At 39.2% G+C, this 65,576-nt stretch overlaps 5 protein-coding genes across 5 annotated transcripts; 3 read left to right on the top strand and 2 right to left on the bottom strand.

Moving 5' to 3' along the window:
- Positions 1-28,977: 28,977 nt before the first annotated feature.
- LOC105198160 lies at positions 28,978-32,938 on the top strand. The gene is made up of 2 exons (XM_039458317.1): positions 28,978-29,104; positions 30,402-32,938. The coding sequence occupies exons 1-2, from the start codon at positions 28,978-28,980 to the stop codon at positions 32,936-32,938; spliced, it is 2,664 nt and encodes an 887-aa protein (XP_039314251.1).
- Positions 32,939-32,944: 6 nt separating this feature from the next.
- LOC105198158 lies at positions 32,945-34,087 on the top strand. The gene has a single exon (XM_011164809.1). It carries the CDS (start codon positions 32,945-32,947, stop codon positions 34,085-34,087), a length of 1,143 nt encoding a protein of 380 aa, XP_011163111.1.
- Positions 34,088-47,848: 13,761 nt separating this feature from the next.
- LOC105206320 lies at positions 47,849-50,126 on the bottom strand. Its single transcript, XM_039458315.1, has 2 exons — positions 48,379-50,126; positions 47,849-48,025 (listed from the first exon to the last, which is right to left on the bottom strand). Exon 1 carries the CDS (start codon positions 50,124-50,126, stop codon positions 48,381-48,383), a length of 1,746 nt encoding a protein of 581 aa, XP_039314249.1. The 3' UTR covers positions 47,849-48,025; positions 48,379-48,380.
- Positions 50,127-60,921: 10,795 nt separating this feature from the next.
- On the top strand, positions 60,922-63,030 carry LOC120359699. The gene is made up of 6 exons (XM_039458314.1): positions 60,922-60,933; positions 61,468-61,593; positions 62,017-62,278; positions 62,360-62,546; positions 62,649-62,853; positions 62,917-63,030. The coding sequence occupies exons 1-6, from the start codon at positions 60,922-60,924 to the stop codon at positions 62,953-62,955; spliced, it is 831 nt and encodes a 276-aa protein (XP_039314248.1). The 3' UTR covers positions 62,956-63,030.
- On the bottom strand, positions 62,927-63,393 carry LOC113005615 (the record flags this gene model as incomplete). The annotated part of the gene is made up of 1 exon (XM_026141389.2): positions 62,927-63,393. A coding segment is annotated over one exon (435 nt), but the record flags the coding sequence as incomplete, so codon positions are not given.
- Between the last annotated feature and the right edge of the window lie 2,183 nt (positions 63,394-65,576).

Here is a 65,576-nt window from a genome sequence, read left to right as displayed (position 1 = left end):
CTGGAGTTTAATAATATTGTTTCGCAAATGTAAGTTTACATCATAGTTATATAAAAGAATCATGTCAAAGAAATGTTTAATATAATTTTTCCAGATTCTGAAACCGAAGACATCGAGAGGTTGAATCATTCCGGTCGTCCCAGCAGGAATTGTTAAAATTTTTATATTTTTGGATAATGTGTCCATTGTTTCTAATTGTTTCGAATTTTGGCCACTCCATGAATCTAAAAGCAAAACACTATTATTTTTACAGTTTGGAAGATAAACATTTGTGAACCATGTTTTTACAAGGTTTGTTGTCATTTTACCAGAGTTTGAAGGTAATGCGACAACATTATCAGCTCTAAAAAGATTTTGTTCTACTTGAGGTCCAAATTTTCCATCTTTTTCCTGTAAAATAATTAATAGCGGTAAATAATTAAAAGAGAACCACTTGCTGATATGATTGGCTGAATTGTATAACTATGAGTCATAGAACTTATCGATTGTGTTAATGTTTCAATTTTTTGTTTTCCTCGAAAAGATAAAGTACGTCCTGTGTGCATTTCTAAATTAAAACCTGATTGATCAGAATTAAAAACATTTTCTGCTCCAATTAGTAAAAGTTCTGTTTTTACTTTTTCTACAAAATTGTTAGCCTCTGTTTTTAATTTATTAACATTTGTTAAACTTTTCTGCGTTATAAATTTATTAATTTTTCTAGAAACAATATGATGCTTCTGTTTAAAATTATGAATCTATTTATCAGATGCTTTAAAAAAATCTTCCGATAATTGCAATTGATTTCTAGCATTCAAAGCCCATTTGCGAATATCTAAATCATGAATTGGTAAACATTTTTGTAAAGCATCTTCAAATTGAGATAATACATATTCTGATAGTTTTTTAATTTTTCTTTAGTATTTCCACCTTCTGAAATTTCTTTTTCCCATGTATACAATTGTTGCTTTGATGAAACACGTTTAAATCTTGCTTGAACTGTTGCAAATTTTAATTTATGTTTTTTTCCTGATTTCCAAAATTTTATAACTTTTTGTTTATATTCTTCATCCAAACTTTCTATTAATTCAATAGATGCACTTAAATTGGAAGTCACAGTATCTTGAATATAATTATCATTATTATTTTCCTCGATTGAAACTGCATCCTGAATAATATCTTCTTCATCAAAATTGAGAGTAGTATACGTTTCAATATACAGGGATTCTTGAATAGCATCTTTTATCAGACTCTCTATATGAAAACTTAAATTTCTTTCAGCTTCGCTAATGACAGATTCAAAGTCATAATGCGGATCATCGAAAGCGATCGCTAACAATTTTAAAACATTCTTTGGATTTATCGTCATTTTGCAAAAACAGAATTTTAACGAAATAGCAAATCCGTTTTCTATGAACTATTACGGGTCTATATTTATTGATATATGCGATGACTTCGCTCACGTCATTCCAAAAACTGTAAATTATGTAGCATGTGTAAAAAAAATGGATTATGACACCGTAAGTGTTATATCTTTTATACAAGTACATCAATTTTATACCTTTTTTAAAATATAATTAATTACTTGATGTAATATAATAGCATTTTTTTAATGATTATATCCCACATAGCACGTAATATTTCTGTGATATCACAGAATCATTGCAATATCACAGAAATATTACATATTACTGTGAAATATCACAGAAATATTACTGTGATATTACACAGTGATAATGACATTGAAATATTCCACTGATATCACAGAAATATCACAGAAATATTACTGTGATATTACACAGTGATAATAACATTAATATATTCCAATGATATCATTGCAATATATTGTTGCAATATTTAATTCCAAAGAACAAGGTAATGTCAAATGAAGTTTTTATTATGTCTTATTAATGCAACGTCACTATCTCTTTGATTAATTTCGATATTTTTAGTATCCTTAATATTCTTGGTAATTTCGGTATCCTATAGAAGAAATCAACTTACAAATAAAATAATTATGTCTTTGCCCTTTCGTGGAATAAAAGTAAAAGTTAAGAAAAAAAGTTAATTAACTTTATTATTAGTTTAGATATTTACTTAGTTTATCCCTTAAACTGTATATATGTATAAACTATAATGTACGCTCTTCTATGTAATCTATCAATTTAATTATTGCTTTACAACTCGATCAATAAAGATTTTATTAAAAAATTACAGAAAAACCTTTGTATTTGTCTTATTATCATTTATAATTTTTACAGGAGCACAAAAATCCATTTTAATTTTAAAAAATTTTTATCATAAGGTATTTAAAAAAAAAATGTTTACAAAAAGTTTTGTTAATACACATTTAATATTCACTTGGCAATAAATATTTTAAAGTATATTTAGAAGTTTTTGAAAAAAATATACATTTTTACGTCGTTTAATATTTACTGCTCGGTACATTATTTTGTGAAATAGTTTATTCATTAATATTGATTAGACTATTAAACACCACAGTAAAAGGTTTTTCAAGTTTTTTAAAATATTAAATTTCCAACAAATTTTTCTTTAGATTTCATTTTTTTTTCAACTCTATTAAAAAATATGATTATATATATTCTATCATTAATTAGATATTTTATAATGTTCATTAATTATATGTATGTATATAATGTTGCGGCTCGGTCACCGACCGTCACAACATACGACGAAACAAGTGAGCGCGTGCACAGCCGCTATGCGGTCCCGCCGTGTGTATAAGACTCCACGCAAACAAGTGAGTGCTGGCACCACCGCTAGGTGGCCGCGCCGCTGGAGACCTATGGCGGCTCCATTGGCAAGAGCCAATCAGATTACTAGTTTGAGTACCAGCCTTATGCTGGATTAAGAGAGTGGTTTTAGGAACGAGCGAGAGGTTTCAGGAAGGATATCGATATGTACATCAAAAGAAATAAATAAAGAGTTTTGACACGTGTCCCAAGCATTCTGAACATATAGCTCTGAATCCCTTCCGATCGTTCACTGAGTCAAGTCATAAGTAGCAACAATCGTTCCGCAGTACGCTACAATTGGTGACCCCGCCCAAAAACACAGCATTTTGTGTAATTCTATACACTTCGAGTAACCTAACCGAGATGCCTACCGATAACGAGGGAGAGACCCAAGACAATGCTGGAGGAAATAGCGCGCACATTTTCTCCGGGCGCATCGCAAAATTGCCCCCGTTTTGGAAGGAGGAACCCGACCTTTGGTTCCTGCAGGTCGAGGCGGCGTTCGGAATTGCCGGAATAGTACGGGATGAAACCAAATATCAATACATCATCGCCCACGCCGACCCATTGTTCCTACCGCATATAACGAGCCTTCTTCGTCAACCTCCTGCAGAAAATAAATATGAGACTCTCAAACAGCGTGTCCTCGGAGCTTTTACTGAGTCAGAGGAAGTTAAGCTTTGCAAGGTATTACAGGGTCAACAACTCGGTGAGTCAAAGCCAACGCATTTTCTACAAAAAATCAGAAACTTGGCGCCTGTACACGTTAGTGACTCAATCATTAAATCTATGTTCCTCGAGCAAATGCCGCATCAGCTACGACAAATCCTAGTAGCAAATACAGATCAGGACCTGGACGCCTTAGCCGCTCTAGCTGATAAGCTCATGGAATTCTCAAATCCGGCACGCCTCGTCGTGCAGCAAATTAATCAGGCAGACCCTGACTCGTCCACGGATAGCAGCCTTGCTGCAATCTTAAGGCGCCTAGACAAAATTGAAGCCCGCTTCACCAAAGCCAAGCGAAACAATAGAAGCCGCAGTGCATCACGTCCACGAACAAGCTCTGAAAGTAAGCAAAAGTCTGACAAATACTGTTTTTATCATCACAGATTCGGCGAAAACGCGCAGAAGTGTTCTCCGCCATGCTCTTGGAAACAACCAACGCCCAAAGCATTGGAAAACTAGTATCCTCGCCCCGAATCGAGACGGCCGAAGGCGAGAACTCACAAAAACGTCTCGTCATCACTGACAGAAGCAGCGGACTACGCCTTCTCATTGATTCTGGCGCCGACATATCTGTTCTGCCAAAATCCTTCGCCGGAAAAACAATTTCGCCAGCAAAATTTAAGCTTTTCGCAGCAAATGGATCCACCAGCGAAACCTTCGGAGAAAAACTCGTCACACTCGATTTAGGAATACGCAGGCCAATCAAATGGATGTTCACCATCGCAAACGTGCCGCAACCTATTATTGGAGCGGATCTGATCTCACAACACGGCTTGCTCATCGATCTTAAAGGCAAGAAGATTATTGATAGTCACACTAATCTCTCTTCACCTGCAATCTTCTCGCAATCTCGTGTACCAAGTGTCTCAACGATTAACAATCAACATTGTTATCGAGACATTTTGAAGGAATTCAACGACATCACAGTGCCTCGCCAATTCAACAAAGGAGCAGTCCACGGTGTTTACCATCACATTCTTACCACTGGTCCTCTCGTCGCTCAGCGAGCACGTCGGCTATCGCCTGAGAAACTACGCCAGGTAAAAGCGGAATTCATGATGGCTCAAGGAATCTGTCAACCGTCAACAAGCCAATGGGCAAGTCCACTCCATATGGTTCCGAAAAAGGACGGACATTGGAGACCATGCGGCGATTACCGCCGTTTGAACGCCATCACCATTCCGGACAGATACCCGATCGCCCATATTCACGACTTCTCTTATCGACTCCACGGGTGCAGCATCTTCACAACGTTAGACCTCACGCGAGCGTACTACCAGATCCCGGTGGCCCCGGAGGACGTTTCTAAGACAGCCGTGATCACGCCGTTCGGCCTATTTGAATTCAAGGTGATGACATTCGGACTGTGCAACGCAGCTCAATCTTTTCAACGGTTTATAGACACAGCGCTAAGAGGATTAGGTTTTTTATACGTCTATATTGACGATATTATAATAGCTTCTCGAGACGCCGAAGAACACTTAAGACATTTAAGATTGGTGTTTGAAAGACTTCGCAAATTCGGCATCACAATCAATCTAAGCAAATGCGTCTTCGGAGCATCAGAAGTTCATTACCTGGGCCATCGCATTTCAAAAGACGGTACTCAGCCTTTACCCGACCGCATTACTGCGGTTCCACAATTTCCAAAACCAAAAACGTTTAAAGATCTCCGTAAATTCTTGGGTATTATTAACTTTTATCGACGTTTCCTGAAAAATGCCGCATCAGTTCAAACATATCTACACGCTCTGCTCGCTGGAACAAAGAAAAACAGCAACTCTAACATCAACTGGACTCAAGAAGCTACAAAAGCTTTTCACGATTGTAAGACAAATTTAGCGAATGCTACCTTACTCCATCATCCAAAGGAAGGTGCCACACTCGCGCTTTCTTGTGACGCTTCTAACAGTGCTATGGGAGCTACATTGGAGCAGTATAACAATCAACAATGGGAGCCCTTGGGATTCTATTCAAAAAGATTCTCCAAGGCTCAGCAAAACTACAGCACTTACGATCGAGAGCTTCAAGCAATCTTTAGTGGCCTGAAATTCTTTCAGCATCTTGTCGAGGGTAGGGAGTTGGTGATTAAAACTGATCACAAGCCTATTACTTACGCTTTTAAACAAAAGTCAGAAAAAGCGTCACCTCGACAACTTCGACAACTCGATTTTATCAGTCAATTCACCACGCATATAGTCCATGTTTCAGGAGCTGATAATATTGTTGCTGACGCCTTCTCCCGCATCGACACTATTGCCATGCCAGTCACTGTCTCCACACAGGAGCTGGCAACTGCGCAGCAAAAAGACCAAGAACTTCCAGACCTTCTCCGTTCTCCAAGAGCGCTCGACTTACGCCGAATCAGGATCGACAATACCGATTCAGCGTTGTATTGCGACGTGTCTACACAGGAAATACGTCCTTACGTGCCGCAAGTTTACGAAAGCGCATATTCGACATGGCACACGGACTCTCGCATCCTAGCGGCCGAGCCACGAGGAAGATCATCCAAAAGAAATTCGTTTGGCCGGCTATGGCTAAGGACATCGCAGATTTGGCCCGCACCTGCTTACCCTGCCAGAAAAGCAAAATAAGTAGGCACACCAAATTACCCCCCCGAGCATATCGAAATGCCCAACGATCGTTTCGCCCACGTGCATTTGGATATCGTCGGTCCCTTGCAACCATCACGAGGGTATCGATACTGTCTAACGATGATAGATCGTTTCACTCGGTGGCCGGAGGCGATCCCAATTAAAGATATTACCGCTGATGCTGTCGCAGAAGTGTTTTATTCACAATGGATTTCCCGCTTTGGGGTTCCCGCGACAATCACCTCGGATCAGGGATCCCAATTTGAGGCTTTACTGTTCCGAGCGCTTACACATCTGGTCGGTTGCAAGAAGACGAGAACTACGGCTTATCACCCATCTGCAAATGGGTTGATTGAACGCTGGCATAGATCCCTCAAAGCGTCAATCATGTGCCACAATTCCACGCAATGGGTTGACGTTCTCCCCACGGTCCTTCTGGGATTACGCTCAAGTTTGAAAGAGGATATCAACGCTACGACCGCTGAACTGGTTTACGGTACAACACTTCGCCTACCAGGAGAATTTTTTATTAACGAAGAGATGCCTGCAGACCCAGAGATTTTCGTCGAGAAATTCCGCAAACACATGCAACAGGTACGACCCTCGCCAACTGCATTCCATGACCAAAGAAAGGCATTCAGTCACAAAACTCTGTACACTTGTACACACGCCTTCCTAAGAGTCGACGCCGTCAAAAAGCCGTTGCAGCACCCCTACGATGATCCCTACAAGATTATAGAACGACTATCGGATCGAGACTTCGCATTGCTTATCAACAACGAGAGAGTCGTAGTAAACGTTGAACGTCTAAAACCAGCTTTCATCGAAACCACAGTCGAGGACGAGCCCATTCCGAGCTCACAACACCCGACGGAAGAGCAACCCTCAACCTCAACAACCATCCCAGGAAAACGCCCACCTTCAGCACCGAAAACTTACTCAGGACCTAGACTTAAGGGTAAAAAGAAAACTGTATCTTTCATATTTTAATATTTCCACTTTTTCACATTTCTATTTTTATTGTAACGCTCGTTCATTAGTTAGTTTTTTTTTTTTTTAATAACACATAATTCTTTACAGATAAAATGTAATATTTATTTCATTTCATGTCAAATTGTCACTTACATTATATCTTATTAGACAAAGTTATTTCGTAACTGTAACCCAGTTACTCGGAGGGGAGTCCTATGGCGGCTCCATTGGCAAGAGCCAATCAGATTACTAGTTTGAGTACCAGCCTTATGCTGGATTAAGAGAGTGATTTTAGGAACGAGCGAGAGGTTTCAGGAAGGATATCGATATGTACATCAAAAGAAATAAATAAAGAGTTTTGACACGTGTCCCAAGCATTCTGAACATATAGCTCTGAATCCCTTCCGATCGTTCACTGAGTCAAGTCATAAGTAGCAACAATCGTTCCGCAGTACGCTACAGACCTTCTCGTGAGTCAAGTGCAGCCACAGGTGTTATATCTAGACGCCACTGCGGCCGACCGAGCCGACTCACCACGACTCACTAGCTCACACTTCAGTGAGATTTGAAAGAAAATCGTTGCTTGTTGTAATTTGGAAACGAATACTCGTTCTAATTTTTTTCCCAATGTGACGTCCCTTGAAAAAAAAGTTGATAAACTTGTTTTAATGAACTGATTTCTGATCAGTAACGGATTATATTTTGATCGGATTATGTCTTATCAGTTAACTGATAAAACATCAGTTACTGATCAGTAATCAGTTTATTGAAACAAGTTTATCAACTTTTTTTTCAAGGGGTACGTGTGGAACGCTGTTCCACATAAAATTTTATATTTTTACATGTAAATAATATTTTGTATTGTTATTTAATCTTGAACATAAATTAAAATTACAATTCAAATTGAATCTTTTTTAACAAAAATGAAAAAGGATACAAGAGATTTTTTTTGTAAGTTAAACATTTATTACGTTTACATTATTGTATTGTTTTAATAAATATAATTATTTTTTTCTATGTCTAATATATATTACATATAACAATATGAAAATAACATTAAGAATAACAATAAAAATAAAATAAAGTAAAATAATTTATTTATTTAATTTTTTGCAATATTATTTAAATATCACATAAACATCACAGAAATATTTTGAAATATGACAGTAATATTACTATGAAATACCACAGTAATATTACAGTGATGCGTTTTCGCGGACATTTTGATATTACTGTGATATCACAGTAATATTTCGTGATATTTCTGCAATATTTCATTTGTAATATTGCAATGTAAAAGTGATATTGCTGTGATATCACTGCAATATTACGTGCTATGTGGGATACTATTTAATTACATATAGTAAAAATCATTACTTACTGAGCACGAGATTACTTTTTCGAGGTTACTTTTTTTCTTTTTCGCGTGATCTATTATAATTAACTCAAGTGACACTTGCACTGAAAATTTGGGCGTGTTCTTTTTCATTTGCACTATTCAGTGCAACTCATGGAACTTGTCCAGTGTTGGCGTGAACTGAGTGCGCACTAGTGCGCACTAACTTTTTCCCAATCGAAAACGCTATAAGCCTTCAATTGAGCTTTGTAAGTATTGAGTTGTATTGAGTTCAGAACGCGTAATCAAAAAACCCCTTTGGAAGAATTGAACACTATTCTACGAAGTTGTGACAATAATGTATTGCTACATTTGCAAGGAACGAGATCAGGCGTCTACATATCACATGTAAGTTTAATTATTTACAAGATCTGTTTTTTAATCACAGAACAGAAATGATTAGATTAATTATTAAACAATATTTAAAGATTTGAATCCATCATACAAATAAGCAACTTTGCGAAAAAGATAATTATATCAGGCACAAATATACGAAACTTGTACTGTTCGATAACCAATGAATAAATATACAAATTATTATTTACATTTGAATGCGTTTTTATTCAGTTAATATAAATTATAATTTGTCACTTGTCACTTCAATATTTTTTTTATCATAAATTAGTTTTTTATTGACCTTTATACATATACCGTTTTGTGCTATAATTCATTTGCCCGCGCTTCTCTGATCATGCGCATTACAAACTAGTATCATCATCTATCTATCTCTGTCAATCTATTCGACGACACTTTCAAGAGACTATGCTTCTTCCAGTATTATATGTTCTAAGGTTGCGTCTTACAGTTGAGTGAACGCTCACTGTTATTGGTGTATTCTTCAAGAGCTAAAGGTCTGTTTGAATATTTTATTATGTTGATTTGATTTTATGTTTTAATTGTGAAATAGTTTGTTCTAGTTAAATAATGTTTTTTTTTATTTACATTATTATATTAGGTATATTATTTTTCACAAATGAAAGTAAAAACCAAAGAAGTGAATGATAGTGAAGTATTGTATTCAGTTATGGCTGCAGCTATTAGTAATTCTCTTGCATGTAAATACAATTTTCGAAGCGATGGCAATCAAAAGAGACCTTTTTGCAAATTACTGTTGTGGGAAGTGATTATAGGTGAATACATACTACTTTATAAATTTTATTTGTATTTTTTATAATAGTAGGAAAATACTTTGCCTTCAAATATTTCTTATTTGTGTCTAGTAATTTTACATAAAACATTTTCCCAGATAGCACACAATATATATGATAAATATTAATAAACATTTATCATAAATATTTTTTATAAATATTATAGAAATATTTTATAAATATTTTATATATATGACGGAAAAGATTATAAAAATCTTTATCTAAAATATTGTTAAAATATTTATTAAATATTTTCCAAAATATTTATGATAAATAAAGAATAAATATTTACAAAAATATTTATGTAAATATTTATGATAAATACAAATAAAATAATTAGTGGTATTGTTGCGTAGCTTTTCTTATTCTTTTTTATACTGTTTCGATGTATGTATGCACTATCGGTTCCTCTTTACTGTCCTAGTTTACATCAAGCACTTGATACGCGTACTATTATAGTAATTTTCTATTAAATTATCTTAATTTTAGCAATAAATTTAAAAAATAGTATACTAAACTGGTACAATATGAATCGAGATTATTAAATATATGTATCATGTATACACGCATCGTCGAAAGTAAGATTTAATAGAAAGAATTTAATAGAAAGTTACGAGTTATAGTACGCGTATCAAGTGCTCGATGTAAGCTAGGCCACTATCGAAGTTCCTGGTCTGTTCTTTTCAACTGCATTTGAAGTAAAACTGAAAAAAACATACCAACAGCGTCACGTGAACGATCTGTGGCCGACCGGCGACTGAGCAGTTACTTCCTGTTCCTGTTGAGCCACGTTGAGCGAGTCATGCTGAGGTGTGTCTATGTCTATAGAATAAATCTGAAAGCCCTTGAGACCTTTAAGTAAATTGAGTATAATCCATTAGTAATCCTTGAGGAGGTTTAGTACATTAAATAGGCGGTGTATGCCGGGTATATATATTCCTCAAAAAAATAAATTTAAGAGAGTTGTGGCGCCTGAACTTTGTCTGCCGGCGGCGTTTTTATTGATATCTACGCACGAATTAAGTCCCAGAACATGTGGAAGGAACCTTTGAATACCTTTCTTCGCTAACGTCTAACCGAGAATGATAAGAATTGCCTATGTATATTAATATTGTAATTATTAAACAATAAATAAAATTAAAATTAATTCATAATTTTTAGTTGGATTCTACTATTCCCAATCAGCAGACAATGTTTTTTTTAAATATTTAAAATACACAACAATAAATATTTAAAAAATATTGTTTGCTGATGCGATTTTTAATACTAAAAAATTTTATATAAATTTAATAAAAAAAAGTAAAATTTTACAAATCTTTATCATAATAATTAATAAACATTTTCAAAATATTTACCATAATATTTATCATAATAATTAATAAACATTTTTAAAATATTTAGCATAATATTTATCATAATAATTAATAAACGTGTCCAAAACATTTACCATAATATTTATCATAAATATTTTTGAAACGTTTATGATAAATATATATGATCAGTCTAATCTACGGCCATAAAAACATTTATTAAATGTTTATGATAAATGTTTATAAAATATTAAAATAAATATTATAAATATTTAGTAAATGTTTTATAAATATTTTGTGCTATTTGCGTTATTTCTAGGCGCAATTCATAACAAGAGACCTAATGTATTTGTTACGGATTTATCATTATGCATAGGACAATGGTTACAGAATGCTCTATATCAAAAACAAGATGATGAAAGTTTTGGAAAACGTGATAAAAAGTTCAAAGAAACAGATGAGCATTTCTAATTATATTTTGTTTGGCAAATACACATATGCATTTATATTTTCACTCAACATTTTATTCACATATTAAAGTAATATATTACAGTAATAAATAGCATTTTGATATTACTCAAGTTCACGTTAATATTACCTGTTATAATCTCATCTCTAGATATTCCCAGTGAGAAATGATGACAAAATCGACGTCAATTCGACATCGATTCGACATCAAAATCATCAAAATGATATTATTTCGATGTCGATTTGATAGGTCATTTCTCGCTGGAAATTAGTATTAATTCAACATCAAATCGATATCAAATCGACTTGTCGATGACTGGTCGAAATTTAAGCCCATTTTTAAGTCGAATCGACTACACATTTCGACCGTCGATCGACCAGTGTTATCGATGTCGAATCGACGTCGATTCGACTAATCATTTCTGGCTGGGGAGCAGTGTTTACCGAGGAGACAATAATTCTAAAGGGAAAATTCTCTTTATGTACCTTAGGAAGGCCATAAGCTTTTGGAATTGTAGAGTCACTTGAATGGAGAGAGAAGTAGGATTGTTTTGAAATAAAATCATTATCATACCACCTTTTTATTGTAGTGTTTAGATCTTTTTCTACTTTTTTTATGGGATTATTTTTGATTATCAAATATGTTTCTTTGTCATGGAGGAGTTGTTCCATATTTTTGATGTAATCTGATCTGTCCATTGCTACAGTGATATTCCCTTTGTCGGCGCGTGTAAATATAACGTTCGGATTTGATTTGCAAAATTCTGAAGTGGCTCTCTTCATGTATAACAGTTCCTTTTCTACCTTATCTAAACTAGAGTTGTTATGTAAAAAATTATGTAGCAACGGGATAACTGAGTTGCGGATTTCTCCTCTTTCTTTCTGAATGTATCTATTGCTCTCGATATCTTTTATGAACTCAATTATACTTGTTTTTTTGTTGGGAGGAAGGCAAAAATTGCCGCCAAGTTGTAGCAGATTTGAAACACTCGGGGGAATTTCTGTCTTCGAAATATTGACGAACCATTTATTATTGGGTTAGTTGGGTTAGTTTCCAAATCGACAAACTTGGAAGGTTCCAATGTGATCTTCGTTGTATTGTCAACAATCGAATTGAGTTCATTGTGAGCATATCTAAATGTTTCAAATTTGTTATTATTTTGAAATCCAATATAATAAGATATTGGTTTGATTTTGTTAATTCTTTTCGAGTGATGCAAACCTAACAACCAATTGAATTTGTTTTTGTGCTCTGTGTATTGTTTTTTATAGAATTTGAAAAATGATGTTGAGTGGTGTTCAATTATGTCTTTCAGGATGTATTCAGGAAGAGAGTTAAATAAGAAGAGTGGGTAAACAATTCTTTTTTTATATTATCGGTGTGTCTATATAGATAAAAAATCTCGATTTTTAGAAGTCTCCATCGAAAATTCCTACTTAAATTCTCAAATTTTTTATTCGATTTGTAATGTTTAAATTGAAATGACTCGCAAATATTTTTTAAATGAGATGGAAACAATCCATTTATAATTACAGTCGATCCATCGTTTTAAAGTATTAGAACAATCTTCTCCAAACATATAATAAATAAATTTGAGATTGAATCTATGACACCTGAATGGTAAATTTCGTGAACGCATTTTTTGACATGCGTTAACATTATACTTGTGTTTATTCACATTACGAGCGTTGCCTTATGCTTTTTATTATTTACTCATAAATAAACTTCGCTAATTCCCATACAGCACAGAAAATTGCAGCAACATTGCAGATTGCAATGCAATATTATGGAGACATTGCAGAAACATAAATTAACAATATAGTCACATCTCATGGCATGTGCCATATTTCGGAAACATTGCAATATCATAATTTTTTAATAAAGTAATGGCAATAAAGAGCCAAAGTAAAATATTCACGTATAATAATATATTAATTTAACTCATCCATAATTATTCATCCGCATTTATCAAACTAAGGTCGGGCGATGTTACTAAATTTTCCACTGAATCTCTATATTCCCTAACAACACAACCGTTCTTATGTCGTCTGTAAGTCGACTCATTCAAGTTAGGCTTTCAGAGTTGACTGCAAATCGACTTTGCATAGACGTCTGCAGACATCCTTCAAATGTTGATTCTAAAACGTTTAGAAAACGTCATGTGGTCCTGTGGTGCTGTGCATCATAGTATTGTTGAAAAACATGAATATTCATATCAATAGACGAAATAGGTCCATATATGAAGAAACCTCGATCTACATCTCAATGAACAAATAATATTTTTTAATTGTTTTTATAATAAAAACTTTTTCATATTTAATTATTGTATTATATTGATATATATTTTCTAATTGCATTCTTATTTAAACAAATAACAGAAAAATTATTCCAGATGCTATTCTGCATTTGTGAAATTAGTAAAAAAAATTATAATTTTATATTTGTTAATATAAATACTGTGCTTTAATTATAAATATTTCATTTTTTCGATAACGTATATTGACCTGATCTACCAGTTATATACACATATCAGCATAAAGTGTTCACAGATCATCATGAGGAATCATTTTGCAGCAATCACGGAGGTCAAGCAACGTTTACCGGAGTCGCGACTTGGATGAGTGACCGCTTGGAATTTCCGAAAAAAATTTTCCGAGGTTTTTTTTTGCGAAAAATGTTTTTTAAAATGTTATAAAAATATTGTTTTGTTCATTGGAACTATGTGGTGTAATAATATAGATGTAAATATTTTGGAAAAATTCATAACATTGCAATGTTGCTGGAATGTTTCAATACAATATTTCAAAAAGCGGACATCTTAATGTTGCTGTAATCTTCCAGCATTGTTGCAGCAATGTTTCGCAATCAATATGCAATATTACAATGTTTCAATGAAATCATTCTGCAATGTTGCTGCAATCTCTCTGTGCTGTATGGGTTATACCATCGACATACAGAATGGACTGCTGATGACCGTGGTGTTTTTCTACACCAGAAAGATGACAGATAGAGTGAGAGGCAAACAAGAAGAACGTTCGTTCTCTACTAACAAGGAAAGGTTTTGAGGTATCCCCCTCCGATTTTGACGAGCCTTTAAGGCGATGCTGGACAACATATATATATACAGGGTGCGAGAAAAGTTCCGGGACGGCGAAATATCTCGAAAACTAAGCATTTTAGGAAAAAGTGTTTCAGACAAAAGTTGTAGGGTTTCAAAAGATCTATTTACTGATCTTATCAGTTTGACCTTGGATGGCGTTGCCAAGGTCAGATCGAAATCACATCAACTTTTTTAAATAGAACTGTCTACTTTTTATTGCATATTCTTGTAGCTTATCTCGAGACCTTTCCAAAACACTACAGGAAAGTTTATTTTCGTTGAGTACTTTCCGAGTTAGAAGGCTTGAATGCTAGAGTATCTTCGACATTAGCATTATCCAATGTGTACCACATGGAGGTTGCCAGAACAGATTTACTCTTTGTGTAGAGGTCATTTCAAGGTCAACTTGAAAATCTTAAATGGAAACCCCCATTTTTTTATCTCGGAAATGGAAAGAACGGGAAATTTTATATCAGGATATGTATTTAGTCATTGGATTAAAGTGGCCCATGAGGCTCATTTGAAAGTCAAACCTTTAACGGTTAGATAACTCTTCAGAAAAGCGTTTTCAGAAAAAATGTTTCAGTGATTAAAGCGAGATACATGATGTTGATCTTGACCAAAGGTCAAGTTTAGAGGTTATTCAAGACAAGTACATTGTCCAGTCAGTTACGACAAGGCTGTAATGACTGTCCAGCCAATTAAGACGAGTAGACTCTTATACCTGCTGAGTACTTCGAAAATGCAATCGCAACCTTTTATCATCGATTAGCTTACTGCCATTACATTTAAATAATATTTTATTATTACATAATTAAATAATTATTATTATACTATTGTTACATATATTACAACGTATGTGTACTGTAAAATTAAAAATTTGTGCAATTTATTTATTATTTAAAATTCAAAGTTTTTAAAGTACCTTTTCAATTATATTGGTTTATTTAAAATCATTATATGTATATAAAACTAATTATAATATCTAATTATACCAAAGTAAATAATACGTGTCCGTATCACTTTGTTATTGAAGCATTTTTTGTAAAGTGGTTTCTCTAGTAAAGCTTATTTCATTAACAAAGAATAAGAAAATAATTTGCGTAGAACAAGTGTAAATATTTACAGATATTAAAGCAAAAAAAAAGAAAAGAAAGAATATTTGCAGAAATAAAAATTAATTAATTCTATTTTCTAAACTGTTCATATGAATTTATGAAAGATAAAATATTTGATATTAAAAAAGAAGACGTTTGCATCAGTGAAGATAATGAAATATTATTTAAGCAAGAACGCTTGTCTATTTTTGTATATATAAATTTTGAAAAGGGATTCGAAATATGTGGATATAAACATTGAAAAGTTTAAAGACGGAAATTAACCCATTTTTATTAATTTTATGTATCTTAAATCTTTAAAAGATCTTAATCTTTAAAAAATCTTAAATCTTTTAAAAAGATTTTTCTTTTGGTTACGCTTTAAGAAACAAATCATTTTGCAAATCGCATAGTATTTTCTAAAATTATAAATTTTTTTATAAATTGTTTCTCAATCGTCTTTAATCATTAGCGTCTTTTAATCATTAGCGGATTTTCAAAACAAGTTAAATTTCTTCTTAGTTAAAAATTACTAAAACGCGTATTAAATTGAATTATTAAAGATTTAATCAAATGGAAATATTGAACTATTTTTTCACATAACGCTTCTTGGTGAATGATACAGTTCATAACTTTAAATCTTGGATCTGTGAATCTCGCGCGCTTTAACGTTTGTTGCGCGATGTTTGTTTTGATGCTATTTTGTTTCTGTCAGTCGATTGTTAAGAAAAACTGCCGCTGCCGTTAGTTTCTTGTGAGACATGGGTATCAAAATGCGTGTTTCCTATGTGTGTATCTCATTAACTTCTTTTTAATTTTATTAAATATTAAACGTGAAGGATGGCTGATGAACAAAGGTATGAACAACAATTTGATAAAAGATGGGAAAGTAGCTTCTTTGCATGTATTTATAATATAACGGTTTGTCTATTGTGCAGTTATCAACCTTCTGTTGTAAAAAAATTTGTTATTGATAAACATTATAAAAGTCTACATTTTAAGGACTATGCAGAATATGTGGATCCAGATAAGAATAATGTAATAGAAGCGTTAAAATTAGTATATACAGAAAGATTAGCATATAATGAAAATTTTAATTCAAATAATGATATTTTGTCGTCTAAAAAAGCAAGTATTGCATCATATGCCATTTCACATCTTATTGCTAAACATTCTAAGCCATTTACTGAAGGTGAATTTGTAAAAGAATGTCTTATTGAAGCGGTTAAGGGCGTTTATGATAACTAATCGGATCTCGGATTGGATTGAACAATGGTACTCAACGTAGGTATAGAAAATTTCCCTAGGCTAATCGGATTGACGATTGCTGTCTCAAATGTAATCCGATTGATGACGAAAGCGTGGAGACCGAGAAGCATACTTGAAAAGTAAAGCCTGCCGCAGACGATACGTTTTTTCTTACGAGATTGCTTACGTGCTCCTATACTGGCAGTCTTACGTGCTCCCGTACTGGAAATGGGTAGCTTACGGGCTACGCTACTGGCTCGCGTACTGGATTTTCGTAATAGATCATGTCCTATTTTTCTTACGTGATTCTGTACTGGTTTATTGTGAAAGCCAATTAGGACGCAGTCTTATAGATTATACTGGGTTATACCAGGTTATACTGTCAAAGTGTTGTCAAAGTTCAAACGTGAATTCACTTCGCAAACATAACATCGTGCAGAAATGAAAAGACTTCAAAATAGTCCAAAGAAAGTATTTTATGTTTAATAGAGGCCTACTAATAAGAACCATGTTTATATGCGATAAACACACCAAATTACCATAATAAACACAGTAAAAGTGAGGCATTAAAGAATGTATTGACTGTCAACTCCATAAACGTCGGCGATATTTATGGAGCAAGTTACGCCCCATGTGACGGCACCCTGATAGCCATGCATGTTTTGCAAAATCAGGCAACTTAATGCTGAACATGAATTTTCCACTAGTTGCTGTGTATTTGCTGAAAACTTAACGCAAAGTCCTACATATTCAACAACATGAAAGCAGATTTGAGACATTTTATGTCAGCAGATTCAAAGCAAACGGAAAGCAACTGTTGCTTATTCTGTTGCCAACAAAATGACTTCTATTCGTGGAAAACATTTTGTTTTATCAATCATTTTCAACAACATAAGAGCAACGTGACAATAATAAAAAAAGATAATGATGCTGTGCTTTTGTCGTGTATTTGTTATAAACATTAAATATATTAATTATTGTCTTGTAGTCAAATAAAATGTCGAAAATGATTTGTGTGTGTATGCGCGCGTGTGCGTATGTGATTGTGTGTTTGCGCGAGCGTGTGTAATGTAATAAATAAACAGGAGTAAATTAATTATTTACTTGGCTATCAGATCGGATTGAAATGAATTTAACAAATAAGTGCTGGCGTCACCGCTAGGCGGCCACGCCGCGGGAGATTTTCTCGTGAGTCAAGTGCGGCCACAGGCGTTATATCTAGGTGCCACCGCGGCGGACACCTCAGCTTATACTTCCGTAAGCTTTTAGGACTTGCTTGTTGTAAGCTCGAGACAAATACTCGCTCTCATTCTTTTCAAACATGGCTTGTGTGTGAAACGCTGTTCCACATAAAATTTTACATTTTTACATGAATAACATTTTGTATTGTTATTTAATCTTGTACATAAATTAAATATTTAATTTAAATTTAATTCGTTTTAACGAAAATGATATAAAAAATACTTTTTTGTAAACTAAACATTTATTACGTTTACATTAATGTATTCTGTTTTAATAAATCTATCTGAATTCCGATCTTATTTTCAATTGGTCTTAATACCATATTTTTGGTGTAGAAATCTCGATTGATTCGGATTACTTTTTTTAAATCGATTTTATTGCACATTTTTGGCAGGGTGGTGACAATTCAGCAGAAAAAAGAATTTATTTATTTATTTTTTATATATTTGAAAAAAAATACAAAACATATATTTAACCGTTTTCGACATGTTGAATTTTTGCTGAAATTTATGACTCAACACATGTTGTTGGCAACTTGCTCTCATGTTACTCTATGTGCAGCGATAAACCGTTGACAGCAAATACGCAGCATATTGGCAGCAAAACGTGTTGAATTCATATGATGTCAAACCAAAGACAAATGAGACACACACCTTGTTCTAAATTTACTGAAAACTAATGCCCTTTGTTTTCAACAACATTACAGCAACAACACAGACAAGTGGCTATCAGGGAATGTATTGACTGTCGACTCCATAAACGTCGGCGATATTTATTTCGTTGTCGCAATTTTTCAATAATTAAAAATAATGCAATTTTACGACAATGTATAACTGTTGCAATAATTTCATCCATCTCAACTATCTCATCCATATTTAAGCGTGCCGCTTCTATGAAACAAATTTCAGTTGCTTAGCCCGTACGAAAACTCGCACCGTGTGAAGCCACGGCCAGTAGCACTGCCAGTACCATTGCCTGTACGGTAGCAAGTAAGAAAATCCAATTAGAAATCCAGTAAGAAAAAACGTATCGTCTGCGGCAGGCTTAAGTCTCTTTATTTTTTTTAATAATAACACAAAAAATCAAAGTTTAAAAAGGATGATTTGAATTTAGATTTATCGTAATTTTTTTTGTCTAAACACTGGATTTCGTTTAAATTTCTGTTTGTAAAAATTAATTAATCTATTCTAAAGTTTGTGGTTATATCGAAACAAATCAAAATTAATAAAACAATTATTAATTATTAGATACATATTAAAGCATATAATATTTCAAGCATATCATATAGAATTCCTGTTTATTATAAACTTAGTAAAAATAACTTTGAAATTATTTAACTACATTATACATTAATCAATATTAATTTATATGTTAAAAATCAATAATGTCTCTGAAAATGTTTTTTTTATTCTTTTCCAGATCGTAAATAAACTTCAACTCCAAGAATAAATAAAAATTACTGGAAAATGGACATGAAAAGGGCATTATTGAACAATATCAATTTATGCTAACTTAAAATTTGTAAAATCTGCTATTCTTTGTTAGTTGTTCATTAGAGAGTAATAATATAAGAACGGAATATACATAAATAAAATTAAAATAATTGTATGCATATATGATGCGTATATTTCATTTTTATATTATTACTCTCTAATAAACAACAATAAAGAAAAGCAGATTTTACAAATTTTAAGTTAGCACAAATTGATATTGTTCAATAATGCCCTTTTCATATAAATCCATTTTCCAGTAATTTTTATTTATTCATGGAATTGAAGTTTATTTACAATCTGGAAAAGAATAAAAAGAACATTTTTAGAAACATTATTGATTTTTAACATATAAATTAATATTGATTAATGTGTAATGTAGTTGAATGATTTCAAAGTTATTTTTACTAAGTTTATAATAAACAGGAATTTTATATGATATGCTTAAAATATTAATTATATGCTTTAATTTGTACCTAACAATTAATAATTGTTTTATTAATTTTGATTTGTTTCCGATATAACCACAAACTTTAGAATAGATTAATTAATTTTTACAAATAGAAATTTAAACGAAATTTAGTGTTTAGACAAAAAATATTACAATAAATCTAAATTCAAATCATTCTTTTTAACTTTATCTTTGATTTTTTGTATGATTATTTAAAAAAATAAAGAGACTTACTTTTCAAGCATGTTTCTGCGTCTCAACGCTTTCGTCATCAATCGGATCACATTTGAGACAGAGATCGTCAATTCGATTAGCCTAGGGAAATTTTCTATACTTACGTACCATTGTTTAATCCAATCCGAGATCCGATTAGTTATCGTAAACACCCTAAGTCTTTCGGGAATTCATTAACTCTTTCAGAAGCTAAGAATATTCCATTGAGTAGAAATACGGTAGTATCAAGAATTAATCATATCGCGTTTTCTATACAAGAAAAATTAAAATATTTGTTGAAAACATGCTCATATTTTTCTTTATGTCTTGATGAGAGCACCGATAATCGACACGTGAGTCAATTGAGCATTTTTGCTCGAATCGTACAAAACGATTTTTTATGTGTCGAGGAGTTGTTAGATTTTGTGTCCTTACATGATACGACAACCGGTTTAGATATTTTTAATGCCGTTGAACAAGTTCTTGAAAAATTAAACATCGATTTTGGCAAATGTTCGGCTATCGTTACCGATGGCGCAAGAGCAATGACAGGTTCAAAAATAGGCTTCTTTGGCCAAATAAAACAACGAAATTTAAATTTCCCTCTTATCCATTGCATTATTCACCAAGAAGCATTATGTGGAAAAGCAATTAAACTGTGCTCCACAATGCAAATTGTTACAAAAATTATAAATATAATTAAAGGCGGTAACAAAACTTTAAATCACAGGAAAATTTCAATCTTTTCTTGAAGAACACAATGCAATTTATAAGGATATACCTTTATATTGCGAAGTTCGATGGCTAAGTGCCGGTCAATGTTTACAAAAATTTTTTATGGTACGAAAAGAAATTTATCTTTTTTTGCAAAAAATGTCCGCAGCAAACGATTTTAAATCTTTTTTTGAAGATATAAATTTTCTTACTGAACTTGCTTTTATTACCGATTTAACTTCTCATTTAAATATTTTAAATTTGAACCTGCAAAAAGCCAATCAAACAATTTGTCAATTAATTAGTCATATTGATTCCTTTCGTAGAAAATTAATATTATTGAAAAATCATTTAGAAAACGGTATTCTAGAGTTTTATCCATCATGCAAAATTCTCCTAACAGAACATGGCAACGAATGTGATTTTAAAAAACATCTTTATTTAATAGAATCTTTAATAACTCAGTTTGATACGCGTTTTAGTGATTTTGAATCACTCAGAAAAGATATAATTCTGTTTGAAAATCCTTTGACAGTTCAGATTGAGGAGCAAAATTTAGAATTTCAAGAAGAGCTATGTAATTTGCAAACTGATTTGTCTCTTAAAGCGCGACCAGAAAAAGGAATAGAATTTTTTAAGATTTTAAATAGATCAAATTATCCTAAACTTGTAAATTTTAGTCTTCGAATTTTTTCAATGTTTGGATCCACATATTTATGCGAGTCCTCTTTTTCAAAATTAAAATATACAAAAACGGACAAGCGTTCTTGCTTAAACGACGTTTCATTACCTTCGCTGATGCGAACCGCGACTTCTAATATTTCCGTTGATGTTTCATCTGTCGTAAATTCATGTAAACGATTTAGAAAATCGAATTAATTAATTCTTTATTTTTGCAAATATTCTTTGTTTAATCAATATTAGAATTTTTATTTTCTCTACGCGAATTATTTTTCTATTTCTTATTAGTGGAATAGGCCTACTGGAGAAACCACTTAAAAAAAAACGCATCTTTAATAGTACCGCATGGGTGATGCGGAAACCTATTATTTTTTAATATAATTATATAATTATAATTCTAGATACATATAATGGTTTTAAATAAACCAACATAATTGAAAAGGTATTTTAAAAACTTTGAATTTTAAATAATAAATAAATTGCACAAATTTTTAATTTTACAGTACACATACGTTATAATATACGTAATAATAGTATAATAATAATTATTTAATTATGTAATAATAAAATATTACTTAAATGTAATTATTAAAATATCAAAAAAAAATTTCAATAATTTTTGTAGAATTATAAGACATTAAATAATTAGACTGCTTTATGACTCATGATCTTATAACTTTTGTATTACGCACGGCCCTGAGACGATGTGTCGCACTCCTTAGTTACGCCGTCCGGCAGCGCCGTTGCTAAGGCGCGAGCGGTGGTAGGGGAGCGTGCGTCGAAAAATCTGGCCGAAAGTTGCAAGTAGCTGACAGCACTGGTTTAAGGGTTAATTATTGGACCATTTAATATTTTCTGATACAATACCAACGTTTTTTTTTATTAGAATAATTTAATATATTTACGTATGATTTATACTAAAAACTTTCTTAAATTCTTTATATTGTTGTACTCGACAAAACAAGTACACAGTTCTCTCGCGCAAAAACACTCGTTTTCACGACGCGAAAAGAAAGAACTCTTTTATAAAAAAAAGATACTAACTTTAATCTAATAATTTTATACAAATAAATTGTGGCGGAATTATTCTAAATTTTTTGTGACAGCTCCGCGTCCCAGAACAGAACAAAAGTTGGCCGCGTTTTTTTGTCTAATCGATGTTCCTTTGGCCAGCTTCTCAAGCTCAGCCGAAAAACGGACATAACACTGACCCCCTTTTTTAAAACTTGTCGTTCCGACAAGCACAAAGTTTTCTCACATTTTCAGACCTCTTGTTGTCTCTAGGACCATCTGAGTGTTACTGTATCTTATATATGTTTGCAGCATATGGAAGAGTTTATCTGATGTTGCAAAAATTGCGGCAATATTGCTGCTTATTTAATTTTTTAGTTCAAAGAAAAAAAATTTTTTTTTAACATATCTTATTATTCTTATAAGCTTAACTTGTGTTTATTATTTCGCATATAAGATTATATTTTATAGGGGAGACAGGGACAAATCGTTAGACGGGGTAATTCGATAATTGGAAATATCTTTTTATGGGTATATATTAAAAATTTATTTTAAACACTGTAAACACGTCCTAATGTAACGATGTTGCTAACAAAGTTTTGTTGGCAACAGCGTTATATTGAAGTCATAGTCGTGAAAAATGTGTTTTGCGACAATCGAAGTAATTTCTGATAGTCAGCATTTCTTTGAAATTTAAGTAAGATAATAAAATTTTTTTGAAAACTTTAAATGTTTCGTGCCCAGTTGAATGTATTTGAAACATTTCATGTTTACTTTTGCTGTGTGATGTCTATTTTTGTCGATCATACGCAATAATGCGCACGGTTGATGTTTGGGGCTATTCATAATATCGAGCACCGGGGCAATTCGTTAATACTGATTGCAGCGCCTATGGGTAACCCTAACCTTACGTTGTCTGCGTTAGAAACGTCTACGCTACGTAGAGTTAAGCCTTGAGATAAACTGAAGTTCTTCATTAATTTAGTTTAAACTTGATAATATTATGTATTTTAGTAGATAGAACATGAATATAAATATAAAATCGTCGCTTTTAAGCAGGTAAAAAGTTATAAAGCAATAAAGATTGCCACTTGTAAGGTTAGGAAATTTGTCACACCGATGGCATAAAAAGACCTGCAAACGTGTATGTTTGCATTTGTTTTTTTTATACCTATATCCTTTTTTAAATAAAAGAAAGTTTTAACAACAGTTTTTTTTATAGTCTTTCAACTTAGAACACAAATTTCGGGATATTCCCGCACTAGTTACGAATTACCGCGGACTTGAGGCTATTCGTAATTCTTGGCATTAGTCGACATTTTTATATGTACTTCAAAGCAAGTACACTTTCATGTTTTATCTATATGGGCATTGTGAAGGAGAAGGTTCAACCTTTCAAACCGTCCTATGTTTTTTTTTTTTTAACGAATATAGAACTCAGGAGACACAAAAGAAAAAAAAGTCTAACAAATAGCCCCGGTCTCCCCTAAACTACAATTACGCATTATTTTACAATTTTTTGAAAACGCACTTCGGCATCGACGGGATTCGAACCTAAAATTTCAGAAAAACAACCCTGATAGCCATCTGTCTGTGTTGTTGCTGTAATGTTGCCGAAAACAAAGGGCATTAGTTTTCAGCAAATTTAGAACAAGGTGTGTGCCTCATTTGCCTTTGGTTTGACATCATATGAATTCAGCACGTTTTGCTGCCAATATGCTGCGTATTTGCTGTCAACGGTTTATCGCTATACATAAAGAGCAACATAAGAGCAAGTTGCCAACAACTGTGTTGAGTCATAAATTTCAGCAAAAATTCAACAACATGTAAAAAATGGTTAAATATATGTTTTGTACTTTTTTTTTAAATATATAAAAAATAAATAAGTTAATTCTTCTTTCTGCTGAATTGTCACCATCCTGCCAAAAATGTGCGATAAAACCGATTAAAAAAAGGTAATCCGAATCGATCGAGATTTCTACACCAAAAATACGGTATTAAAACTAATTGAAAATGAGATTGGAATCCAAATAGATTTATTAAAACAGAATACATTAATGTAAACGTAATAAATGTTTAGTTTACAAAAAAGTATTTCTTGTGTCTTTTTCTTGTGTCTGTTAAAAAGAATTAAATTTAAATTAAACATTTAATTTATGTACAAGATTAAATAACAATAAAAATTGTTATTTACATGTAAAAATATAAAATTTTATGTGGAACAGCGTTCCACACAAACATCATATTTAAAAAAAATGAGAACGAGTTTTCGTTTCAAGCAATTCATATATATAAGAGCTCACTGAAGTGTGAACTAGACAATCGCCCGCGACGGCGCCTAGATATAACGCCTGTAGCCGCGCTCGACTCACAAGAAGATCTTCGGCGACGTGGCCACTTAGCGGTGGCACCAGCATTCACTTGTTAAATCCATTTCATTCCGAAATTGTTATAAACGTTGCAGCAGATTTTTCTGCCGCTGATTAAGCAGAATATGTACAATAGGGACTGTCCCGATTGCGCAAATAAACTATCGGACACAAGAGCATTTCCCAATCGGACACGGACCCGATTGGACACAGACCCTATTGCATACGGACCCGATCGAACACAGACCCTATCGCACATAGTAATGATCGGACATACATCATTTCAATCAGACACGGAACCGATTGCGCACGGACTCGATTGCCCACAAACCCGATTGCACACGGACCCGATTGCCCACAGACACGATTGCACACGGACTCGATTGCACACAGGCCTAATTGCACACGACCCGATCGTCCACCGACCCTATTGCTCACCGACTCAATTGCGCACGACCCAATTGCCCACCGACTTGATTGCGCACGAACTCGATTACGCACGGACCCGATTGCGCACGGACCCGATTGCGCATGGACTCGATTGCACACGGATCCGATTCTACACGAAGAAAAATTATTTTAAGAACAAAAATGTCCTCTGACAAAAACACAATTAAGAAATAATGTAAATATAAAATTTTTTGGTGTATATACTTTAAGTATCCAAGATGATTTATATGACGCTTAGTGCGAATATCAACTGTTCTGTTAATAAACGAAATATTTTTATCTCTTATAACACAAGTAAGTTCAGAATTAATCGCAATGAAGCTTTACACACAATATCCTGAATATTTAAAGTATATAAATGTTTACACAGATGAATTGAAATCTTTATAAGTTTTTAAACAATTTAATTTGTAATAACAAAACAAAATAAATCGTGAAAAAGTATTATTAAAGGAAAATATTCGTTGTTATTTACATAATGCAATATAATTTATTTAAAATATAAACGATTAATATATTCATTTTATCATGAGATATATGTTTCAAACGTTAATTGTTTGAAACTACACATTGCATTGACAGGAAAGCCATTACAACAATGACTTAATGACAGATCTGTTCGAGCGGCATACATTTTTCCTGAATAATGTGACATACGCCTTCGAGGTTGAAAGGAAGATCAAAATAGCTTTTATTATGTTTATTTGACCCAATTAGCTTTAATTTGTGACCATGTTCATTAATCAAAATAGTTAGAAGATATGAAAAATAGCATTAATATGTTGCAATGTTATCTTATTTTCATTATTTACACCTGGATCATGAAAGCAACAAATTACTGAATATGAATCAAACGTTTTCGCAAAATTCACATTTCTATTATGTGATTCTAACATTTATTTCTTTAATAAAATCAAGGGACGTAACCTCATAACTTTACACGTGTCAAACTACATGAAAAAAAGCGAGAGTGAATTATACATGAACATTAGGTGAAAGCTCTCAATGTTAATAACATTGTTATATTGCTTTTATCTAATGTTTATGTATAATTCACTCTTGATCTTTTCAGTTTGACAGGTATGAGGTTATGAGGTTATGTCCCTTGATTTAATTAATAAACGAAATAAATGTTAGAACAAAAAAAAAATATGAAAAAAATATGAATTTTACGAAAATTTTAATTCATATTCAATTTGTTGCTTTCATGATGCAGGTATAAATGATGAAAATAAGATAACATACATTGCAACATATGAATGCTACACTTCATATCTTCTAACTATTTTGATGGATAAATTATGAATGGTCACAAAATAAAGCTAATTGGATCAAATAAACATAATAAAAGCTATTTTGATCTTCCTTTCATCCTTGAAAGCGTATGTCACATTATTCAGGAAAAATGTATGCCGCTCGAACAGATCTGTCATTAAGTCATTGTTGTAATGGCTTTCCTGTCAATGCAATGTGTAGTTTCAAACAATTAACGTTTGAAACATGTATCTCATGATAAAATGAAAGTATTAATCGTTTATATTTTAAATAAATTATATTGCATTATGTAAATAACGACGAATATTTTCCTTTAATAATACTTTTTCACGATTTATTTTGTTTTGTTATTACAAATTAAATTGTTTAAAAACATAAAAGTTTCAATTTTTTTGTGTAAACATTTATATACTTTAAATATTCAAGATGATATGTGCAAAGCTTCATTGCGATTAATTCTGAACTTACTTGTATCGCAAGAGATAAAATTATTTTGTTTATTAACAGAATAGCTGATATTCGCACTAAAACGTCACGTCTTGGATACTTAAAGTACATACTCCAAAAAATTTTATATTTATATTTCTTAACTGTATTTTCGTCAGAGGACATTTCTGTTCTTAAAATAATTTTTCTTCGTGTAGAATTGGATCTGTGCGCAATCGGGTCGGTGGGCAATCGAGTTGTGCGCAATCGGGTCGGTGACCAATAGGGTCGGTGGGCGATCGGGTCGGTGAGCGATCGGGTCGGTGGGCGATCGGGTCGATACGCAATCGGATCGGTGCGCAATCGGGTCGTGTGCAATCGAGTCTGTGTGCAATCGAATCTGTGCGCAATCGTTTCCGTGTCCGATTAAAACGATGTGTGTCCGATCGGGTCTGTGTCCGATTGGGTCCGTGTCCGATTGGGAAATGCTCTTGTGTCCGATAGTTTATGTGCGCAATCGGGCGTCATTCGTTTTCTCACAGCTTTTTACAGCCCTTGTTTTATATAACATTCCTCTTTACATACTACCTTATAACACTTAAAGCTATATTACAGTCTTATTCTGTCCTTCCCTCTTTCTCCTTCTCCTCCATTTTTTCCTGTCTTCTCACTCTCTGTTTCGCCTCCTCCCTCCTACTTTTTAGTACTCTTTCTCTCTCTTTTCATAACTTCTTCACTACTACTCCCTTCTGCCTATTTAAGTCTTTTTTGTATATTTGATCTATGACCCTATTTTTATCATCTTCTAATTCCGAAAATCATCCGCTTGTTTTCTTACATTCCTTGACATAGTGTTCTATACAATCCCTGTCTTTCTCGTAAAATATACAAGACCAATGTATTTCCTTTAACCAATATTTATTCACTTGTTCTAAATTCTCACACCTTTATTTTCGCCCTTATGTCATCACCTCTACTTGTATCTTCTATATTTCTACTTTCCAAGTATATCGGCAGCCTTCCTTTTAAACCTATTCTCCTGTATATCCTATTATATCTTGTCTTTTTAATTTTTCTATTTTTCCATTGTCTCTGTGTATTCTTTTTCCTGTCTATTAATTCCTTTTCTAAGTCGTCTTCTCTTATCTCTTTTGTCTCTATCCCCCAGCCGTTTCTATTGTAATATGTTTCTCTTTCTTTCCCATATGTGTCTGTTCAGAGCAAAATCGATCCTTTCTCAATTTCTACCCGCGTTATTATTCAGAATATTGACTCAGAGCATTCCTGCCTGCCGCGTTGCTTAACGAAAAATATCACGCGTAAATACGCTCATGTTCGCGTGATTTGCTCCAAACTGAGCCAATCAGCGGGTTCCGCGCGCTACTGCCCGCCGCCAAAATCGCGGATCCTCGCTGCTCGCATTCCGAAGCGCGCCAATCTTTCGCTATTCGGCGTGCAGACAATCTCTCGCTCTCGCTCAGTATCCAAGTTATTGTCTCGCGCATATCATTACTCTGTTGAAAATTCGCAGTTGAATAAAGTCAGTGCTTTACCTCTCTCTGCATTCCAGTCTTCTTTCTCCCATCCTTTCTTACTTAGCTTATCTTAAATTTCTCTGAACATTTTCTGGTCCTTCGAGCCGGATCCGCGAGTGAGATCGATCGCGTATTCGCGCGCGGCCGTATCAGTGACTCCTATCTCGCCGCCGCTCAGACACTCGCGAGTTCGCGCCTATCTTCTAACTCTCAAACTCGACGGGAATCTCTCATCTCGTGTGACTGATCAGTTTCGGACTGAGTGACCTCCGAGAATTGTGACTTTGAGTGCTAATCGACTGTTCCGCTCCACGCAAGCGTCATGGCCGAGGTTGAGTCCACCGTCCTGCAACAGAACGATATCTTCTATCGAATCAACCGCACGGTGGAGAACCTCAAAAAACGGGGGAAGGACAACCTGACTCGGCAGCATCTAGACCGTGGTGGAAGTATTACATGGTGTGTGCAAAATCCGCAAACCACGCCCCTTTTTCGCTTCGGATACCGCTCAGACCCCAGGTGTATCAACTTCGAAAAATTAAATGTTTGATAATATCAGGTTACTACAACTGTTATGATTGCATCTTTGTCGCACTCTGCTGTATGTTCGTTGTGTCCTTTTCTCTGAAAGAATTGCAGTTTGTACCGTTTGTAGTACGCGTGATTTCGAGAGAAGTACGTAATTCGAGAGATTTTATGTGAAATTTAGTGAAGATGGTGCGTCGGTGCATCGTAAAATAAATAAGAAGCAATACTTAAAAAATGATGAAAGGAGAAAAAATAAAAAAATGAAAAAATTATTTCCGCAACAAAAACATAATTTTTGCAACAAAAAATAAACATAGACCAACTTTTGGTGACTTAGTCAACAATTTGCGAAAATTTTTAAAGAAAGACTGATCCTGCTTTCTTTAGAGTGTTATTATCTCAACAAGACTGCATCGACTTTCGTGGTAGATGAGCAACCTATACCAGTCAAACTTCCACAAAAATTAATCAAAGTTTGTAAAATATCAATTTTACATTTACTCGCGGCATTTTGTGCGAATCGAGTAAAACGATCGCGGCTTTTCAAACGGAACGATCTTAAAAATTTTATACATTTACTCGCGGCATTTTGTGCGGATCGAGTAAAAAAAATCACGGCTTTTCAAGCGGAACGATCTTAAGAATTTTATACATTACTCGCGGCATTTTATGCGGATTGAGTAAAAAAATTGCGACTTTTTAAGCGGAGCGATCTAGGAAAAGCATTATATATAGTGCAGTTCGCGGCCTTATGGCGGATCGAATTAATTTGGGAGATAATCAACTGAGAATTCTTTAAAATTAAATTTTTGTATTTGTTTTTTCTTTTTATATATTGAAAGAGACCTTCAAAGAGTCATTTCATTGAATTTTATGTAATTTTATTTGAAGCCTTTCCAGTTTAATTTATGTTAATATATGAACAAACTTCTTCAATTATTGTAAAATATTAAAAAATATTACTTACATGCAAATCACATTCTTCCTTCTGCTCGAGGCTCTCGTACGATATTCACGTATGCGATAAAAAAAGACCGAGAGAATACAACATGATGTGCGTGCAACGAAGACAACTACATTCAGTTGTAACAACTTTGTGGAGTTAAATAAGATTGGTACACCTGGGGTCTGAACGGTCAGAAAACAAGCGAGAGAGCAAAGAATTAGAGAGACATGCTTGCAAACTGCACATACCATGTTACTTCCACCATGATCTAGACGCCACGCTCGAGCTTCTCGATTCCAAATGGAGAAAGTTCGCTGACGCTCATTCTGTTCTTCTCGGTAAGCGAACGAAAGAGCTCGATTCGCACAAGTATTTTCAAGAAGACTTGTATGATCAGTGCGAGACCGCTTACGTCGACGTCAAAGCGGAAGTGCTTCGGATGCGCGATCGCGCGGCTTCGCTGTGTGCGTTAAATACTTCTCTTGGCAATGACACTTCTCGCCTTGTCTCTAGCACCGCGCGATTTCTCCCAAAAATCACGCTTCCGAAATTCTCGGGTGATTACCAGTCGTGGACGTCATTTCGCGATCTCTTTCAATCCATGGTCGGCTCCAACGACGACATCCCTGCGGTGGAGAAATTCCATCATCTCAAGAGCAGCCTCACTGGGGATGCTGCTCGGCATATCGCGAACGTCCCGGTTACCGCCGATAATTTCGGTCCAGCGTGGGATGCTCTCGTAGCCCGGTACGAGAACAAACGTGCTATCGTTAGCGCTCATTTGGACAAGTTTTTTGCTATCGCCCCAATCGCGCGCAAATCGGTCAGTGATTTAAAAGGTTTGGTATCTACCGTTAAAGAAGCTCTCGGTGGGCTCGGAGCTCTCGGCGCGCCTATCGATTCGTGGGATTTCATCTTGGTTCACTTTATTACTCGTCGACTCGATCCCGAGACGCGAGGCGTGGGAGCTGCGTCAGGGTACCGCCAACATTCCGCGGATCCGGCAACATTCCGCGAGCTCGACGACTTTCTGGATGGGCGCATTCGCGCTCTAGAGGTGATCGCTCCCGGGAATTCCAGCAAGACTGTCAAGGCCGCTAAGACACTCGCTACGAGGCCCGCCTCGCGCGTTAACGCTGCCAACGCTTACTCACTCAAGTGCTCCTTCTGTGACGGCTCTCACTTTATCGCCTCCTGTAACGAATTCGCTGCCAAACCGATGGAGGACCGACGCGAGTTTGTTGTATCAAAACGCTTGTGCGCGAACTGCCTCGGCAATCACCGGTTAATCGAATGCAAATCCGCTAAACGATGTCGGCTCTGCGGTGGGCATCATCATACTCTCATTCATCGTGCGTCCGCGACCTCGAGTGCTGCAATGCAGCCTGGTCAAAGTGCCGCGAGCGAGGCCTCACCCTCCGCTGCAGCATTTGCGGTCGTCGCGGGCTCAGGCGCTATCTCGCTTCACGCGTCCGGTTGTCGCCTGGATACGCCCGCGATGACGTTGCTGCCCACCGCTCGCGTCCGCGTGTTGAATCGCTCCGGGCAGGCAATTGACGCCCGCGCTGTTCTCGATCTCGGCGCGGAGCTCAGCCTCGTCCGTGAATCGTTCGCGCAGCTCCTGCGGTGTCCTCTTCATCGCGCGAGCATTCCTCTACTCGGAGTCGGATCCTTATCATCGTACACCACGCGCGGCGCACTTGCTCTCCGATTGCAGTCCTGCGTCGACCCCACGTTTGAGTTCGACGCTGCTGCTTACGTTGTGCCTCGCGTGATGAGCCGGGCGCCGGGAGAGGAGGTGGACCCAACTGCGTGGAGCCATCTGGACAACCTGCCTCTGGCTGATCCAACCTGGTATAAGCCTGGACCGGTGGACCTCATCCTTGGCTCGGACGTCCTTGGCCACCTATTCGGCGAAACCTTCCGGCGTGGTACTCTGCGACAGCCAGTCGCGCAGCATTCCAAGCTCGGCTGGGTAATATACGGCCCGTCTGGTGTGGTGCCGAATCTGTCCACGCCCACTGCATCGCCGTCGCACGACACTAGCAATTGCCCAGAACGGGAGCTCGAGACTCTACTTCGCCAATTCTGGACGCAGGAGGAAGTCGCAACTACGTCTCAATCCGCAGGAATCACGGAGGATGAAGCTCACTGCGAGGCGTATTTTCGTGACACCCACCGGCGCTCCGCATCAGGCCGATACATTGTCTGCCTACCGTTTAAAACCTCTGTATCATTTCTCGGTGGCTCTCGCTCGCGCGCGGAGCGTGCTCTCCGCCGACTGCAACAGCGCTTCGCCTCCAATCCAGAACTCGCGCAACTCTACGCCGATTTTCTCCAGGAATACGAGACTCTCGGCCACATGGTTAAGACGTCGCCAGCAGACACGTATTCTGGCTCGTCGTTCTTCCTGCCGCATCACGGGGTACTGCGACCCGGCAGTTCATCGTCCAAATTGCGCGTCGTTTTCAATGGCTCAGCACCTTCCTCGTCCGGGGTCTCCCTCAACGAATGCCTGCACGTCGGCCCAAAGCTCCAACAGGATCTCGCCGATATCTTGCTCCGCTGGCGTCGGTACAACTTCGTGTTTCTCGCCGATGTGGAAAAGATGTACCGACAGATCGAGGTCCATCCACACGACCGCCATTTTCAACGGATTCTCTGGAGCAAGAACGGGCCACCCCAGGAGTATCTCTTGTGCACGATGACCTATGGGTTGTCGTGCGCTCCGTACCTCGCCCTGCGCGTACTGTCGCAGCTCGCTGCCGATAACGGCCATCGATTTCCACTGGCCGCCCCAGTTCTCTAAAGTGAGATGTACGTCGACGACGTCCTGTCCGGCGCGAATACGCTATCTCTCGCGCAATCCAAGGCCGAGCAGTTGAACAGTCTGCTCATGGCGGGCGGTTTTCGCTTGCACAAATGGGTGTCAAACGATCCCGCCGTCCTTACCAAAGTCGAGGATGCTCGCATTGCGTCTACTGCACCAAGAGCTTTCTTGCTCGACGCATTGCCCCGGGCTCTCGGTCTCGCCTGGAACCCTCGTGATGACTTCTTTATCTTTCAGTTGAACTTGCCGCGGGCGTCCACCACGTTGACTAAGCGAGTGGTGCTCTCACGAGTCGCTCAACTATTTGATCCTCTAGGGTGGATCGCTCCCATCATCGTCGTGGCGAAGATCTTTCTCCAAGGTCTGTGGAAGCTCCAAATGCCGTGGGACCAGCCACTTCCTGCACCGTGGGCTCAACGATGGCTGGACTTCGAGGCGGAACTAAATGCCCTCTCGTCTATCTCTCTCTCTCGCTGGCTCGGCATCCATCCCTCCGCCTCCATGGAAATCCACGGGTTTTCGGATGCTTCGAACGCAGCCCTCGGAGCTGTGCTCTACCTTCGATGTATCACGATCGAAGGTCAAACAACGGTGTCACTGATCACCGGAAAGAGTAAGGTCGCTCCGCTCAAGCGTACGACGATACCGCGCCTCGAACTTTCTGCAGCCTTGCTTTTGTCTCGCCTTCTGTCCCAAGTCCGTACGACTCTTCAACTCTCAAGCACGCCGGCGCATCTTTGGACTGATTCCAGCGTGGTCCTGGCATGGCTGCAAGGCCACCCATCCAGATGGAGGGACTTCGTGGCGAACAGAGTCGTCGCCATTCACGATCTCGCTCCCGACGCTTCCTGGCATCATGTTAGCGGGACCGATAACCCCGCGGACTGTGCTTCGCGGGACCTCTCTCCTCGAGAGCTTCTAACGCATCGACTCTGGTGGGATGGCCCACCTTGGCTTTCCTCTCACCTCGCGTCCTGGAACACCGCAGCTCCGCCTCCGGATGGTGCCGTCGATTTGGAGGAGCGACCGGCTCGACCGTGCCATGCAAATGTGACTCGTCCAGGCGCTCTCTGGGAGCTCGTCTTCCGCTATTCCAAGTTCATGCGCTTGATCCGTATCACTGCCTGACTGTTTCGGGCCGCCGCTCGATTTCGACGACGCCTTCCCGACGCCCTCGCGTTCATACCGCAGGAAATAGCCGCCGCCGAAAAGTTCTGGGTGCTGCACATTCAAAGGGCACATTTCGCAGCTGAACTTGCCACTCTCTCTCAAGGCTCCGCGCTTCCTCGCTCACATCCGTTCCTGCGCCTTACTCCATTCCTCGATCCGGAAGGCGTCCTCCGGCTTGGCGGGCGGCTTCAGAACTCTCAGCTCGATCCCGACACTAAGCATCCCATCCTCTTGCCGCGCAATTCGTTTCTCTCGCACCTCATAATCGAGGGAACCCACAGCCGCACCCTACATGGGGGCATCCAACTCGTCCTCGCCACTCTGAGGCGTAAATTTTGGATCCTCGGCGGTCAAGCTCCCATCAGCAAGGTCATTCGGCGTTGCGTTCGATGTGCTCGTTATCGGGCCGCCGCCGCGGAAGAACTTATGGGTCAACTTCCTCCTTCCCGAGTTACTCCTTCCCGGCCCTTCACCAACGCCGGAGTGGACTACGCCGGACCGTTCCTGCTGAAATCATGGCCCAGTCGCTGCGTTCGTCGCTACAAGGCCTTTCTGGTCCTTTTCGTTTGCATGGCCACCTCCGCCGTGCATTTGGAGCTCGCCACCGACTATTCAACAGCTGGATTCCTGGCCGCCTTCAGGAGATTCTGCTCTCGTCGTGGGATCTGTGCCACACTCGCAAGCCACTGTGGCATTTACCTCGTTGAGATCCGGGGCGGATGCGGAATTACGACGGATGTTCTCCTCCGCCTCCAAAGATGTGGGTGAGCTGGCTAACCTCTTAGCCTCCGATGGCACTCGGTGGATTTTCAACCCCCCCGCCGCGCCGCATTTCGGCGGCAAGTGAGAGGCGGCCGTCAAATCGACCAAGTTCCACCTGAAGCGAGTTATTGGTGACACTCTCCTCATCTACGAGGATTTCACCACCGTTCTCGTTCAAATCGAGGCCGTGCTCAACTCTCGCCCCATCTGTCCAATGTCTGAGGACCCATCGGACATCGACGCGCTCACGCCCGCTCATTTTTTGACGGGTGACCCGCTCACGCTAGTTCCAGAACCATCGCTCACGGACATCCCGCTTGGTCGACTCTCCCGGTGGCAACAGGTTCGACTTATGGTCGAACGATTTTGGCAGCGCTGGTCCACCGAATACCTTCAACGGCTGCAAGACGTCGCTAAATGGCAACATTCCTCCAGACAGATCAAGGTGGGATCCCTCGTCCTGATTAGGGACGAGCGTTATCCCCCTGCCAAGTGGCCACTCGGACGGGTCCTTGAAACGCACGCTGGCACCGATGAACTCATCCGCGTCGTGACCGTGCGCACGGCCACTTCAATCTTCAAGCGACCCATTGCAAAGCTCTGCCCGTTACCTATACTGACCGAAGCTTCCAGCAATGTTTAAACGCGCTTCGGACCGGCCATTATCTCTACCGCAGGACGAGCTACTCATCCATTCACGTGTCGCGCTTCGTTTCGGCGTCTTGTCAGACCCCGAGGCGGGCGGAAATGTTCAGAGCAAAATCGATCCTTTCTCAATTTCTACCCGCGTTATTATTCAGAATATTGACTCAGAGCATTCCTGCCTGCCGCGTTGCTTAACGAAAAATATCACGCGTAAATACGCTCATGTTCGCGTGATTTGCTCCAAACTGAGCCAATCAGCGGGTTCCGCGCGCTACTGCCCGCCGCCAAAATCGCGGATCCTCGCTGCTCGCATTCCGAAGCGCGCCAGTCTTTCGCTATTCGGCGTGCAGACAATCTCTCGCTCTCGCTCAGTATCCAAGTTATTGTCTCGCGCATATCATTACTCTGTTGAAAATTCGCAGTTGAATAAAGTCAGTGTTTTACCTCTCTCTGCATTCCAGTCTTCTTTCTCCCATCCTTTCTTACTTAACTTATCTTAAATTTCTCTGAACAGTGTCGTTCCAATTATAATACTCTTTCTCACACCAACACTCCTTCACTATTTCTCCTACCCTTCTTTCTTTAATCCTATTCTTGTATCTCCTAGCTCTGATACCCCATCCTACTCTAACAAGGGGAGGACCAGGTGAGAGACCCTGGGATTTTGATCCCAATTTTTTTAGTTATTCTGGAGACGAAAAAAAGTTTACGTCTCCTGGCGTTTCATTGAATAGCCCTTAGTTTCGAAATAATAAATTTGTGAAAATTGGCCATACCGCGGCGCACCATATGAGCCTTCCTGGTAACTGTTCTCACAACCAGTGCATTCGGCTCCATGCGTTAGGTGCTTGCTTCACAATCGTGAGATCTGGGTTCGCTCCCGGATGTGTGCAATATTTTTTATTTTTTATTTTTAATAAATGTATTTATTTATCTTGATGATATTAATATAGTATGCAAATTTCTAAAATAGAAAATTTAATTTAATATCATTTTCTAAACTTCAATTTAAATTTAATTTGAAGGGAATTTGAATTCAAGTAACATTTTAAATAATAAATAGGTAATAATAATAATAATATATAAGTTATTTGAAATGGATAACATATAAAGGCAACGTATCTAAATTTTCAAATTGTTTAAATTTAACACTGGTAAAAGAAACGGATATAAAATGGTAAATAAACGAAAGGTTTTTAATCCCCTTGCAGGTATGTAGTCATTTACATTCACATTCAGAATCAGATGTTTGTTTATTATTCTTTTTTTACGATTAATTATTTTAAAAACTAGAATTTTAAAATACTATTAATATTATTTCCAATTAAATTTTAAATTAAACAATTTGAAAATTTAGATTCGTTGCCTTTATATATTATCCATTTCAAATAACTTATATATTATTATTATTATTATTACCTATTTATTATTTCAAATATTATTACTTGAATTCAAATTCCCTTCAAATTAAATTTAAATTGAAGTTTAGAAAATAATATTAAATTAAATTTTCTATTTTAGAAATTTGCATACTATATTAATATCATCAAGATAAATATTAGGAGTACGAGGTGTGTTCAAAAAGTATCGCGAATTTTGAATTTTCGCGGGTTACGTATATTCGAATTTCGATCTTTTTGTGGCGTTATGTTGGTACTCATGTCTCTCACTTATGCCGACAAGCTCGGCCATTTTGAATGTTCACTTAATTGTTGACAGCTGCTTTGCTTGCACGTGTTTTGGATCGTCTTCGATTTTTACCTATTCAAAAAAATGGATCAAAGAACCTGTATCAAATTTTGTGTGAAAAACGAAATTAAGTGCGCGGATGCATTCCGAATGTTGACTGTGGCATACGGAGAAGCTACCTTGGACCGAAGCACGTTTATCGGTGGTACAAAATGTTCTCAGAAGGCCGAGAAGATGTGAACGACGAAGAGCGTGCCGGACGCCTGAGCACTTCAACAACAGACGAAAAAATTAATGAAGTGGAGAAAATGGTATTGGCCAATCGTCGAATCACCGTTAGAGAAGTTGCTGAGGACCTAAACATATCGATTGGCTCGTGCCATTCGATTTTTATCAATGATTTGGGCATGAGACGGGTCGCCGCGAAATTCGTACCAAAATTGCTCAATTGCGACCAAAAACAGCATCGCATGAACATTGCTAATGAGATGTTGGACTCTGTCCGCGACGACCCAAATTTGCTCCAGAGGGTCATAACTGGTGACGAATCGTGGGTTTATGGTTATGACGTGGAAACCAAAGCTCAATCATCTCAATGGAAGCTGCCGCACGAACCAAGACCGAAAAAAGCGCGCCAAGTTCGGTCGAATGTGAAAGTTTTGCTGACAGTTTTCTTCGATTGCAGGGGCGTGGTGCATCATGAGTTCTTGCCACAGGGTAGAACGGTCAATAAGGAATATTACCTGCAAGTTATGCGCAATTTGCGCGAAGCAATCCGCCAGAAACGCCCGGATTTGTGGAAGAACAAAAATTGGCTTTTGCACCACGATAACGCCCCTGCTCACACATCGTTGCTTGTGCGCGACTTTTTGGCCAAAAACAACACACTAATGATGCCGCAGCCACCGTATTCCCCAGATCTGGACCCCTGTGACTTTTTCTTGTTCCCTAAACTGAAGAGGCCCATGAAAGGACGACGTTACGCTACGCTTGACGAGATAAAGACGGCATCGAAGGAGGAGCTGAACAAGATAAAAAAAAATGATTTTTTGAAGTGCTTCGAAGATTGGAAAAACCGTTGGCACAAGTGTATAATATCTCATGGGGATTACTTTGAAGGGGACAAAATAGATATTCATGAATAAATAAATAATTTTTTAAAAAACACAAAATTCGCGATACTTTTTGAACACACCTCGTACAAATTGAAAACCGCCGTTTTTTGTCAAAATTTGAGGATTGATTGTTGAAAAATGGTTACATACTTATTCTTGAAAGTATTGTCCATCGCTGGCCACTACTTTCTCCCATCTTTCGGGCAGCATACGAATCCCGCGTCGAAAAAACTGCTCGTCTTTTGCGGCGATCCACGAATCGACTCAATTTTTGACCTTTTCGTAATAATGGAAGTGCTGCTCAGCCAGGCCATGCGCCATTGATCGGAGCAAGTGGTAATCTGAAGGGCCGATGTCAGGAGAATACGGCGGATGAGGTAAGACGTCCCATTTCAATGTTTCCAGATAGGTTTTAATGACCTGAGCAACATGTGGCCGAGCGTTGTCGTGCAGCAACATCACTTTTTCGTGTCTTTGCTCGTATTGTGGCCGTTTTTCCTGCAATGCGCGGCTCAAACGCATTAGTTGTGTTCGGTAGCGAGCTCCTGTGATGGTTTCACCCGGTTGCAACAGCTCATAATAAATCACGCCGAGCTGGTCCCACCAAATACACAGCATGAGCTTCGAGCCATGGATGTTTGGCTTGGCCGTCGATGTTGATGCATGGCCGAGGTAGCCCCACGATTTTTTTCGCTTTGGATTATCATAATGGGTCCACTCTTCATCGCCGGTTACAATACGATGCAGAAAACCCTTCCGTTTTTGCCGTTGGAGCAGCTGTTCGCACGCGAAAAAACGCCGTTCGACGTCTCTCGGCTTTAATTCGTATGGCACCCAGTGTCCATGCTTTTGGATCATTTCTATGGTTTTCAAACGATGTGAAATAGCTTTTTGAGTCACGCCCAATGAATCTGCAAACTCCTGTTGCGTTTGAGATGAATCTTCATTCAGTAATGTTTCCAATTGTGCGTCTTCAAACTTTTTCACCTGTCCGGGACGCTCCTTGTCTTCTACGCCGAAATCACCACTTTTGAAGCGTTGGAACCATTCTCGACACGTTCTTTCACTAATGGAAGCTTCATCATAAGTTTTTACAATCATTCGACGCGCCTCAGCCGCAGATTTTTTCGAATTGAAGGCAAAAAGCAAAACTTCCCGCAAAGGGGGAACCTGACGCTTATTGGGCACAAATTTCGACATTTTCGATCACAAAAAAATATATAACGCCGATAAAAATTCACAACTGCAATGATAAGGAATTGTTGCCAGATGCCCAACCTTACATTTAAAATTTTTGATCTAACGTTTGGCGCCAGCATTTACCGCTGGCGCCATCTACTGGAAAACGGCGGTTTTCAATTTGTACTCCTAATAAATACATTTATTAAAAGAAAAAAAGAAAAAAAAATATTGCACACATCTGGGAGCGAATCCGGATCTTACGATTGTAAAGAAAGCACCTAACGCACGGAGCCGACTGCATTGGTTGCGAGAACAGTTACCGGGAAGGCTCATATGGCCTGCCGCGGTATGGCCAATTTTCAAAAATTTATTATTTTGAAACTAAGGCTTATTCGATGAAACGCCGAGAGACGTAAACTTTTTTTTCGTCTCCAGAACAACTAAAAAAATTGGGATCAAAATCCCAGGGTCTCTCATCTGGTCCTCCCCTTGTAAGTTTATCCATCATTAGTTCTCTTGAATTATGTATCTTATTGTACAGAATTCTAACCCAAATAACCATCTGACATAATTTATCATTAATTTCTCTAATTTCTCCATCTCTATCCATCCCTATATTTCTACACTATACGCCACTTGTACCAAGCACGTAAACAACATCCATCTTCTCTTCATGTCGTTCCTACATATTCTCTCCCCGAGATCCCACACTTTCTTAGCCGCTATTTTGCCTTTACCACAAAGTTCTTTTATATATTCCTTATAATTACCCTTATTATTTAACACAAAATTTAACCCTTAAACACACCGATCCTATAAAATATGGAAACACATTTTTGGGTCTGGGAGACTTTTTCAACTTTGAGAAGCTATAATTTTGATTACAATCAATATTTTTCTACGATTTCTTTTTAAACAAAAGTTCAAAATCTCAGGAGTGTGACTGCATAATCGGCATTGCCGACAAATAATTTATTGTGAAGTTATAAAAGCAAAACCATTAAGCAAAAATGAGAAATTGGTCAAAAATCCACTTTTCCTTTAAAAAATCATCTTCGCAACAACAAACGTTTAAAGACTTTCACTTACGGCGTTTTAAAGCTAAAGAATCACACTTTCAAAATAAAATTTGGCAAAATCATTTCTTTTAAAAAGTATAATTATGTAACATGGAGAATATGAGGTATTTTTGGGCATCTAAAAATCCACTTTAAAAAAAAAATCATACCTTTGCAACAAAAAACTTTAAAGAACTCTACAATACGACGTTTTAAAGCTAAAGATTCATACTTTCAAAAAAAAAAATTATATTATTATCTATTTCTATTAAAAAATGTACCTACCTATGTAACAAGGCGAATATAAGGAATTTTTGATTAAATCGCGTCTAAAATTGAAAATTGATGTGTTTCATGATATATTTCAGAAAAACTCTTTTTTCTACAACATTTTATAATATTCCAACTTTAGACAGAGTATATGCGAGTGACACCTGCAAATCGACCTGTTCGAACGTATTTTGCCCAGTTTTTTTATGTAAAATACAAAAAAAGTTTCACTTACACACTATATGGATCGCATTGACCCTAACAAAACTTTGCTGCCGTGCCGTTCGAATTTTAGTTGACCAAAAAAGTTGATCAACTGTATCAATTGAAAGAGGAGATTTCAAACTTTTTTACCTCTTGGTCCGAACCTCTTATCTCATTCCGTCTTCACATAGTAAGCGTTCAAAACTTCATATGGGATCTCTCAGACCCACTTACGTGTTTAAGGTTTAAATATTTAAACAATTGTACTTCTTCAATTTTTTTACTTCCCTTTTTCCATTTTTCTATTTTTTTTCCTTTTCCTATTAAAAACCATTATCTTTGTTTTATCCGGGTATAGTTTTAATTTCCTGTCTATCAAGAAGTGCTTGAACGTATTTATCATATCCTGCATCGCTTCTCTATTTTTTGCTATCAACACTATGTTGTCCACATAAGCTAGCTCTCATATCCTAGTTTTTCTTATTACTACCCCTCTTATCCCTCTGTTCCTTAATACTTGTTCTAGTTCCGCTATGTACAAATTAAACAAGAGTAGACTCATCACACAACCTTGCCCTACTCCATTTCTAGTTGAGAATTCTTCTGTGACTCCTTGACTCATTCTTATCATTGTCTGCGTTACTTCATATACGTATATTTTTTCTATTCTTCCTATTATCTTCTCATTTATATCCATGTTCCTCAATCCACCATCCACAGCTTCTCTCTATTCACTTTATCAAAGGCCGCCTTCAAATCAGCAAATAACATATAAACTTTCTCATCTCTTCCTCCATTTCCTTTCTCCCTCTGCATCAAATGACTCAAGACAAAGATATTGTCCATCGTCGATCTTCCCCTTCTGAACCCTGCTTGACTCACCGGAATCAGGCCCTTCTCTTCAACCTCTTGCTCCAGTCTGTTCCTATCACTTCTGCATAGATTTTATACGCAGAATAGAGGATAGAGATATCTCTGTAATTGCTGACTATCTTCCTCTCTCCTCTTTTATACAAAAACAAAATCATACTCATTCTCCATTCATTTGGCATTTCTCCTGTGGTCCAGATCAGTTTCATTAATTTCACCAGTCTAGTCCACAGCTCCTTGCCAGCGTATTTCCATGTTTTCGCCGGAATTCCATCGATTTCTACTGTTTTTCTAATCTTCATTTTCTTAACTGTCTTCTTTATTTTTGACTCATTTATTTTCTCTTTTTCTGCTTGCTGTCTCTCATCCATCCTAATTCCTTTCACCGTCAGGCCCATCTCCGAACCGTCAAGCAGGTCCATAAAGTATTTCCTCTATTCTTCTTTTCCTATCTTGTTATATGTTGTTGATTTCCTTCCTCTCTTCCTATTTATATATTTCCACACGTCTGCTTCGCCTTTCATCCTCCTCTTCCTTCTTCCTCTTTTCCTTTTGTTTCCTTCATAGCAATTCTTTCAACTTCTTTTTCTCCAATATATATTTGTCTCTTTCAATTGTCCCTTTCTTCCATCTTCTATAGATTCTTTTCACTTCTCTCTTTTTTCTGGTACAGCTCCTGTTTCACCAATCTTTATGTCCCAGCTCTTTTTTTCTTCTCTTTATTCTTTTTTTTATCATTTCTTCCTTTTTTGGTACGATGAGGGAAATGCCCATGGCACACCAGGCTGGCTAGACCTGGTAGTGTTGGACTCGGGTCGGAACGGTGCAAACCCGGCCACATAGTTTCAGCGACCAGGTTTGTCCCTCCTCCCCGCCTACCAACTAAAAACCTCACCGAGCCACCTCGCCCCGGATAAGGAAAGCCCCGGCCAACAATACGTCATTCCTTTGGTAGCCTTTCCTCGGGGGCAGAGCGTAAGTCCCCCGACGTACTAGTTCGTCAGGTTGAAAGTGGACGTACCAGGACGGCGAGCTGAGATACGTCGGTTTCTGTTTGTCCACCTCGGGGTAGCACCATGCAAGCACCCCTTCGCGCTTTTTTAGGACCAGAGGCAAGCGCCGAACTTACCCGTTCCGTGCCAACTACCTGCTTAAGTTCCAGCGGTTCAGAGGAACCGTCTAGGCCCATCTTCTATCCACGAGTGGCCGACCCGCCGGGTGAGCGGAAACTCCGACTCATCGGTCGGTCCATAGCCGGGGTCCTCGTCCCCTGACCATCCAAGCGCAGGAGCAGCTGAAAACAAGGCCCAGAAGCGCAGGGTGTCCCCCCCTTTAAGGGTCACCCCGCGGTCCTATCGTTTCAATGGATAGGCGACCCTGGGGGAGGAGGCGTCAGCGTCTCTTCTGCCCGGGGTCTAGACGCCGACTTGGCAGGGATGCTTGAGTATATTCCCATTTGCTTTTCCCGTTGCGAAAGAAGGAAGGGTTCGAGCACCACCTTCGCCTGGGGGAGATTCGAAGCACTCGTATTATCGAGGTCCTCGCACCTTTTTTTGTTCGGCGGACTCGCCCGGAGCCCAGAAGTCCCGGACGAGTCCTACAGCTCGATCACTCCGGTGACGAAGGCCTCACCGACAGAGGCCTTCGTCACGGAAGGGGTCTCTTCTATATCGGCCACCGGCCCCGCCGAAATCCCCTTTTCCACGGCCTGAGCGCCGGGCGGAGTGGAAGGCAGCGGGGACAGAGGCCGATCGTCGTCTAAATCTCCTCCCTCCTCCGGCTGCGGAAGAGAGGGAGCTCTCTTCCCCGGACAAACAGCCGGAGGAACCCGCGCGCACTTTTCACCGCCGGAGCGGTGGTCGTGCGGCTTACCACGTGTGGCACACTCCGAGCAGAATGGCTTATTTGCACATTCTGTCTGGGCGTGCCCTTCTTCTCACCCCACATTTAAAGCAGTACCAAGCCCTGTCTACGTCACCAAAGTACCGGTGCTGTGTATGGCCGGGAGAGTTCCGATAGCGCACTTCCCGATAGCCAGACAGCGGAAACATCGCTGTGGAGGCGCCTTGAGCATCTCTACGCGAGCCGCTACCCAACCTACCCGACCGGGTTATCCTCGCGGCCGCAGCAACCGAGCACTGCATAATGACAGAACCCAGCCTCCGCCGATTCCGTATTACCCCACTCGGAGGTCCGCCATGAAGCACCCCTCGGAGTCGGCGACCGCCGAGGCCACCTCCTCCGGGGAGATTGATTCGTCAAACCCGGGGATGCGGATCTCCACCCTACGTACAAGACATGAGATCCACGTCCGACCTCTCCTCCCGCGACGCGCCTTATCTCCAAGGCTAGTCGCTCCGTGACTGGCCTGCTATCCTCGCCGGGGATCTCCAGGAGGAGTCCCCCTGACTGAGCTCGGCTGACCCGAAGCCCAGATTCTCTCTGCGGCATTATGTCCCCCAGGAAAATGAATTTTTTGGCTCGCCGCATAACGCCCGCATATGAGGCGTCATCCCCAGTCACCGTCACCAGTACCACCGATGATTTGAGGATGCGCCTCTTAACCTTCCTCGCCGCAAAGGATTCGCTTTGCGACAGACCTCCCTTCTTTTTCTTTTTTTCTTCTTCTTTGGCTCGGCCGCTGCGGGGGAGGGGGCAAAAAGCGCCGCCACTCCCGATGGCAGAGTCCCGCTCTCTTTATGTAGAGGGGGAAATACTCCCCAACGACTTTCACCGGAGGGACGGACGGGGTGCACTCTTTGGGCCCCCTTGTCCACCCTTCTTCTTTTTCTTGTTTCGACGACCTCGACCCAGATCCGATTGCTTGTAGGCGCATTGGGGGCGGGCGCGGCCTCCGGCGCGGCGGAAGATGCAGGAAGCTTCTCCCGCGGAGCCTTGGTATCTCTCTTTCCGCCTTTTTTCTTTTTGCCCCTGGCGCCGGCGGGGATGGCGGCCGGAACGGTCCCCGTCTCCGCCCGCGCCAGGTGCCTCTCCAACCCCTCCACGGTCGCCGCCAGCCGCTCCAACGTCCCCAGCACTTGCTTCTCGAAAGGAGAAGAGCTGGGGGCAGAAACGGCCGCCGGAGGCGGCGGAGGGGTAGGAGACCTACTCCTCGCCGACGGCTGTGAAGCAACCGCAGATGAAGAGGGCCCACTTTGTAGCATGAGGGCGCGTTTAGCCACCTCCATCTGCCCCCTTAGCTGGGCGACCTCGGTCCGGAAGGAGCAAATCTTCTCTCGGGATGGCCACAGCCGTCGTATCCTCCTTCTCCTCATCCCGCCCGAGACGGCCCATGGTGCGGTACGCCAGCGTCATGAGCGCCTCTCGGGCGAGATGGTTATTTAGTTTCATACGTCCTGACAGGTCGCCCTTTAGTAGGCAGCTTGTGGACGCCTTGGCCTGCGCGTTTTTTACGTCCCGGAGCCACCCATTAGCTAATCCGGCCAGATCGGTGGTCGTGCTTCGGGAGATCATTCCCAACTGCCGGTCTATATATCGGCGCTGGTTCGGCGAAAAGAGGGTCGGGGAGGATTCTGATGCGCTGCCGAGGCCTTGCACTAGCCTCCATACCCTCTCTCTCCGACTCCGAGCTCTGGATAACGTTGGCTCAAAATCAGCGGGCTCTGAACTGCTCCATGGAAACACCATGGAGCCGGTCCTTGGTGTCCGCCCTGTCGGACAGAGGGGAAGGGGACCTGAAGAGTCCATTTCCGTCCAAGCGAGGGCGGCAACGGGCGCGCCTGCGATGTACGTGAGTCGGAAGGTTGGATCCGTCTCCCGGAACATCCGGAATTTGTACACGGCCCTCCGGCTCGTTTAAATCGATGACCGGCTCCGAAAGGTTCCCGGTCTCCTTCTCCTTTTCCCGTCGATCTACTTTCATGGTCTCGGTCTGAGGCTGGAAAAGACCCTGCCGCCTTGAACGAGGCGGGTCACTGAGGTCCTCTCCGCCCGAGCCTCCCCCACAGACGCGGATCGGCGTCAACTCCCCACGGATACGCGGTGGCGTTGGGTATGCCACCAACTTAAAGAATCGAGTCTCCGGCGATCGCACTTTTATCTTGCTGCCCGCCGCCCGTCTTATGACGACCGTCGACCAGCAGGACCAAGTCACTCCCAACGGGTGAGGCGGAGGCCTCGGCCCGAGAAGTCGGCTCCTCCGGCCCCAGCTCGTTGGAAGAGACATATCCCCTCTTTCTTGAGGAAAGAGAGGACCCCTCCCCCCGAATATTCCTCTCCCTTCCATTCGGAATCATCTTTCCCGGACAGCTCTCTTTTAAGCTGCTCGAGAGCAAGGATCCGATCTATAACGCCGCGAGACTTAGGCCCGACTTCCGCATGAGCGAGAGCATCCTCAGGCGCGATCCTCGCAGCATATTGGGACATTTACGGACATCGACCTCCACAGTATTTTGTTCGTCGGCGGAGCCTATGGGCATCCCGCTCGACAGCCCGTCGGGTGATGACGACAAAGGGGCACCCGGGACACTAGTTCTCCCTTACCGGCCCTGGGGTATCCGACTCCCCTGCGCGGTAAGTCATCTGAGTCGTGGTCCATTAAAATTCATAATTGGGGTATTGCTATACGAGGGGAACTCCACCCTCGCCCCAAGGGATACTACGGACCGGCGTCCGGGGACCACCAACCCGAGGCGGACCTAATGGACGACACACACATCACACGCGCCGACCAGGGAAGAACACAGAACAAAATCTAAGTGCACGCGGTTAAGCGCACACCCGGGATAACCCACGATCGACGCGCGCCAGACAATGGACTGCGGTCGGGCGATCGGGACTCCTATTCCTAATAGGCACTCAGAATGATCCCCCGATCCATGGTCTCGGCGAAAACCAACACCCTGCACGACGATGCTCCATAGACTGAAATAATTGTCTGTTTCTCATTTTCCCTCAATACCTCTGTCTTTATCATTCCTTCTCTCTCTTCTATTGTCTTTATCCTATTCCTCCTACATTCCCTCTCTTTTCTTTTACCTATTATATAATTATTATATAATTATATTTATATAAACCCTCCTCTTGCCCTCCCTTTATTCTTTTCTTTCCTAGCAAAGCTGCATATTCATTCGTATGATTCATGTAATCTGTCTTTTATATTTTCCCATTCCTCCTCCTCCAACCATGTCTCACACATACTCACTATCTCAAACTCTCTCACATATTTCCAAAATTCCCTGTTTTTATTTTCTATTCCTGCTATATTCCAAAATAAATATTTTTGTCTGTGCTCTCCGTCTATTGCTTCTCTTATCTCCCGACCCTCCTCTCCTCTTCGATTTAATTGAAATTTTGAATTTCCTTTTCTCTGTTTCCTTCCTCTCTGTCCTCTCTCTTTTCCCCCTTCTTCTCTATCTCTTTCCACGGTATCCATATATCCCCTATTTTCACTCCACCGAATCCTATTTTTACCCCTTTCTCTTTCTGTTCTTTTACTTATCTTTTTATCCTTTCCTGGACTCTTCTCTGCTCCCAACTCATATCGTTTATTAAAACTATCCTTTCTCCCTTTAACTTCAACTTCGATTTGTTTACCATTATTTCCATTTTTATTTCCTTGTTCTACAGTTTCATAATAATTACCAGTCCACTTAATCTACAACTCGTTGCCTTACAATCTACTCCTATTTTTCCTTTAATCAGATCTTCCACCCATTTCTTACTTCCTAACCTATTTATTAATGCCTCTGGCAACTTTATCTCCTTTATATTATATTTTCTATCCTCTCTGTCTCGCTCCGTCGCCCATTTCCTAAATATGCCTATCTCTCTCTCACTTAATCCACTAAACTTGCTACACTTAGTCGTTACACTTGCCCTGCTGTCCGCCCTGTTCCTTAAGGGGGGAAACTACAGTAGAGCACGAAAAAGTAAGGCTATTTACGGGAATTTTTTTTGGGTCAATGAAATGATGAATCAAAAATCTGTAAAATAAGCAGTATAACATCATAAACGAATTACAATTTAAAATTTTTTGACGCATTTTTATTACAAAATGGCGGCTGTGCAGCACTTGTCCTGTGGCGCCTATTTTTACAGGAGGGCCCATGGGCGGACATCTACAGTCCGTAATTTTTGACCTGGAACAAAAAATGAAAGTTTTTTAGGTTCTATATATAAATGGGTATGGAACTGCGTAGGATTTTTTCGATATGTTAATTTTTCGCAAAATGGCGCACGTTTTAAGAAAAACTTGCAAATGTAACAAAAAAAAAACGCCATAAAATTGTTGATAAAAAAAAACTATATAATATAAAAAAAAAACCCTACGCAGTTCCATAGAGAAAGGTATTCTGAATATACTGTGAAAATTTCAAACCGATCGGTAAAGATTTATTCAAGTTATGTGTCCGCCCAGTTAAAAAAAAGTGGTTTCGAGAAAAACGCGTTTAAAGTTTTAAGTACTGTAAAATCATATAATATTTTTATATACCTCTAATCGGCGATGCCTGCACCATACAACTGGCCTTCTTCGTCAATTTCCTGTTGATGTTTGGCCTTTCGAATTGACATCTGGTCGATTCTGGCCTGTTTTGCGCCCTCTGTCATGGATCGCTCCGCCTTCTGTATTCGCCTTTCATTTAATTCCATACACAGCTCATAACTTTTCGGGCCCTTTTTCATCTCCATGACTTCGATTATGCGTAAAACGGACAGTAACCCGTCATTAAAAATGCACGAAGCGATGTTGACAGCAATATCGATAACTTTTTTGCCTGAATTTAAAGTTTTTGGAGCAATCGCCCACACTGTCGAATTCAAACTTTCATTATTATTTTGTGTGAAACCGCCGATGCAGCGAGTGAGAAGATCATCCGCAGTGAGTTGTTCGTAAACTGGCTTAATTGCTTCATAAACTACATCAGACATTGGTGGTTTGTGCGTATAGGTAGCCAAAGTGTTAGAAGATTTCGCCCTTTGCCACGAGCACCATGAATTTTCTCCAGTCGGGCAATTGTCGTGTTGGGGATGGTTATCCGTAGATATTTTGTGAAGTAATGTGGCCCATATAGCTGTCTTCATTTTTTCGACTGATTCGCAATTTCTACGAATAGCTAACCCGAAATATATTGACAGTTCGTCGATCAGTTTACCTGTCAATTTCCCTTTTCCTCCCAAGCCTTTTGTGCGTTTCTTCAAATTACGGAGGTGGGTGCCCATGCGTTTTTGTACGTGATCTACGCATTCCTTTTTAGTTATCGTCACGTTTTCGTACGGTTCAGCATCTGTGACACCTTTAAAGGTTTTCGAGTCTCCATCGCCTACATAACTTACATACTGCACATCATGCAATTCTTCAGAGCGCTGGAACATTTCAATGACAGCATCGACCTCCATTTTTCCAGCTGATCCCTCGTGATTTGCTTCGCAATTGTCAACATGATTTTCTGCCCATTCCTTGTATTCGTCGGTGTGTTCTTTTTTCGCCCAGAATTCGCATGATTTGCAGAATTTTGATTTCACTAAGACATCGATAACTGTACCAGTGTGCCAACCGATAAGTGAAACGAAACCATACAGAGATGAAAAGCCGCGTTTTCGCCATGATCCATCGCCCGACACCGTGATTCCGTTTATTTCTCCATTCTCGACAGAAAGTCTTTTTTCTTCTTTCGCTGCATTTGACAGACTCCTCTCGGAAACGATTTTTGTTGCATTAGAAATATTTTGAACGATCGTGTCATAAACCGATTGATAGACCGGGCGGGGCAGTTCCATAAATGCAGAAAATTTTCGTAGGCCTTGCAAACCAACACCAAGCAATCGCATGGCAAGAATAATTCTACGATTAATTTCGTAGGCATTCTTGACATATGGGCAACTCGGTATTTCTGTTTTGTCACAATTCTTACAGGATACAACAATTTTAAATCCTAATCCTCGTTTACTGCTTTCTGTGAAACTCACTTCAGAGTGACACACTTTACACACGACGACATTGGAAATGGCGGCAAAAACTGCTACAAAATTTACGATGTTATAGCCAAACGTAGGATCCACTTCAATGTCAGTAACATCACGCCCTTTTAATTTCTTCGCCGATGCGCTGACGTCTAAATCCTCCGGCTTTTCTATTTCATAGCGATTCAACGGTCGCTTGTTTTTCTTTGTCGGTCTTTTTTCATACGAATCAAAACCTTTTGCACCTTTCTTTTCACGACAACTCCTTCTGTCACTCATAGTTCTCAATAATCACTGCTTATTTTCACTATTATTCGAATATTATGGAACGTATATACGAGGCAAAGCGAAGCGAAGCGAAAAAGCGTCCGTTTCAACGATCGAGATTCGGTTTTCTAACGGTTTACACACGTATTCTTTGAATGCATATTGGACATGGTGACACCTGTAGGCATTCTTAAGTACTATAGAATTTTCGGAGAAAAATTCCTTCTCCATCGACTGCCATTATACCTGCTCCCGTACTCATAAATTACAGCGCGCGCCGGAATCACAAAAGGCGCTCGGAGCATACCTGAAAGGCGTTGCTGCAGAATGGAAAATTTGGGTATTTACACATTTTTGCGGCACTCCATCTTTTGGAATATTATTCTTAAGACCCTAAAGCACCTTATAAGCGAAAAAAAAAAATTTCGATTTTTTCAAAATTTTACTGTGGTTTCCCCCCTTAAGCTCAGTACGCTTCTAACGCTTCTCCTATTTTCCTGTTCTCCTTCTAACCCTTCGCTTGTCGTGTCTCTTTCCATTCCTTCATTCCAGTTCCTTTTCATTTTTTCTAATCTTCTAACTTGCCTATCTTTTCCTCGCATTTTTTTACTACGTCCTTGAGCTTTTCTATCTTCTCTTTGTACATTTTCTTATCACCTTTTAATATCTTCAATTCCGACATCAATACCTTAATCAAATCTTCCCGTTCCCCCTTATCCTTTTCTTCCGCTAGCCTAAAAGAAACTCCCCTACTCCATTCTTTTCCCTTCGTGGTAAATTTCAGTTGCTTCCCTACCTTACTGGCTTTCTCGACCTTTCCTAGTCCCGTGGATCCCGTCATTCCCTTGCTTGCCATAACCTCTTCCGCCTTGCCTCACGTTTATCTGTCTATTTCTCTTTCGATCTTCACCGCCTACCTTTGCCTCCAATTCTTCCTTCTCCTTACCTCTAATCCTCTCCGAAACACGCCTCCTTACACCTAAGCTTATCCTACTTAACGCTATTTCGACCTCTATTGCACACCGGCTTGCCACACACATCCACACGCCTCCGCCTAACCAAGTCCTTTTCATAATTATTATGTACTTTTCCATAATATAACTTCTCTGTTGCTTGTTTGATGCAACTTCTATTTTCCATTTCCGATTATTGGACTCATCTTGTAACACAAAGCACACAATTTACGATTAGTTCTCAATTAATATTACTTCGTTGTTAAAAATGCTGCAATAAGAATGATATTTTCCAACATTTTCTTTCAAAATCGGAGTAACAACTGATATCTCGTGCATGATCTCGTGTATGCGATGTATGCGTGACCGTAAATTCATCACATTTTGCATGTGTGAGACGATGTTAAAGATGGCGATCATCGGTAAAAAGTTATTCCGTTCAGCGTACTTTTTCCCAATAAGGTACATAAATCAGGAACACTTTTGCTTTGCGCGCGCTATCGAGTTCGGCATCCTATTCGCCTACTCCATGGTAGTGACACATGTGTGAGCCATTATTTACATGTGTAGTCTTCGGTGATTTTGTGCGTGCGGAAGTTTATGTTAGGTTAGACGTTACTTGAGACTGCGTGCATCCAGAATTTAAATACTGCATCTGTAAAAAGAAGGATATTGGGTAAGTAAATTGAGAAAGGCTTTCCAGCAAGTGACAGAGACTGAATTCGGAAAGCACGTTTTCAGGAATGCGTTCAGAATAAACGTCCAGGTGCAACCAGGTATCATTTTCTTCTTGTTTAATATTCGATAAACAAAAGAAATAAAATGATCTCTGAGTGCACCCAGACGTTTATTCTGAACGCAGTCCAGCGTTCTCTCCGAAACCAGCTAGGGTGTCCCAAAATTTACAAATCAAAACATTATAGCAAGAAAGTTCTTGAAAAATTAAGTAAAATACATATTATTATTTGTACAGTTTTATTTCATGCTGTAGATACAACGAAGCTAGTCAATCGCAGACCTTAGACGATTGCGCGTCTTGCAGTTACAAATATTATCGAGTGACTTATGGAGTGTCTAAACGTAGTACTTTGTAAGTTGAATAAATTAATATTTTTTTCAAAAACTTGCAAATAACTTGATTTTTGAAAAAATTGTAACAACGTATGCAGATAGTATGCATTATTCCCGGCAAACACTAACCGGAGGCCGCTGTTCGGCTTTAAATAACAGAAGACGCGCTAGCGCCTGCCTAAACGTCGCCACAAAGACAATGCCGCCAAAGACGGCCATTAGCACGAGGCGAATTCGTGCGCGATATAAGAATTCGCGCGCACGCGCATCACCGAGCCGCAAGATGAAATCCTCGCAAAAAGCGCGCCGGTACCAGCAGCCGCGGAGGAACGGGAATCCCGAGATAAAATCTCGAGGAAGAACGAAAGCGCACGGAAACGATCAAGCGCGCGAGCCAGGAGGTATAAAAGGTCTTCGCTCGCACGCTCAGCATCCATTCCGCGATCCCGATCCCGATCCGAAACTCCTCCGGCAGAACCAGCGGTAAAGGTGCTTTGCCGCAGTCGATGTACTCGACAAAGCAAACGCTCGAGAGAGCGTAGTTTCTTTCCGCACAATCACCCCGGAGACCGAAGGCAGTAAAGGTTCTTTGCCGCCACCAAGGTACTTGGTGGCTCCGGGCGCTTCCGACCAAAAAAAAAAAAAATCTGCGACTTCGCACAGGCTATTAAGCCGAAAACGGATTACGAGCGCAATCGCCGAACTCTCTGGGTGTTCTGCCCTGATCCGTGACTGGGGAGCTCCGGGAACGCGTGCAGCATACTTCCGGAGTCCCCGGACCCAGTCGGCCGAGGTCGATTCGACACGCCGGGTGCGTCCTAGCGTGGGCGCTTCCGGCAGGGCTTGTGGGCCTGATCTGCCCTAGGTCGGAGGAGGGGGACACCAGCCCCCCCGCCTCTTCCCCTGGTGATTTGGGGATAAAGCCCGGGATATCCGGCCCCCGCCGTAGCCCCAGGCCTTTTCGCGCCGCACTGACGGCGGCGCGGTCCTCCTAGCTACCTTGGGGGCGGAGAGGTAGAAGCTCCCCTCTCCCCCCTCACCGGAGAGGCAGAGGGGGGGTACGGCTCCGCGTTACATCGTAGAGTCGTCCCTCCCGGACCGTCAGGTTGGATCTGCCTCGCCGGGTTCACCATTATTGCGAGGGGCCCCCCTCCACCGGCGGCCGCGCGTCCCAAAGGCGGGTCCGTCAGCTGCAGGGGAGGAGGGTCGCCTCCTGTCTGTATTTGGGCCGTCGCTTTCCTCCTCCCCAATTGTGGGGAGAGAAGGGGCGACGGCAACCGATCGCCCGCATCCCCGCCGCCTTTTGGCGGACGGGCCGCTGCGGCCCGGTGGGCGGGGGGCGAGCCTCCTTCTTCTTCGGGGCGGGGGGAGCCAAGGTGGGTCATGGCCCCCGTCCCCGCCCCCCCTGTCGTCGTTGTTATTGCCGGGGGGCATGCGTCCCCCCGGCCTCCTTTCCCTAATGGTCTCGGCCTCCTCCTTCTGCCGCATTATTTGCTCGCAGAAAGAGGAGACCGCGACCCAGGCGCTCTCCCTGCGGACCATCTGGCTAATGATGGCCCGCAGGGAGAGATCGTCTCCGATCTCTCTTCTCAGGACTCCGCGCAGCTCATCCCACGCTGGACAATGTTCCAGCGTGTGCTGCGCGGAGTCCCGTTCGGCGTCGCAATGGTGGCACTGCGTCGTCGGCTCCTTACGTATTCTGCACAGGTACTCACTGAAGCAGCCATGCCCGGTGAGCACCTGTGTCGTCCGGTAGGATAAGCCGCCCCAAGGGCGGCCTACCTATTCGTCCAAGTGGGGTAGGACGGCCTCCGAGATCCGAGATCTCGCCGCCGGCGGGTCATTGGCGAGACTCTCTCGCCAAGACCTCATAGCCCGCCGGCGAGAGAGTCTCGCCAATGACCCGCCGGCGGCGAGATCTCGGATCTTGGAGGCCGTCCTACCCCACTTGGACGAATGGGTGGGCCGCCCTTGGGGCGGCTTGTCCTACCGGACAACACAGGTGCTCACCGGGCATGGCTGCTTCGGTGAGACCTCTCTGCCCTGCAACCTCTGACCCCAGCACACTTTCTGGTTGGGGGACCAATAGTGTGCTGGGATCAGAGGCTGCAGGTCATCTGGATCTGTACTGTCATCTGGACTAAACTAGTATACCTGAAGCGGACGTGACCGACATTTAAATGAACCGCCTAGACCGTTGACAACTCATATAGCGAGTGCTTCAAGACTTTTGGAAACGGTGGGCGGCCGAATACGTCACCAGTCTACAAGGTCGTACGAAATGGACAAGAGAACAACCTAATCTTCGAAACGGCGCTTTGGTGATTTTGTGTGAAGAAAATTTTCCGCCTCGGAAGTGGAAGTTAGGTCGAGTCACAGAGTTGCACCCGGGAAACAACGGGTTAGTCCGAGTTGTCTCTGTACTAACTGAGAGCGGTTAGCTTAAGCGAGCAATTACCAAGCTGTGCAAGCGCCCGGCGAACTCAAGTGAGGAAGGAGAAATTAGCGTGTCTAATTTGGTGGGCGGAATATTGGAGCCTTTGAATGACGCACGATTTCACGGTCCGCATGAGGGTTCGCGATTGTCGGCTGCGCTGTCGGCGTAGTATGTATGTGCGAGTAAGTATGTGTGTGTAACAAGCGGGAAGAAGCACAGATTATCGTAAAAAATATAGCATTTAATTAGAGTAGAACGAGTCTTTTTTCAAAATAAACACCCTGGGTCGGATGTTATTTTTCGCAATAAATTTCTTACAGTTTTTTTAGAGGGAAATGGCTATATAGATGCAAATCAGCATCAATTATTATATTAAATTAATTAATTTAATAAAAATAGTGATATTACTAATTTTTATTCGATATGCTGTGTTACGACCGGAAAAAATTTGGCACAAATCTTAAATTCGAAGAAGTACCAGGTGTATGTATAAGTTTTTTCCGGTTTTTTGGTAAAAAAAAAAACACGTAATTTTCAAGGGAAATTATTTTTTTTTTATTCAAAATATTGGCCATCGGCTTCTACAGATTTCGCCCATCTTTCAGGTAATTTATGAATACCATGCCAGAAAAACTGCTTGTCTTTTGCGGCAAACCATTTGGCGAGCTATTTTTCAACTTCCTCGAAATTGCTGAAGTGCTGCTCTGCGAGCGCGTGCCCCATTGATGCGAAGAGGTGATAGTCAGATGGCGCCAGGTCTGGGGAGTACGGCGGGTGCGGAAGGATGTCCTATCCAAGAGATTTTAAGATGTCTTTTACTGGTTTTGCTGTGTGAGACGGCGCATTGTCATGTAACAAAATCACTTTGCCATGTCTTCTGGCTCATTCCGGTCGTCTTTTGATTAATGCGTGGTTTAAATTAATCATTTGTTGGCGATAGCGTTGTGTATTAACGGTTTCGCCGGACTTCAAGAGTTCATAATACACAATACCGCTCTGGTCCCACCATACACAGAGCATGGTCTTCTTGCCGAAGCAATTTGGCCTTGGTGTTGATGGACCGGCTTCGCCAGGTGAAAGCCACGATTTTTTCCGCTTCGGGTTTTCAAAATAAATCCATTTTTTGTCACCCGTCACAATTTAATACAAAAATGATTTCTTTTCGTGGCGTTGAAGCAGCATTTTACAGGTGACTTTGTAATTTTCCAGTTGACGTTCATTCAAATTGTGTGGGACCCATTTACTGAGTTTATTGATCTTTCCCATTGCTCGTAAACGTCTGCTAATTGTTTCTTGTGATACATGTAACGCTTCTGCTAATTGCCGTTGAGTTTGAGTTGGGTCATCATCCAATAATTCTTACAATTGCTCGTCTTCGCATTTTTGTGGTCTACCAGAGCGCTTACTGTCTTTCACATTGAAATCACCACTTTTAAATTGCCGAAACCATGTCTCACATGTTCTAATCGATGGAGCGTGTTCACCATATGTTTCTACCAGCAAACGATGACTTTCAACAGCCTTTTTCTTTTGATTAAATAAAAAAAGCAATGCGTGCCGCAAATGTTGTTTTTCAGGCACAAAACTCGACATGATCACTGAACAATAAAACAAAGACGCTAGTTTTTGGCGGACTCAACTTGTGTGTGTTTGTAGTTCTATGTCAAACGAACAAAATGACGTATGTGTCAAATTAATACGCTGCGTACTTTTCGCTGGCGCCATCTCTTAGTGAAACCGGAAAAAACTTATGCATACACTTGGTATATAAAATCACACGAATAAATATAGGCACTAAGATTGTAATGTTGCCGTTTTTCTCTCGCGCGGATTAGCTCGTCGGAGCGGTGCGATCGAAAGGGCTCGCACGGGAAGAGAGGAAAGAGTCGGGCGTGTATAAATGATGAGTCGGCGCTATGGGTGTGATACAATCTACGTGTGCTTTATTCATTAAGTTTTTCCGGAACCGAAAGAATACAGCAGTTCGGTGCGCGCGGACGGACAAGATACATGAATTCGGAACGGCGCGCGGACGGACGGATCTTTGTAAACGCGGCTATTTACCGTTCGGTATATACATATGATTCGCGAGGTGTCGCCAGGCGACGGAACGCGAGCGATGCTTAGATGCGGGCGCGGCTTTCCCGCGGTATAGCGATACGCGAGGGGCGGAGCTTCGCGACGCGATGTGGCGATGCGCGAATCGGCAGGGCGATCGCGGCCGCGTGCGTGCCGATGACGATGGCGGCTAGGATGCCACGAAACGCGCCGAGTACCTCGGCCGAAACCCCGTGTCGGCGATTCCGCTTGCTTGCGTTTCGTGGAGGAGCGGAGGTAACCGCGGCTCGAGAGCTGGTCGGGAGTCCTCCCCTCGCCAAGGACCTTGACGAGAGTTGGACGCTCGGGCTCGCGAGGATGCGGAGGATGAGGAGCGGTGCGGAAATTGCGGAGTACCTCCGCCGTGGCCAAGCAATCTTCGGCCACTTTTATTTCCAGGATTGTCAGACGCAGCGGATCAGCGGGTGATGCTGGCTGACGGGAAACAGGTGCCTCTATCGGAGCACGCGGCCCTATATATACCCGGCGACTCCGTTTGCCTCCGTCATTTTCGGCGCTTGACGGCGGGGTCGCCGGAGTGGGACGAACGCGCGCTCCTTCGTGTGCGCGTGCGCGCTGACTTGACGCGCGCGAAGGCTCGACACGGTTTTTACCGTGCGAAGTCCTTATTATCTTTATATTTGGGTGTCCGAGGCACTCCCGGTTATAGCCCGGCGGCTCTCTCTCTACGGCTGTCGGTGGCCGGGGACGATGCATGACATTTTTCGGGGGTGTGCATCGTTACAAGATCTAGCTGCGACTAAAGAACGCTTTCTTACTATCATTGTGTTGTTACACTATCAGTCCAAAAATATATTTGTAATGTTAAAAAATTGTGTGTGTGTGTGTGTGTGTGTGTGTGTATATATATATATATATATATATATATACACACACTTACATACATACAAAATTTTCTATAATTCTTTATAAACACACACACACACACATACACAATTTCCTATAATTCTTTGCAAACATATATATATATATATATAAAACTTTGCAAACAATCATAAGAAAAGTTCTTTATTTTAAAAGAGACAAAAACGTTTTACTTTTTATAGTTTTTTTTAACTTTTTAACTTAAAGTTTTTAGAACTTTGCAATTCTTTAGCATTATTGCACATAATATGACTCAAATTTTAATTATATTGAATTAATATATAGCATTAATACTATTTTTTTAATAAGGTGCAACGATGCCATGAAGAGGTGACACCGTTTCGGACACAGTACGATTTGATACCATCACTCACAGCGTTTGACCAGTGGATAAACTCTAGGCATCGGTTGCTGTGAGTGGTAGTGTCCAATAATGTGGTGTCTAATCGTGCGCACCCCGCCACGAAGTTTAAATTATCCCAGCAAATACAGAAAATAATAGTTATATAACTTGTGTGTGTCACGTTATATAACGAATTTTTACATTCTAGCAATATTGTAGTTATGCAAAATTGAATTGTTGATATTACAACACAATAACTTATAACAGTCATATAACTGCCGCTTATCAGATTTATATAACAAACATTTTATTTTAATAATATAACTGTTATAAAACTGAATTATTAATACGACTCCTCCCTGCCGAAAATGTGCGATTAAAACCGATTAAAAAGTAATCCTTTTTAATTGATTTTAATCGGTTTTAATCGATTCAATCCACGAGCGGATTAAAAAATAATCGGTTTTAATTTTATACAAACCGTAATTGATTTTAATATCGCTTTCGCGAATTATTTCTAATCCGAAATAATTACATTCTAATCCATACTGTTGTCAATCCAAATAAATTTGAATAATCGAATGGATATATGAGGTGTGATCAAAAAGTAAGGTGACTTTTTGAATTTTGCGCGCTCTGTACACTCTAATTTCAAAATTTTTTTTTTGTGTTGGTACACTCGTCACGAGCATATGTTCACAGTTTTGATTATATAGCATGTGTTGTTTTTATGTGAGAGGCATAAAGATTAGACTCGTGTTTGCGTGCCCGGCGATTTTTTGCTGTTGAAAATAATGGAGCAGAGAGTTTGTATTAATTTTTGTGTAAAAAATGGTATTAAGTGTTCAAATAATCCAAAATAATCCGCTTATTGCCCATTTTTATCAAAGGTTTAAATTTAATCATTGGTTAACTTGTGGGATGCTGGCAACTCCGAAATTTAAGCATTTCTACTATATTATATGCAATAATTATATTAGAAATTTTGACATTGTTATTCTGTAAATTAACCAACAATTAAATTTCAACCATGTTAGTATACCTGGACATAAATTGTAGATTTTTTAAATAAAAAAGAAATTGTTTATTACAATAATATTTCTTATTAATAATTTTAACTATATTGAGGTTTGCATAACATTTGCATTAACATTTTTTTAAATAAAATGTACAATAACATTTTTTTATAAACAGCATTGTATTTATTACCATATTATTGAATCTCATATACATTCGGAGGTTTGCATAAATATCTAGAATATCCTACATCTACATGAATAATCTTGCTTTTTACATCACTTATTGGAACTATTGAGCTATGTACATAATCTTCTGATTCTATCTTATCCATGTACGATACATGTACGAAGGGTTTGTTGGAACTGATTGTAATTTTTGATATTTGAATGTGACATTTATTATTTAAGAGAGTGATGTGTAATATTTGTTCATATTCACCTGAATGCAACTGAACCATTGTATCGCTCGTCTTTCGTGCTTTACGATATTTCTGTGAAATACGACACCTATTCTATATATATTTCTGTTTTTAAATTTATAAATTGTTTAAGTGTAATGCATAAAAATTTTTACAAATTTTAATGTAGTTGCATTAAGACTCCTAAATATTCTCAGTGACCATCACATTTAGGAATCCTGACACTAGTAGCGAAAAATGATGCGCTGAGACGCTAAGAATTCTTGCGAGCTATTTTCAAATAAAAAGCTATTTTGATAAAATAACATTGTAAATTATTTTAACAAATTTGTAAAATTGTTCTAAAACTTTTTTTTTTTTTTTTGACGATTTATGAACTGCCAAAAAATCATAGCTTTTGGACAATTTTACAAATTTTTTAACGTGATTTATAGTGTTGTCATCAAAATATCTCTTTATTTAAAAATGGCACACAAGATTTGTCAGCGTCTCAGCGTGTCATATCGCATTAAAATTCGATTTAATTATAATTTATGAAATCATGTAATTTCGGATTGAAATGGATTTATCCCAATATTAATCCGTCCGAATTATACTAATTCCGATCTGATTTTTAATCGGTCTTGAGAAATAATTGGTGTTCAAAATATAAATGGGCAGAAAGATCTTTTATTCAAAGAGTAGAAATTACAATCAGCAGTGCGTCAAACTCTTAAGAACGACAGAGACGAAGTGACAAATTTAATAAAAAGATGACAGCTGTTTCCATACAACTAATTGCTTTTGTTTAATAAAAGAACTCTTTAATACATTCAAGACTTTTAAAGTATCAACTTAACTTTTCTTTACATGTCTAAATTATTCATTTAACAGGTCTTAATACCGTATTTTCGGTGCATCCCGATCGATTTGGATTACTTTTTTTTTAATCGGTTTTAATCGCATATTTTCGGCAGGGCACTTACTTGAAGTTAATAGTTGATTTTTGCAGCACATTTTTTATATGCCACTACATTTCGCAAAGGTTGGATAATTTAATATTTTATTTTAAATTAAGTTTTAAAATAATGGTTTATAAAATTAGTACTGTAACGCTGATGACTTTCGGGCGGTTCGGGAGAAGCGAGGGGAGAGGCGGTTACGGATAAGCTCGCCGGATTGCGGGTTCGGAGAAATAATCGCACTCAGATTTGTCAAATAAATATCATAAATTTATTGAAGAAGATCTTATACAAAAAGTAACGAACCGAAATGAAACAGAAAGAACCAAAATAAAGAAACGAAATGCCTCGGACCGGGTAAACGCAAACAAAAGAGACGGTGGCGGTCGCGAAGCGCAAAACTAGAAACTTCTTGTGACAATACCGGCGCCTAACGGTCGGACGTACGAAAAGAATGGACTTAAACTACGCATAACGAAGTATCGGTTTATCAGTATCCCTGAGGGTGATTTTACATGGAGCGCGGAAACGCGAAAATAATTAGATCCGCGTTTCTGCTATTCCGTCGTTTCTTCCCGCGTGTTTGAGCGGAAAAGCGGAATCAGTGTGTGCACGTGCAAAATAAAAATTTGAGTTTCTAAAATGGACAACCCTGTAAGTATAATTTAAATAATTGTTAATAATAAATATAATAGCTTTATTATTTTGACAGAAAAATCTGTGTAATTTCTACATTTCTTTCGATATAGATATAATTAACGCGTAAAACCTAACCTAAAATTTTAAATTTTGTATATGAATCAAGTACGTTTTTTGTAAAAAGAATTGCTTACTTTATATAAAATATAATAATTATAAACAATGGTAAAATCAAAATTTAATATTATATAATTACAGATACGTAAGCTTAAAAATCATTAGTATTTTAAAATCATTACAATATTAAAAGGGCTAACGAGCCGTGCAAGATCGTTATGCTAATATTAATTATACAAATTCACGTCAATTTACATAAAGTTTGCATGATTACATGTTCAACATACGTTTTCGATCTCAAAATTGATCATCTTCAATAATAAAATAATAAATTATAATAAAGTCGAACAGCACAAATATTTAAATTGATAATCCATTAGCGATTGGTACTCTATGTCTGAATTAATAAAATAATTGTATTTTTGTTCACAGGCAACAAAATGTGGTTATTGCGGAGACGTTCTGCAAGTGTCGTCGAGTGGAACAATTTTAGATCACAACTATTTCTCTGCATACAGAGAAAATATAGACATGATAAATGTCGATACAAATTCCGTGGTTACTATAAGTATGTTCTTTTGAATAATTATAGTTGCATAAAAGGCTTATTATATTTATTTATTTATTTATACTTATGTAGAGTAGTTCTTGGGAATTAAGTTTTATTCGTCATAAATTTTATTTGTTAAATTTCTGATAAACATTTTGGCCATTATGTCATCACCAAGGCATTGTGCTAACAACATTTCAGCGACATAATGGCTAAAATATTTACCAGATTTGTCCATTATCAATATAAATAGCTGAGTAGGCAGATCCAGATGATATTTTTTTACATTTTGATGCTTTGTGCACACTTTTCAAATAAGACATAATAACTTTGCAAAATGATATAATTAGTCAAATGTATTATTATTATTAATCACAAGTACATAATAATATGTAGTTTTAACAATGTATATTTTGTACATGAGGTTGTAGGACTTGTATATTACTGATCTATCAGAACGATCAGTTAAATTATTTCGCGGTAATTTGAGTTATTGTTTATTTATTTATTTTAAAGGACCAAGACATTCGGAAGGAGTTGTACAGTCTACCGCACAATCTACACTCACCCAAGATGAGCTACTTATCGAGTTGATTCGAATACGAAAGGCTTTATGGCATTCCATTTCGGTCAAAAAAAGAACCAAATTGAAAAAGGATAGTTTATGGCAAGAGATTGCATACGTATTTGATGGTATGATCATTTTTTAATTATTTATTAGAAATATATTATTGGCTTGTAAAAATAAACTAAGGATTCTGTGTACAATCATAGGATCCTTGTTTATGGAAGCTGCAAAACAAAGATGGAAACATCTTCGAGATTCATATATGAAAGCTCGAAAAAAAATGCGTGGATACGTTCGAAGTGGATCGGGAGCGGAATCCGGTCATCCAATAAAAAGTTCTTTTGCTTATTACGAGCAAATAAGGTTTTTCGATGATAAGGAAAAGGCAATACAGTAAGTATTTATACGTTTTATAAGTTTTTTATTTGAGATTTTACAAATATTTAAATTGTGTGCAATTGGATTTAATAATTTGTAAAACTGTTTTGGTTTCAGAAGCGTCAGCTCTATCCAATCTCTTTTACAACAAAATTCATCCAACACTGACATGGATGATATGCAAGTGGACATGACTGCAGACAACTTTACCGATGATAATACCATACTGGATGATTCTGCATCCATCATTTATCCATTATCAAAATCATCAAGAAGATCGTTTTGTTCGTTACAAGGCTCAAAAAGCAGAAAATCGATAAAAGTAAGAAGCAACTTTCTCTTAGTTTTGTTTTTTTAGATATTCATCATATATTATTAATTACAGATGTGCAAAGGCAAGCTGATATCGAAAATAAATTTTTGAGTGCTAGACGAAACATCGAAACAGAAACGTCCTCCAATTTTCTTCAGTTGGATCAATTATAACTTTATCTTTTAGGGAGATCCAAATTGCTTCACAAGTTTCCGGAATAATTTGAGATAGCGTACATTGGGCAATGCGATAAGCATATGATAGCGATGTCATGCTGTCACCAGATGCTAACCATCGTACAGTCACTTCTAATCTTGTTCTGGCTGGTATTGGATTGCGAACAACATTTTGTTTCTCGATCAGTAGTCCAACAATATTCAATAACTCGTTAAAGATTGTTGGTGACATTCGAAGGTAGTTGAAATATTTTTGTGAATCTGTTAATCGCATTTCCACAAGTAAATTATCGCTGTCACCTTGCAGAATTCTTCTTCTCTCAGCAAAAATAGGTCGTACCCTTATACTACGGTCCTTTCTTGTTTTTGTAATTTTTTGTAATGCAAGTACAAATAAAACATATAAATAACTTTTTTCTTAGTTATCTCTGCATATCTTATTATCTCTATCTCGGTTCATCCCTTGCTTGCATGAGATACTTCATAATAATCATCAACATGATGTTTGGATCATATTATATACACTATTAAAACATAAAAATAATTGGAATATGTAGAAATATACTTTTTTCTTCAATCGGCTTCGGATAAAATACTATAGCCGTTGGAGCCGGATTGACAACGGATTTTAGTGTTCGTTCCGCAAATTTTTCCTCCTTGTATTACATGGAGCACGATTTACGCGGAAAAGCGGAACGGAATAGTGAAAACTAGACATTTGTATTTGTTTCTTAAAATAATATTTACTTAATGCATTACAATTTTTAATAATATACTTACCTTTTTAGCTTATTTATTGAATACAATCATTTAAATTAATTAACACCGTTAAAAATTAATAATTTATAATTCTCCGTTCCGCTTTTCCGCTCAAAATATGCTTCATGTAATACAAGGCATCCAAAACAGATGGAAGAGAACGCGCGGAAATGCGGGAATCTTAGTAAATCTAGTTATTTTTGTCTTCCACGTTTCCGCGTTTCCGCGCTCCATGTAAAATCACCCTGGGGGTCGATTATGAAACTTTTTCTCTAGGGCGGAAACGTGAAAAGTGAAAATCTTTATCATTGAAGTTAATGGAGAAATTTTTCACTTTTCACGTTTCCGCCCTAGGGAAAAAGTTTCATGATCGACCCCCTGAGGGTGCCGTTACATAGGGTGTAACTTGCGTAAGCGTAACTTGCGCCGACCAATGATATTGTTTTACTGGAACATCAGCTTCCTTCTAGTTACTTTACGCCTTTTACGTTATTATCGTTACGTCGAATCCAATTTCCTGCGTAAGAAACGCTGTGTACACCCAAGGACTTTGATTCTGTCCATGGGGAAATTTTTCAAACTGAGAAGTCGCTATCTTTCTACATATTTACAGTTCATGATTAACGTAACGAAGCTCTAGTCGTTTCATTAATCATAAACTGCGAGTATGTAAAAAGTGGTGACTTCTGTACACTTGGGTGTACATGGAGTAATACATGTATTGGTAACACATGTATTACTTAAATAAGCAGAACAAAATTGAAAGATGGATAATGAAATCAGGGTAAATTAAGGAACAGTTTTATATCAAATTTATTATTTATAATAGCTATTCTGTAATAACATTCTGTCATATCCAACCTTCTTGCGATATGTTGATACAAAATTTTAATGTTATAGTTGTATATTAATAGATATGTCCGTGTTGCTTGAATTTCTTGCATGTAAAATGCTTTCTTTTTCTTAAATGCCTAACATATATTTATTTCGTTTTAAATATATAAATTTTTAAAAATTACAAGTAACAGGAATGTATGCCCGCACAGGTTAGATTCGCACATAGATGATTCAAACATACTAGTGTGCAGAGTATCAGTTCCAGATGAGGCGTACTTTCCAAGATGCGTAAATTACAAAAACCAATCGTAAATTTGTTTAGCATTTCTGTTAGAGAGTACAAGAGAAACCCTAAATCAGCAGTTGGTTGCATTAGATACGCATTTCTTGAAAATCCGCCAAATATTTTATGTGAAAGAAGGCTTTTAAAATGGCGTAACGTATTTTAAAAGTTACTAGAATACGGAAATTACGCTACGCAAGTTACGCCCCATGTGACGGCACCCTGATAGCTATGCATGTTTTGCAAAATCAGGCAACTTAATGCTGAGCATGAATTTTTGACTAGTTGCTGTGTATTTGCTGAAAACGTAACGCATAGTCCTACATATTCAACAACATGAGAGCAGATTTAAAACATTTTATGTCAGCAGATTCAAAGCAAACGGAGAGTAACTGTTGCTTATTCTGTTGCCAACAAAATGACTTCTATTCGTGGAAAACATTTTGTTTTATCAATCATTTTCAACAACATAAGAGCAATGTGACGATAATAAAAAAAGATAATGATGCTGTGCTTTGTTAAAAGTCGTGTATTTGTTAAAAACATTAAATATATTAATTATTGTCTTGTAGCCAAATAAAATGTCGAAAATGATTTGTGTGTGTGTGTGTGTGTGTGTGTGCGCGCGCGTGTGCTAGGCGGCCACGCCGCGGGAGATTTTCTCGTGAGTCGAGTGC

This window comes from Solenopsis invicta, chromosome 16 (genome assembly GCF_016802725.1).
Source record: "Solenopsis invicta isolate M01_SB chromosome 16, UNIL_Sinv_3.0, whole genome shotgun sequence".
Classification (NCBI taxonomy): Eukaryota; Metazoa; Arthropoda; class Insecta; order Hymenoptera; family Formicidae; genus Solenopsis; species Solenopsis invicta.
The sequence above is the reverse complement of the archived record's forward strand: the minus strand, read 5'-3'. Positions and strand labels throughout refer to the sequence as shown.

Bases quoted from the DNA above. Each gene is read 5' to 3' on its own strand.
- LOC105198160 (XM_039458317.1), top strand. From the start codon at position 28,978: ATGGCCGAGGTTGAGTCCACCGTCCTGCAACAGAACGATATCTTCTAT. The intron at 29,105-30,401 runs GTATTACATGGT...ACCATGATCTAG, and splicing joins GCATCTAGACCGTGGTGGAA to ACGCCACGCTCGAGCTTCTC.
- LOC105198158 (XM_011164809.1), top strand. From the start codon at position 32,945: ATGTACGTCGACGACGTCCTGTCCGGCGCGAATACGCTATCTCTCGCG.
- LOC105206320 (XM_039458315.1), bottom strand. From the start codon at position 50,126: ATGAGTGACAGAAGGAGTTGTCGTGAAAAGAAAGGTGCAAAAGGTTTT.
- LOC120359699 (XM_039458314.1), top strand. The intron at 61,594-62,016 runs GTTACTATAAGT...ATGAGGTTGTAG, and splicing joins ATGTCGATACAAATTCCGTG to GACTTGTATATTACTGATCT. The intron at 62,547-62,648 runs GTAAGTATTTAT...TTTTGGTTTCAG, and splicing joins GATAAGGAAAAGGCAATACA to AAGCGTCAGCTCTATCCAAT.